The sequence below is a fragment of the Papaver somniferum genome, chromosome 6 (assembly GCF_003573695.1).
Source record: "Papaver somniferum cultivar HN1 chromosome 6, ASM357369v1, whole genome shotgun sequence".
Classification (NCBI taxonomy): domain Eukaryota; kingdom Viridiplantae; phylum Streptophyta; class Magnoliopsida; order Ranunculales; family Papaveraceae; genus Papaver; species Papaver somniferum.
In genome coordinates, this window is record NC_039363.1 from 35,926,454 (window position 1) to 35,998,542 (window position 72,089).

General features: G+C 35.5%; 2 protein-coding genes across 4 annotated transcripts; both read right to left on the bottom strand.

The window, feature by feature from the left end:
• Positions 1 to 33,081: 33,081 nt before the first annotated feature.
• Positions 33,082 to 34,214, bottom strand: LOC113290732. Its single transcript, XM_026540317.1, has 3 exons — positions 34,133 to 34,214; positions 33,980 to 34,042; positions 33,082 to 33,779 (listed from the first exon to the last, which is right to left on the bottom strand). Exons 1-3 carry the CDS (start codon positions 34,212 to 34,214, stop codon positions 33,082 to 33,084), a joined length of 843 nt encoding a protein of 280 aa, XP_026396102.1.
• Positions 34,215 to 41,149: 6,935 nt separating this feature from the next.
• LOC113287306 (allantoate deiminase 1-like) lies at positions 41,150 to 46,422 on the bottom strand. 3 transcript variants are annotated; one of them, XM_026536013.1, is made up of 12 exons: positions 46,125 to 46,422; positions 45,648 to 45,751; positions 44,001 to 44,104; positions 43,834 to 43,918; positions 43,611 to 43,727; positions 43,418 to 43,527; positions 43,227 to 43,332; positions 43,011 to 43,097; positions 42,100 to 42,342; positions 41,888 to 42,013; positions 41,641 to 41,802; positions 41,150 to 41,491 (listed from the first exon to the last, which is right to left on the bottom strand). In XM_026536013.1, the coding sequence occupies exons 1-12, from the start codon at positions 46,198 to 46,200 to the stop codon at positions 41,369 to 41,371; spliced, it is 1,443 nt and encodes a 480-aa protein (XP_026391798.1). In that variant the 5' UTR covers positions 46,201 to 46,422; the 3' UTR covers positions 41,150 to 41,368. The 3 variants fall into 3 exon arrangements, with proteins under 3 accessions (XP_026391798.1, XP_026391800.1, XP_026391801.1); XM_026536015.1 differs by having other exon boundaries at positions 46,120 to 46,422; XM_026536016.1 differs by lacking the exon at positions 46,125 to 46,422 and adding an exon at positions 44,931 to 44,977.
• Positions 46,423 to 72,089: the final 25,667 nt, after the last annotated feature.

Here is a 72,089-nt window from a genome sequence, read left to right on the forward strand (position 1 = left end):
AAAGGATCATTCCTTGGCTAATTTTTCCGAATTCATAGTAAAAATTTATCTTCAGTTAAAGATAAAATTCCAGAAGCTCTTGTTGGCATAAACTCAAATTCAGATAAGGTTTCTACCAAAAACTGCGATGACTCTTTAAGATCATTGAACGTCAAGCCCTCATGATAAAAGATCTTCAAGAGAAGTATACTCATTATGCTAATGAACTCAATCAATCTCTTAACATAGAACGTGATCTATGTAAGGTTGTTGAAAATATCAATGAACTTGTTCAAGAATTAAAACTTAGAAAAGAGAAAGTTGATATTCTTGAGGATACTGTTAGAAAAGTAACTGCTAGAGAAAAATGTATTATTGAGTCTCATACTTCTAAGATAGAGAAGCTTCGCCTATTAAAAGATAAAGCTGAATCCAATCTTCACTCATCTCAGATGCAATGTAGATCCTTAAGAGAGGAGAATATCTCTTTAAAGTGTAATTCTTCAACAACATCTGACAGTATACTTGGATCAAGAACAATGTCTAACTTTGAGAAAGGTACTTGCATTCAAGATTTAAAACGAAAGAGAAATTCTCATGAAAAACAACTTCCAAGGGAACATTTGATAATCCATGTGTACCATATGATATCTTGAATTTCTGTTCTCGTTGCGGTAAAAAGGGTCATCTCATACTGGAATGTTTTCACAAGAAGAAACAAATTAATTAGTAACCTTCAAAAGTTGTTTTCCTTTGCAATTAAGCAGGTGAAATATTTGTCAACATCTCCAATTGATCCTAGGCATATCACTAGCCAAAAAACTTTTGAAATAATTATTCAAGATTCCTCTCTGATATGTTACAAGCCAAGAAACTCCCATGGAAAAATGTTTGGTAACAAGGATATGTCCAATATCAAACTTCCTATTGATAAACAGAGTCCACCTAAGAAATCCAAAATTGAGAATCAAGGTTTTAATAACTTTTATTCTCTAAAAAGGATTTCACAAGAACCTCAACTTTCCTCTTTTTGAATGTTTGATAAACAACCATGTGATCTCAGCAGGCGCAAAAGAAAAGAAAGACTAGTCAAGTCCTCTTTGGAAGAAGAAGAAGATAGGTTCACAACTCCTCTTAAAAGGCATAAGAGAGGGTGGTATGTGAAAGGTAAGAGGTACTATTCAAATAATATAAACTATCTCAATGTATCTATTGTAGATACAAATGTTGAGTTACTTTCTCACCCTGTCACTACCTAGTTCTTGACAAATGCATCCTCAAAGCATCTTGAGAGCTATGAGGATTGCATGAATCATCATAATTGCAATTTCATCCTAAGAAGAGATACCTCAAGTAAGAAATAAAGGTTTATATTTGAAAATTCATTAAGTTTGTCTTATAATGGGCCTGACCCATAAGCCACGTTGTACTACTTTTGGTTCGCGAACTTTTCAGTTCATGTGAACAGTAACCCTAGCTGATGCATTTTCGTTTAAGTTAGTGGTTTCCTAATCTTCTTCTAACTCTTAGTCATGAACATTATATATAGTTGTTAGATATGTTCATCAAAAAGTGGGCAGCTCAAAGAGACCTCATGAAACAATCATCCTTGATGAGGAAGACATCAAAGAAGAAAGTTCCTTGAAAAGTGCCTTAAGAAAAAGGGTGTCTATGATGAAAGAACAAAATTCCTGGTATACAGAATCTATAAAGGATCTAACAAATTCTTGCAATGATGGTCAAACCAAGATCCTTAAGAAACGAAAAGTCACAAAAAGTCACGATCAAACAAAATTCCTGGTTGAAATTGCAAATCTTCAATTGCAATTGAATCACCTGATTGATGGTCAAACCAAGATCCTTAAGAAATGAAAAGTCACGATCAGAAACCATAATAAGCTCATCACTAAATAAAAGAAATCTTGGGAGTTATTCCGTATTGTAAACCGAAAGGTTGGAATCCTAACTTATGAACATGGTCTTTCCACCGTTAAGAGGATCAAGGATGTTAGCGACTCGTTTTACGATGGCATGCTTGAAGGGTATGAGATAGATGAAGTTTGAGTCTAGGTTTTGAATGAATTTATTAGTTGTTCTCTTCATCCTTTTACTAGTTATCTCCTTGTAGAAATTATATTCTTATTGTTTAAGGAGGAACACTAGCTTTTGGAGTAGTTCTTATGTGTTACGTTAGCTATTCCAAAAACTATCATCTTGTATGTTTAAATTTTATGTTGGAAGATGGCTTGCAATACCTAATCTTCATGGATTATATATATATACATGTATTATTTATTTTGTGAGATTTGTTCTTTGCTATCATATTTTGGTGATTAGAACATATATCTCATGTTCACATAGGTTAAGCTCTTAACTCTTTCAAAAGATGAGTAAACTATTTTGAGAATGACAGTTTTGATCTCTCGACGATTACAGTTTTTTGAATAAACTGCTACAGGATTTCGTAAGATGTTATCTAGGGATCGAATTACTTCCTTGACTGCGTCACCGCCAGGCGCCAGGGAATAAGTGGCGAACTTTAATCTCTATGTTCGTACAATGTTAGAGAAGTTATAATTCTTATGTGGTGAACTTTCATCCAATGATGAATATTGAATGCTTTGTTACTAAGTTATCTTAGCTTTGATTGAAAGCAACCCTGATTTGAAAGACTATATAAGGGAGAACTCTAGCAACTGGAAAACCTAATCCTCACACTTTTATGTGTTCCTAGTTGCATACTAGATTCGATTCTCCTTTAACCTAGGTTTTTCCAAAACCATTATAGGTTAACGACTTGAAGACTTCATTGGGATTCATGAAGCCATATCCAAGTATTTTCTCTGTAGTTGTGCATTCTGATTTTACTTGTTCTATCGTATTGAGTTTTATCTTCTCTAAGATTTACTCGAGATTTATCTTCGATAGGTAAGATATAAAAATTAATCACAATAGTTCTTCGTCTCAGACTCTTGTGATTCCGCAATAAATTTTCTTGATAATCAGTTGGGTTATCGTGAGGTGACTAATATTTTTATTCTGCTGTTCAGGAGTATAAGACCGGATTATCACTTGGTTCCTTTTCACCTTTTGATTTATCAAAAGACGGAACAAAAACCGAATAAATAATAGACATATATGTGTGATACAGATTTGTTTATTAAAGTCTTTGACTTTGGGTCGTAGCAATTCTTAGTTGTGGGTGAGATCAGCTAAGGGAATCAAGTGCGCAGAATCCGGCGTGGTTCTAGAGGCGTAAGAAACGCGACTGTACCTTAATCGGTATGAGACTTAGTTAGGGTTCAACTACCTTCCAGTCCGAAGTTAACTTGTAGTACGCTAGAGTCTGTAGCGTCTTAATACAGTGTGGTGTTCAAATCTGGACTAGGTCCCGGGGTTTTTCCGTACTTGCGGTTTCCTCGTTAAAAAATTTTCTGGTGTCTGTGTTATTTCTTTTCCGCATTATATTTTAATATAATTGAAGGATCGCAGGTTGTGTGTAGTTCAATCAGTTTATAAATCCGACCTTGTTTGTTGGATATAACTTGATTGACACTTGGGCATTGGTCTTTGGTACCGTCCAAGTTATTTCTCGTATCAATCAGGCTCGCAGATTTTGATCTGTTTGATTTGCTGATTGTATTGAGAAAGAAATAAAGCTCTTTTATACATCTCTTGATTGAGCTCGCTTTTAAGTTGGTGCTCTGGGAATTATATTGGAGTTTAGTCCATACAGATTTCCGAACAAATTATTGGGTGTGGTTGTTATATCCCCGACTTTTTCACTACGGATCTTCAACAACAATAATGCTGAGTTAAACACGTTCAAAATCGCTGAAGTACTTGGAGTAGCGAAGAATTCAAGGAATATCCAAGGAAATCAAGCATGGTGGATGAGAAGCTACAAAATTAATTTATTTTGTAACCCATATGTATTGATAGTTTTGTCACTAAAATTGACAAAGAGGGAGATTGTTAGAGCAATGCTCGGTCGAACTCACAAGCGTTGTTATCTCAAGCTTGTTTGTCAAGTTTAGTTGATCAAAACTATATACTTGATTTCTAGTCTACTTATAGCTATGTCTTGGATTATGATAGAATTTGTAGTTGAACTTTAAACTTCACGACGTTCACCAATTGAAGACGAAGATCCACTGCCACTGGGGAGCTTGGAGGAAGTTCATCAACAAAATATATGTGGAGAGTAAAACTTGTCTATCACTCAGAAGTCTATTATATTCTATTTTCTAATGAGAATAAGTCGTATAGCTATATAGACTTTTACATTATACACATTTGATATTTCGAGTCGAATTTATCTCGCTTATCTATTTCTTGAAATATGTGTTGGAAGCTTTTTTCTTTAGCTATGTTCATCATATTGTTGACGAGTTTAGTTGGAAGCTTTTGACTAAATATTAAGTCAAAAGATGATCATGTGAAAATTACCTTGAACATCTTATATGATTTGTGTGAGACGGTCATTTGATGTTAGCTTGGGAAGTTTCGTATTGATCATTCGATCACTTGAAAATTACTTGAAGCTAATGGTTTGTGTGAGACAACCATTGTCGTATTCCAAGGATGTTTCAATGATTGAAATGAGAGTTTAGAACGTTTATCTATGTCTGGATACAACATGGTATGCATACCTAGTGTGCGAACTGTTTTGTAATGATTCAGGTCCGGGAACCTTGTTTGCGTACCTAGTATGCGAAAGGTTCTACCTGAGTTGGGTCCAGGACGGTTGTTTGGGAACCGGGTTTGCGAACGGCTTGACAGGCCAAGGTCCGGAGCTACTGTTTGCGTACCTGGTTGGGGAACACAGTGGTAAAGTTCTAGAATTGTTCATGTATGATTCTCATACTCATGAACTAATACATTTATGATCTAAGGAATGCAATCTTTGCAAACCGTGTCTTAATGTTCATGAATTGATTCTTGTATAAGTACTTTGTACGATTAAAAATCAAACCGATTTTGATTCAATTTGTTCATATATATTTCTACGAGATAGTGAACAATTGAACAACTCTATTTGAAACACAGTTAGATTCATTTGATTATTTTTCATGATTGACTGATCTTCATATTTTATCTAGAAGTTTTAGATGAATATAGGTAAGATAAAAGTATTCATATAGCTAACTTCGGTTAACTGTTATTGAGCCAACTCAATATACACATTTAGGTACGGTAACCCATATCTAAAATAAAAGTATATTTCATTTGCGTGTAACAAGCTAAGACAATCTAACGGTAGAGATTAATTTCTTTATTTTTAAGCATACTTAGCTTGAATCATAAATCAGGTTTTCATTTACCGGTGAATATTGAATGCTTTGTTACTAAGCTATCTTAGCTTTGATTGAAAACAACACTGGTTTGAAAGAGTTTATAAGGGATAACTCTAACAACTGGAAAACCTAATCCCCACACTTCTGTATGTTCCTAGTCGCATACTAGAGTCGATTCTCCTTTAACCTAGATTTTTCCAAAACCAATATAGGTTAACGACTTGAAGACTTCATTGGGATTCGTTAAGCCAGATTCAACTATTTTCTCTGTAGTTGTGTATTCTGATCTTACTTGTGAAAAAGTGCGGGTACAACAACCTCACCCAATATTTCGCTTAGCAATCTATATGGACTAAATCCAATATACTTTTAAGAGAATCAACTAGACAGTCAGACAAGATCTTAATAAAAAGTATATCAAAGAGTTATATCTCGATTTCTCGATTCAATAATTACTCAAGAAAATAACAATCTGCGAGTCTAATTGAATATAAGAGAAATTAACTTGAACGGTACCAAAGACCAATGTTCAAGGATCAATCAATTGCAATCAACAACGAAAGGTTGGATTTACCAATTGACCGATTCAACGCACAACCCGTGATATTTCAATTATATAACAAAATATAATACGGAAAAGAAATAACACGGACACCAGAAGTTTTGTTAACGAGGAAACCGCAAATGCAGAAAAACCTGGGACCTAGTATAGATTGAACACACACTGTATTAAGCCGCTACAGACACTAGACTACTACAAACTAACTTCGGTTTGGACTGTAGTTGAACCCCAATCAATCTCACATTGATCCAAGGTACAGTTGCGCTCCTTACGTCTCTGATCCCATGAGGATACTACGTACTTGATTCCCTTAGCTGATCTCACCCACAACTAAGAGTTGCTACGACCCAAAGTCAAAGACTTTAATAAACAAATATGTATCACACAGAAAAGTCTACAGGAATAGATAATCTGTCTCCCATAGAAATATCTACAAGTTTTGTTCCGTATTTCGATAAATCAAGGTGAACAGGAACCAATCGATATACCGGACTTATATTCCCGAAGAACAGCCTAGAAATATCAATCACCTTACAATAATCTTAATTGACTAGCGAAACAAAATATTGTGGAATCACAAACGATGAGACGAAGATATTTGTGACTACTTTTTATCTTGCCTATCGGCGATATTAATCTCGAGCCAATTATTCCAATTGCACTCAACACGATAGAAACAGCAAGATCAGATCACACAACTACAGAGAAGATAGTTGGGTCTAGCTTCACAATCCCAATAAAGTCTTCAAGTCGTTAACATACGGGTTCTCGGTAGAAACCTGAGGTTAAAGGAGAATCGACTCTATCTTATAAAACTAGTATCACACAGGAGGCGTGGGGATTAGGTTTCCCAGTTGCTAGAGTTCTTCTTTATATAGTCTTCAAATCAGATTTTGCAATCTAAGTTACCTTGGTAACAAAGCAATCTAGAGTTCTCCTTTATATAGTCTTGTATGCAATCTAGTTTTCACCGTTAGATGAAAACCTGATTAGATTCAAGCTAATATGTTTCAACTGTTAGATCGAACTTAGCTTATTATATACAAATGAAATACACATTCATTTATGTTTGTGTAACTGTACCTAAACGTGTACACCTAGTTGGGTTCAACAGTAGTTAACCAAATGGTTAGCCATATGAGCACTTTCATATCGACCTTATTCATCTTCACCATAACTAGTTCAAATGACTCAAAAGAACAAGTTAGAGAGTTGTTCAATTTCTTAAATCTCATAGAAGTATATACGACATAATCAAAGCAAAAACGATTTTGATTCACTCGAATCGATTCATGAACATTATATCCACGGTTTGCAAATATGCATTCCTTAGTTTATATATGTCTTTTTTCATGAATAAACCGTTTTTAGAAAATAACCCACTCAAGTATGCATACTGGTACGCATATTTAAGTACCCGGTTTGAGTTTGTTTTCAGTTCACAAACTCCAGCAAAAATTCACGGGATGTGAACTTCCAGCAGTACGCGTACAGGTACGCGGATTTAGCTTTCGGACTTCCTGAACCAGTAAAGTACGCATACTTTAGTTCAAGGATTTTGGACTTACACAAGTATGAGTTCACATACAATGTTTATATCCATTCAAGGTTGTATATTCTAAACTCTCATTTCAATCATTGAAACATTCTTAGAGGATGTTAAATAGAGATTATTCACACACTATCTTTCATGAAAGCGATTTTCAAGATATTGAAATAATAATCATGACTTTCGTCACTTGTAAAGATGAACTTGGATAAAGCGAAAGCTTACCAACACATATTTCGATAAATGGATAAGCGAGATAAACTCGGCTCGAAATATCAAATGTGTATAATCGAAGTCTATATAGCAATACGACTTTTGTCTCAAGATAGGAGATAGAGTAGATAGACTTTTGAGTGATAGATAAGTTCAAGTCTCCACATACCTTTTAGTAGATGAAGTCCACCTGTTCCTTGAGTAGTTCTTCGTCTTTGTATGATGAACGTCGTGGAGTCTAGAGCTCAACTACACTTTCTATCCTAGTCCGAGACTTAGCTATAAGTAGACTAGAAATCAAGACTTATAGTTTTGGCAACTAAACTCGACAAACAAGCTTGAGATAGCAACACTTGCGTGTTCGACCGAGCAGTGCTCTAATGATAAGCATGTAAATGCTACATTTTATACCCATATTTATATTAGCTAGGATACAATATTTTAGTTGCTAATACTATTTTAGTGCTTTTGTAGAAAGTACAAGTGAATTCGATCATCCAGCGAATAAATAGAAAAATGTGAGACTTAATGGTGTTTGCGACAAAAATTGCAAAATGTGGTTGGCCTGGTATTTCCATATATCAGCAACCACAATGATGGAATGTGGTTGACCTGGTATTTCCATATATCAGCAATCACAATGATGAAACATGGTTGGCCTGGTATTTCCATGTATCAGCAACCACAATGATGAAATGGGGTTGGCCTGGTACTTCCATGTATCAGCAACCACAATGATCAAATATGTTGGCATGGTATTTATATATGTCAGCAACACTTATTATGCTGGCCTGGTATTTCTATATATCAGCAACACTTATTATGCTTTCCTGGTATTTCTATATATCAGCAACACTTATTATGTTGGCCTGGTATCTCCATATATATCACCAGCATAGAATTATTTCACAGCCGAGGTCACAATGGGAAGACAAGTTTTAATTTGCTCTTCAATTAATGCATGGTGAAGCGAATCGACGTCAGCACACTAATGCCACCTAATATTGGTCAAGAGTGACTTTATTATTGTTAGCATAAGAATGGAAGAATATCACCTCCATGACCACGTGCAAATGAAGTGAAAATGAAGAAAAAGGAAAGATTAACATATCTTGTCCTTACATAAGTTCTCTTGCTATATATATATAAAGAATCTGAAGGAATGTTTGAGACCAAATGACGTCATTTGTGCAAATACAGTTAAGGTGGGCCCAGCACATGCAAGAAAATATCATGCTTTTTAAATGAAATTAATTCATTTCCTTGGTGGTTTCATATACTATGGAAAGTGGAGATTCGTTGATACTTTACAATGTTTCGTCATATTATGACACACGACACAATATTAATGGGCGGATTGTATTTCATGACAAGTGGCAGCCTTCTATTGGGAAGTGATGTGGCGACGACGTGAATTCATCTGTGGGCTATATTTATGTGTTGTTTCAAAATGAAAATTGGGGGTCGGCCATAGTGCCGCAACTAGAGAAGGGTTTTGAAGTTATGTTTTCTATTCTTCGTTTTTATTAGCTAGAGTTTGATTTATTTAAATTGATTTATGGTTTTTTGAGAAAACCATGTCTAGCTAATCCGTGTTAGGGTGAACGGATGAAGTTGTAGGTGATTTATTTTATGTTCTTGAATAAAGTTTCTACCAATTGAACTTAATGATAATGTTTGTGATTCTCTTTCAATGTTTCACCTTCTAGCTATATTTTTCATGTTCTATGCCATGTATAGTCCATAGTTAGATTAGTAAAAGAACTCATTGAACCTTTGGATAATTGAATTATGAATTTCATTTGACTATTTATGCCATGTATATCTAGTGCTTAAAAATTCTACGTTAAGGTGACAACAAACTATCATTTTGAAAATGATAATTCTTGTCAATGATTCTTAATGAAATATCTTCCGTGTACTAGTAGCTAGGTTTGCTATTTTACATGAGTAAATTAGAGATTTTAATGAAATATCTTCCATGTACTAGTAGCTAGGTTTCCTACAACGGATTCCCGAAACCTTAACACTTTCACATCTTTGGTTACATTTTTATTATTTTGCTATCATTTTGTCAGAATTTCTGAAAACTCTCAAAAGCATCATATTTGATTACTTAGTTTTTCTGATATTAGTTGGTAGAGTATTTCACACTCCTCGTGGGAACGACCTGTACTTTCCATTGTCTACTAGTTAGACGTTGTGCACTTGCAGTATATTATTGTAGGTTTCCGAGCCTACCAAGTTTTTGGCGTCGTTGTCGGGGAGTGGTAGCAAAATACTCACTAGTTGATATCAGCGTATATAGCTTATTTTTAATTTTTGTACATAATTTATTTTTATTTTTCTTTTAGATTTCTTTTAGTTCTTTTTACGCAGTTTGTTTGATTTTTTTTAGGTACTTTAGTTTGAAGTGCGGGCAAAAAGAAAGTATGCACTCGTAAAATATTTACAAGAGCCACTTGGAAGATCCATTAGAGGTTTGCTTGGCTCATTTTGGGTATGATTTTGATGATGATAGTGTTATTTGTGAAGTAAATGCCTTATTAGACTCCACACCACTGCTAGACACTAATAAATGGAAGCCCAAACTAGAACCTCTAGTTCTGTCTGAATCTCGACTAGTTCAATCAGTCGAGAATGCTCCTACCTTGACCCATAAGCCATTAAGTTCTGAATTTTTTCGTCTTGATGATATTCATAATGAAACCGTTTTAGATGATAATGGGTCTAAGAGTCGTGATATTATTGCTCCATTGAGGCCTTGTTCAGCGAGTGAATTTGAAAAAATATCAGTCGTGGAAGTTATTTCCTCTGACTTAGAACCAGATTTAGGGAGTACAATAATTGTTCAATTCTTTAGACAATCTTTAGTAATCATCTACGAACCTGATTTACTTCATATTAAAGGTTCGAATTATGCTTTAAATAAGATTGAATTCAGTTTTATCTCTCTGGGTATTAATCTTTCTTACTGTAGGTTCATGTTTTCAACTAATCAGATTAGTTGGGTTGATCCCCAACTCTTCAGGCTTTATATATATAATTCGCAGCTTACCTTGGGGTACCAACCCCACATTTTTTGAGAACGTGCTACTGGAAAGTCCGGAAACAGATACATTTTGCTTCATGGGAGTCAACCCATCAGATTTGTTCCCTGCACTCTATCTTTTATTTTTAGCTGTTTAGTTTTTGCATATGTATTTCAGAATTTCCCACCTTAATTTCTACGTTGGATGACTCAATTACATTGAGGACAATGTAATGCTTAAGCGTGGAGGAGTGCCGCTTTTGTTAGGATTTTTCTTTAAAAATAATTAAAAAAAAATCTATTGCATAATATCTCTGTTTTGCTCGAGGACTAGCAAAATATAAGTGTGGGGGTGTTGATAAGCATGTCAATGCTACATTTTAAACCCATATTTATATTATCTAGGATACAATATTGTAGTTGCTAGTACTGTTTTAGTGCTTTTGTAGAAAGTACAAGTGAATTCGATCATCCAGCGAATAAATAGCAAAATATGAGACTTAATGGTGTTTGCGATGAAAATTGCAAAATGTGGTTGGCCTGGTATTTCCATATATCAGCAACCACAATGATGAAATGTGGTTGGCCTGGTATTTCCATATATCAGCAATCACAGTGATGGGACGTGGTTGGCCTGGTATTTCCATGTATCAACAACCACAATGATGAAATGGGGTTGGCCTGGTATTTCCATGTATCAGCAACCACAATGATCAAATATGTTGGCCTGGTATTTCTATATATCATCAGCACTTATTATGTTGGCCCGGTATTTCTATATATCAGCAACACTTATTATGATGGCCTGGTATTTCTATATATCAGCAACACTTATTATGTTGACCTGGTATCTCCATATATATCAGCAGCATAGAATTATTTCACATCCAAGGTCACAATGGGCAGATAAGTTTTAATTTTCTCTTCAATTAATGCATGGTGAAGCGAGTCGAGGTCAGCACAGTAATGCCACCTAATATTGGTCAAGAGTGACTTTATTATTGTTAGCATAAGAATGGAAGAATATCGCCTCCATGACCACGTGCAAATGAAGAAAAAGGAAAGATTAACATATCTTGTCCTTACATAAGTTCTCTTGCTATATATATATAAAAAATCTGAAGGAATGTTTGAGACCAAATGACGTCATTTGTGCAAATACAGTTAAGGTGGGCCCAGCACATGCAAGAAAATATCATGCTTTTTAAATGAATTTAATTCATTTCATTGGTGGTTTCATATACTATGGAAAGTGGAGATTCGCTGATACTTTACAATGTTTCGTCATATTATGACACGCGGCACAATATTATTGGACGGATTATATTTCATGACATGTGGCAGACCTCTATTGGGAGATGATGTGGCGACGACGTGAATTCATCTGTGGGGCTATATTTATGTGTTGTTTCAAAATGAAAATTGGGGGTTGGCCATAGTGCCGCAACTAGAGAAGTGTTTTGAAGTTTTGTTTTATATTCTTCGTTTTTATTAGCTAGAGTTTGATTTATTTATATTGATTTATGGTTTTTTGAGAAAACCATGTCTAGCTAATCCGTGTTAGGGTGAACGGATGAAGTTGTAGGTGATTTATTTTATGTTCTTGAATAAAGTTTCTACCAATTGAACTTAATGATAATGTTTGTGATTCTCTTTCAATGTTTCACCTTCTAGCTATATTTTTCATGTTCTATGCCATGTATAGTCCATAGTTAGATTAGTAGAACAACTCATTGAACCTTTGGAATAATTGAATTATGAATTTCATTTGACTATTTATGCCATGTATATCTAGTGCTTAAAAATTCTACATTAAGGTGACAACAAACTACCATTTTGAAAATGATAATTCTTGTCAATGATTCTTAATGAAATATCTTCCGTGTACTAGTAGGTAAGTTTTCTATTTTACATGAGTAAATTAGAGATTTTTGTGATTGAATACAAATAACTTTCCTACAACGGATTCTCGAAACCTTAACACTTTAACATCTTTGGTTACATTTTTATTATTTTGCTATCATTTTGTCCGAATTTCTGAAAACTTTCAAAAGCATCATATTTGATTACTTAGTTTTTTTGGTATTAGTTGGTAGAGTATTTCACACTCCTCGTGGGAACGACCTGTACTTGCCATTGTCTACTAGTTAGACGATTTGCACTTGCAGTATATTATTGTAGGTTTCCGAGCCTACCATCTAACAATCTCCCCCTTTGTCAATTTTAGTGACAAAACTATCTATACAAATGGAATACAAAATAAATAAACTTTGCAGCTTCTCTTCCACATGAATGATCTCCTTGGTTGTTCAATATTACTCGAAATCTTCGTCACTTCCAAGTACTCTAATGATTCGAAAGATATACAATGCAGCATCATCGTTGTTGAAGATCCGTAGCCATAACAATGAGAAAACAAAATCTCTCAATCATTGTTACACAGTGTCGTAGTATTATTACACAACATCAAAGTTCAATTGTATCACAACTTCGACAACAATACTACGGTGATATGTATCATTCCCCCTTAGTCAATACTTTATCTCACATGAAAACCGCTCCCCTTTACATAATGATCCGAAAACCATATGTATTTGTAGTGTGAAACTACACATTAATTCTCCCCTTTTTGTCAATAAAATTGGCAAAAGTACGAAAACTAGTGGGATCCTAATGAAATTTCCATAAAGGCACTTCATGACCAAAAGAAAGCACATATCAACCTTTTAGATGCAATCATATAGCCGAAACTAAATGCATTCATCAAGGAGTTTATAAAGATACAAGATAACCCCTATAATATTCTACAGCCAGCCCCACAAAGATTTGGAAATTAAGCACAAGTTCAATTAAGAACTCTCCCCCATAAAATATCATTCCCGAAAGAACAACAAGGGAGACCTTACTTTCACAAGAAAGGAAGGATTTCTTTGGACATAATAAATCACATGAAACATGAATTTGTATCCAAAAACTCAATTTAATCAACCACAAGAGAATCCATGATTAATTTAATCATAAATTCTCAACATAAGAGAATTTACGGAGCCACACAGTATATACATAAGAATATGGATCAGGGAAGATCAATACTGCGGATTAAACAAAGATTCATTATATCTTTCATCACTATTTGCATAATGACATATAATAGACTTAATCTTTGTAAACAAAATCTTATCATTTATTCCATCAATATTTGCATAATGACATAAAAGGCTTAACTTTTGTTTGTCAAAAGTTCATTCAATCTTTTATCAATACTTGCGTATCGACATATGAAAGACTTAACTTTTGACCACGTGTGGGACAATCATAGTTCACAGACGCAAACACACATATCCCATAACAAATTACAATATATAAAACCATAAAGATTAATACTGCCAAATCATCTTCCAAACACACTTTAGAATTAAATAAATAAATCTAAAAACATTGAAGGTGAAAAGCATTGGACATAGCTATGTGTAATCACAATAATGGATATTCCAAACTCTAGTTATTCTTTTTAAAAACACAAGAATAAAATTCGCATAAGAAGTTTTCCTAGACTTTGATACCTCTGAAAAATTATTTATCATCCCCGAACTCCTTGTCGTCAACAGCCATGGGAACATATAGTTCATGAAGAAAGGAGTCAATTCCAACAAACCTTCTAGGCTGAAGATGTCGAACCAGGGCCTTCTGAATTTCAAGAATTCTCAAAACAAAAGCCTTTATTTGTCGAATCTCCTTTCATGTCTCCTTCAACTCTTCAAGAACATCAGAAAACTTCTGAGAATTTGAAGGAACACCTCTTGGCTTCCTCACATTCCTTCTTTTTCTTTTCAAAGTTGGAGGTATTGGAGATTTTTCTTTTTCCTTCATGATTGATGGCTTAACAATCATATTAAAATCTTTTCCATCAAAAGACATGATGCTTGGAGTATCCATATGCGTACGGGTTTGTGAGAGGAAGTCACAAAATAAGCTCAACAAGCAGTTTTTGGTTAAAAGAGTTTCAGGGAAGGAAAAAGATATGTAGGGTTAACAAAACTTTAAACACACAGGTTCGTGTATACACAACTCTCAACCCTATAAAAGCCAGAATTGTATATTTTAAACCTATTTTATTGATTAACCAAGGAAGTCTTTTCAAATATTAATTAGATATGAAAAGTGGCATGGATTCCAGACTTTACAATGCTCTCAGAGCAAAGACAAACAAAAGAAAAACAAAACAAAGAAAGATTTTTTTTTCTTAAAGCCTGAGGTGTGCAAGGTCTTGTCTCTTTTAATCAGGCACATGATGCAAGATGCACTAACCAACACAATTTAAGTTGTGCTGGGATGAACAATAATCTGTCCACCATATCCATTTCGATCGGTATTCATAGAACCCTGTTTCTCATAGTTTTTAGACCATAATCTACTTTATAATGGTGTTGTCTTATCCTTGGAAACTAAATTCTTTGACAAAGATAAAATCTTACATACCTCTGCGGTCTTTTGAACAAGTTTAAGATTGTTTGCTAATCGATTTGCTCTTCGTTGAAGTTTGTTGACATGTCTCGATTTGTGTTTGTACTTGTAACACTTTGATAGTTCATGATTTTTGAGTGAAAAATATGAGCATGTCAACCTGGAATATAATTCAGGCGCCTGAGATGTGCAAGCTGCTAGACACATAATGGAACCTGAAACATTAGACATAAGGTTTCCAACAGAAAGGTCAATTTTTTCTTCCAGAAAAAGGTTGAGGTTTCTCCTGAAAGACTATCGAGATTGGTGTATGTAGTGCTACAATTATCAAAATCAATGTTTTCACAAAGAAGTGCAACACTTGACTTTTCGTCTTCATTAGAATCATAGTTGTCAGACATTTCATCAAGAGTTGCAGCAAGACCTTTGTTCCCAGTGTATTTCGTTCGATTTGGACACTCATTTGTAAAATGACCAAAACCTTTATACTTAAAGCACTGAGGCATATCCTCGTCATCAGTTTCATCATTATCCCTGTTTTTAGGAGGAACACGATTATGGAGTTTATTTGATGACTTGGATTTATCTCTGGAGAACTGTTTACTTACCTTTAAAAGAAGATCCCTAAATTGTCTTGTGATCCACGAGACTGACTTGTCGAGATCTTCATCTGATTAATCAGCCTCAGAAAAATCATCTTCAGAGATCCAAACACTTTTACTTTTATCAAGTAATCTAGTGTTATTTTGTGCTCTGAAAGCAACATCCTAACCAGATTTGGATGTATGCTCATGATCAAAGATCTTTAGCTTCCCAACCAGAGTATTTCTGGAAAGCGTTGCGAGATTATTTCCTTCAACGATGGCATACTTCTTCAAATCGTATCTGGATGGCAGAGATCTGAGAATCTTCATCACAATGTCCTTTTCAGGAATAGTCTTAGCCAATGCAAAGGATGCATTAACAATTTCAGACACTTTGTGATTAAACTCGTCAAATGATTCTTCATCAGCCATACGAAGGTTTTTCCAATCAGAATTTAGGTTTTGAATCCTAGCTTCCTTTTCACAGGTATTCCCTTCAAATACGGTTTCTAAGATATCCCAGGCTTCTTTAGACTTTGTGCACGTAGTCACATGATGCTGAAAATCTGGGGTAATGGCATGTATAATAGCATTTAAGCCGTCAGAATTTTTCTTTGCAGCAAGGATTTCTTATGGACTATATCTACCAATATCCTTAGGTATAGATACATTTCCTTATGTATTAACCGGAGGATCATAGCTATTAACAACACGTACCCATGTTTGAAAATCACGAGCTTGAAGAAAAGCATGCATAGTGATTTTCCACCATAAGTAGTTTGAGCCATCGAAGACTGGTGGTACGTTTATGGAGATTTAATTTCTGTCCACAGAGTCAGATCGCCACAAACACAGACTTATAAGGTCTTTACACGTGTTTGCCTGCTTTGATACCAATTGAAAAAATGGGGGTACAACAACCTCACCCAATATTTCGCTTAGCACTCCAATATAGTTTTAAGAGAAACTAGACAGTCAGACTCAATCTTAATAAAAAGTATATCAAAGAGTTATATCTCAATTTCTCGATTCAATACTTACTCAAGTAAATAACAATCTGCGAGTCTAATTGAATATAAGAGAAATTAACTTGAACGGTACCAAAGACCAATGTTCAAGGATCAATCAGTTTCAATAAACAACCAAAGGTTGGATTTACCAATTGATCGATTCAACGCACAACCCGTGATATTTCAATTATATAACAAAATATAATGCGGAAAAGAAATAACACAGACACCAGAAGTTTTGTTAACGAGGAAACCGCAAATGCAAAAAAAAAAACCGGGACCTAGTCTAGATTGAACAGACACTGTATTAAGCCGCTACAGACACTAGCCTACTACAAACTAACTTCGGTATGGATTGTAGTTGAACCCCAATCAATCTCACACTGATCCAAGGTACAGTTGCGCTCCTTACGTCTCTGATCCCAGTAGGATGCTACGCACTTGATTCCCTTAGCTGATCTCACCCACAACTAAGAGTTGCTACGACCCAAAGTCGAAGACTATAATAAACAAATCTGTATCACACAGAAAAGTCTACAGGAATAGATAAATCTGTCTCTCATAGAAATACCTATGAGTTTTGTTCCATCTTTTGATAAATCAAGGTGAACATGAACCAATTGATATACCGAACTTATATTCCCGAAGAACAACCTAGAAATATCAATCACCTCAAAATAATCTTAATCGACTAGCGAAACAAGATATTGTGGAATCACAAACGATGAGACGAGGATGTTTGTGACTACCTCTTATCTTGCCTATCGAAGATATTAATCTCTAGCCAATTATTCCAATTACACACAACACAATAGAAACAACAAGATCAGATCACACAACTACAGAGAAGATAGTTGGGTTTGGCTTCACAATCTCAATGAAGTCTTTAAGTCGTTAACCTACGGGGTCTCGGTAGAAACCTAAGGTTAAAGGAAAACCGACTCTATCTTATACAACTAGTATCACACAGGAGGTGTGGGGATTAGGTTTCCCAGTTGTTAGAGTTTTCCTTTATATAGTCTTCAAATCAGGGTTTGCAATCTAAGTTACCTTGGTAACAAAGCATTCAATATTCACCGTTAGATGAAAACCTGATTAGATTCAAGCTAATATATTTCAACCGTTAGATCGAACTTAGCTTGTTATACACAAATGAAATGCACGTTCATTTAGGCTTGTGTAACCGTACCTAAACGTGTACACCTAGTTGGTTTAACAGTAGTTAACCAAATGGTTAGCCATATGAGCACTTTCATACCAACCTTATTCATATTCACCATAACTAGTTCAAATGACTCAAAAGAACTAGTTACATAGTTTTTCAATTGCTTAGATCTCATAGAAGTATATAATAACAATCGAAGCAAAAACGATTTTGATTCACTCGAATCGAATCATGAACATTATAGTCACGGTTTGCAAATATGCATTCCTTAGTTTATATATGTCTTAGTTCACGAATAAACCATTTTTTAGAAAATAATCCACTCAAGTATGCATACCGGTACACATACTTAAGTACCCGGTTTGAGTTTGTTTTCAGTTCAGAAACTCCAGCAGAAATTCACGGGATGTGAACTTCCGGCAGTACGCGTACGGGTACGCGTACTTAGCTTCCGGACTTCCTGAACCAGTGAAGTACGCAACTTTAGTTCAAGGATTTTGGACTTACACAAGTATGAGTTCACATACAATGTTTATATCCATTCAAGTTTATATATTCTAAACTCTCATTTCAATCATTGAAACATTCTTAGAGGATGTTAAATAGAGGTTATTCACACACTATCTTTCATCAAACTGATTTTCAAGATATTGAAATAATCAACATGACTTTCGTCACTTGTAAAGATGAACTTGGCCAAAGCGAAAGCTTACCAACACATATTTCGAGAAATAGATAAGCGAGATAAACTCGGCTCGAAATAGCAAATGTTTACAATCGAAGTATATATAGCAATACAACTTTTGTCTCAAGATAGGAGATATAGTAAATAGACTTTTGAGTGATAGATAAGTTCAAATCTCCACATACCTTTTAGTCGATGAAGTTCCACAAGTTCCTTGAGTAGTTCTTCGTATTTGTATGATGAACGTCGTGGAGTCTAGAGCTCAACTACACTTTATATCCTAGTCCGAGACTTAGCTATAAGTAGACTAGAAATCAAGACTTATAGTTTTGGCAATTAAACTCGACAAACAAGCTTGAGATAGCAATTCCTGCGAGTTCGACCGAGCAGTGCTCTAACAACTTTTTCTATCGTATTTGGTTTTATCTTCTCTAAGATTTACTCGAGATTTATCTCCGATAGGTAAGATATAAAAAGTAATCACAAAAGTTCTTCCTCTAAGACTCTTGTGATTCCGCAATAACTTTTCCTGTTAATCAGTTGGGTTATTATGAGGTGACTAACATTGCTAGGCTGCTCTTCGGGAGTATAAGACCGGATTATTAGTTGGTTCCTGATCACCTTGATTTATTAAAATACGGGGGGGGGAAACTGGATAAATAATAAACATAACCGTGGAAGACAGATTTGTTTGTAAGTCTTCGAGTTTGGGTCGTGGAAACTCTTAATTTTGGGTGAGATCAGCTAAGGGAATCAAGTGCAGAATCCGACGCGGTTTTAGAGGCGTAAGGAATGCGACTGTACCTTAATCAGTGTGAGACTTCGTTAGGGATCAACTACATTCCATTCCGAAGTTAACTTGTAGTATGATAGAGTCTGTACCGGCTTAATACAATGTGGTATTCAAATCTGGACTAGGTCCCATTTTTTTTTTTGCATTTGCGGTTTCCTCGTTAACAAAATTTATGGTGTCTGTGTTATTTCTTTTCCGCATTATATTTTTATATAATTGAAATATCACAGGTTGTGCGTTGTCGATAAATCCGACCTTGTTTGTTGGATAAAACTTGATTGGTACTTGGGCATTGGTCTTTGGTACCGTCCAAGTTATTTCTCATATCAATCAGGTTCGCAAATTTCTATGTGTTTGGTTTGTTAATTGTATTGAGAAAGAGATATAAACTCTTTGATATAATTCTTGATTGAGTCTCGCTTTTAAGTTGGTGCTCTCGGAATTAAGTTTGAGTTTAGTCCATATAGATTTCCGAACGAATTATTGGGTGTGGTTGTTATACCCATGTTTTTCAACTATTGAAAAAGCGGGGGTCTAACAACACCACACAATATTTCACTTGGAAATCTGCATGTACTAACTCTGAAATACTTTCTAGAGAATTAACTAGATGGTCAAACTCAATCTAGGTAAAAGTATCTCAATGAGTTAATATCTCTCTCTTGTTTCGATTTATTCAAGCTAATATAAATCAGCGAGTCTTTAATCAAACACAAGGAATAACTTGGATGGTACCAAAGACCAATATCCAAGGATCAATCAATGACAATCAACAACCAAAGGTTGGATAACTCTAATTGATGATCTAACACACAACCTGTATTATTTAAATTATAAAAATAAAACAATATAATGCGGAAACAAAAATAATACAGACACTAGAAATTTTGTTAACGAGGAAACCGCAAATGCAGAAAAACCTCGAGACCTAGTCCAGATTGAACACACAATGTATTAAGCCGCTACAGACACTAGCCCACTCCAAGATAACTTCGGATTGGACTATAGTTGAACCCCAATCAGTCTCCCACCGATCCAAGTACAGTTGCACTCCCTACACCTCTGATCCGAGTAGGATACCGCGCACTTGATTCTCTTAGCAGATCTCACTCACAACTAAGAGTTGCTACGACCCAAAATCGCAGGCTTTGACAATAAACAAATTTGTCTCACACAGACAAGTCTATCAAAGGATCAATCTGTCTCCCACAGATAAACCCTAAAAGGTTTTGTTCCGTCTTTTGATAATAATCAAGGTTAACAGGAACCAATTAATAATCCGGTCTTATATTCCCGAAGAACATCCTAGAGTTATCAATCACCTCACAACAATCTTAATCGTATGGTAGCGAAACAAGATGTTGCGGAATCACAAACAATGAGACGAAGATGTTGGTGATTACTTTTTATATCTTGCCTATCGGAGATATCAATCTCAAGCCAATCAATATGATTGTACTCGTACGATATAAAATGCAAGATCAGATCACACAACTACGATAAAAGTAGTATCGGTCTGGCTTCACAATCCCAATGAAGTCTTTAAGTCGTTAACCTGGTTTTAGAAGAAAAAAATCAAAGGTTAAAGGAGAAACGACTCTAGTATGCAAACTAGTATCACACGTAAGGTGTGTGGACTAGTTTTGCACAATACTAGATGTCTCCTTTATATAGTCTTTCAAATCAGGGTTTGCAATTAAGTTACCTTGGAAACAAAGCAATCAATATCCACCGTTAGATGAAAACCTGATTTAGATTCAAGCTAATATTTCTCAACCGTTAGATCGGAAACTTAGCTTGTTACACACACTTGACAATGCACGCTTCTAGGTTTGTTAACCGTACCCAAACGTATGCACTTGTTGGTTCAACATTAGTTAACCAAAAGGTTAGCCATATGAGCATTCCATATCAACCACGTTCTTCTTCACCATAACTAGTTCAAATGAACTAGTTAGAGAGTTGTTCAATTGCAAGGAAATCTCATGTACCACACAAGACACAATTGAAGCAAAGATGACTTGATTCACTTGAATAGGTTCATGAACTTTTATAGCCACGGTTTGTAAAATGCATTCCTTAGTCTTTTTAAGTTTAAGTTCAGAAATCATCTTCAGATATATAACCTTCTCAAGTTCGCAAACTAGGTTCGCGGACTTAAGTTACTGGGCAGAGTTTACAAACTCCAACAGAAATTCTATGGAATGAGAACTTCGCCGGTTCGCAGACTGGGTTCGTGAAATGAGTTCGCGGACTTAGCTTCACGCATGTAGTTTGTCAACTCCAGCAGAAATTCTCGTGTTTGAGAATTTCGGCAGTTCGCGGACTTGGCTCACGCCATTCTTCCGGTTCTCTTGATCTACAAAGTTCGCAAACTTTGGTTCAAGGAATAGGACTTATACATAAATGTGTTTCCACAACAATGCTTATTTCCACCATTGGTTATGTAATCTAAACTCTCATTTCAATCATTGAAACATTCTTAGAGGACGTTATACAGTTGTTACACTATTTCTCGTCAAAGCAATTTTCAAGATGATTGAAACATATCATGACTTTCTTCACATGGTAAAGATAAACTTGATCGAAGCGAAAATATTACCAACACATATTTTGAGATATAGATAGGCGAGGTATACTCGTCTCGAAATACCAAATGTGTATAATCCAAGTCTATATATATATAGCATACGACTTCTTGTCTCAAAGAGTAGGACATAGAGTAGATAGACTTTTGAGTGATACATAAGTTCAAGTCTTCACATACCTTTTTGTCGAGAAGTTCCACCGGTTCCGTGAGTAGTTCTTCTACTTGTATGATGAATCGCCATGAAGTCCTTGAGCTCAACTACACTTTTTATCCTAGTACGAGACTTAGCTATAATAGACTAGAGATCAAGACTTATAGTTTTGATCACTAACATTGACAAACATGCTTGAGATAGCAACGCATGCGAGTTCGACCGAGCAATGCTCTAACAACTATAACCTCGGGGATATCATCACCTCGGTAGATGGACTTCACTTGTTGTAGCGCCCAAGTGTAACTTGGTTCTTGCTCGTCCTTTTAGAAAACAAAAAACAATGGTAAACGGTGGCTTCGTCGTCGTACGACCAATAATTTTCAACAATGGAATCTCGTACTTGTTCGTCTTGTAAGTGCAATCCATTATAAGAACTTCGTGAAAGCATTGAGCCAATTGAACACACTTCGGATGCAATAGATGTTTTAATTCGTCATCCATACCTAGCTTCTTTTGACCTCGTAGCCTTTCTCTTGAGATAAAAAAAAATGTTTCATCACTTGTCTATATCTTCATTCATTCCTTTAATTGTCTCAATTGCGTTGTAAATGGTGGACAAAGATGATCGGTTATCCTTGTTATCCTCTTTTAGTAAGTGAACCATATTAAGCTGTGAAATACTCACTTTCCTAAATTAAGTTATTTTCTCCATTTCATGTGGAGTGAACTTTGAGGCCATCTAATGTCCTTCAAGATGTTCCGGACGAGAGTGGTTATGACGACCTTCCACAACATTGGATAGAACTCATTCGTTCATTTTTTTTCTCTTGTTAAATACTAGCTTGAACGGGCAATTAGTTTTCTTGTTCTTTCTCCTGGTTTTTCCTTTATACATATGACCCTTATTGTTGTGATTAAGATCGGGATCTTCACTTCTCTCACAAACCATTTCAAAGAGAGTTTTGCTTTATCTTCCATTGAAAACTACTATGCACATATGTTTCTTTGCATATTCTCTAGTCCAATTATTAGCTTCAATAGGAAATTCGAATACCTACACTTAAAGAAATTTAAAGTTACAAAAACATTGAATTACACGTAAATTGTTCTTCAACCTACCAAGTCATTCACATAGTGATGGCATGTATCTTCATACAACACATCAACGGGATAAGGCTTTCAATATATGAGAAATAGAATAATATCAATTGAAATCATAAATAAGTTCGGCAATTACATATATATCGAACAAACCAAACAACAAGTTCGTCTACAAATCAAATTTGCAAAGCCACGGAACATGTTATGGCAACTATGCAGCGGGGAACTGCTAGCCAATGTTGACACTTGGGTTTTTACCAAATTTTGACGTGAAGTTCGAGATGGTAGTGCAAGTTTATGAACAAACCGAACTCTATGTTTAGCAAAGACATGCTAGCCGAAGTTTTGACTTGGGTGTTTACCAAATTTTAATTTAAAGTTCGGCTATAAACTTGGCGATTCGACTAAACCGAACATCACACTGTAAATGTAGGAAAAAATGTTTGCTTACTTCTTCTGGAGTTTGCTAACTGAACTCAGTAAAACCTCTATTAAAAGTGAGTTCGGCTACCTGCGTCTTAAGAGAAAGTAGCCGAAACTACACTCCCAGATATGTTCGGCTACCTGTTCATCAGATAAGGTAGTCGAACTGGCTTGACCTAGCCGAAATCCACTTAAAAAATTTACATTTTTAGAAAAAAATGACCAATTTAAGAAACATTAGCTTAGTTTGAAGCATACATGATTATCCAAATACTCTTCCTTTGGTTGTGGTTGGTAAAATCCATCATTTTCATCTTGAGGTTGAGTTTGGGGAAGAATACATTCACCATCTAATAAATAACTCATATATGGATTGTTATGAAGATTAACATATACTCTAGGAGAGGAAGGATATGAAGATTCGAAGGAGCAATCATCACTTGAATCTCTCAATTCATGTTCACCAAAGTCAAAAAAATGTTTTTCTCCATCTTCTTCTTCTTGTACTTTACTCTCCCAATAATTCTATCTCTTATAAAAAAAACATCAATTAATTTAATCTTACTAATTAAATTAACTTAATCATTTAAATAATCATTACACTAACTAATCATTACAAAAAAAAATTAATCAAGAGGTTAATTTTGGTATTTATATAGTTATTTGGATAAGGGGTGACTTAGATTTAATTCTAAATATCTCAGCCAAAATAAAACAATGGTCCCAAAAAAATGGGGGATTTTATGTTTCCCCCTTAAAAAAAAAGATAACTATTTTGCATTGGGTCAATTAATTAAATTCCCCTATTATAGAGGCCCAACACAAATACCCTTCCCCATAATAATAATACCCTCCCTTTAAAAATCCGGATTGGTAGATTATTAAAATGTCCCTGCATATAATAAAGATTATAACATTACGCCGCAACAACATTCACTCCCATAGCCGTTACAGCGCACGATCTCTCTCTCTCCTTCTTCATCTCTTCTCTCTCGTTCTGTAACTGCAGAAGAAGAAAAAAAAAATTGAATCCAAAAATCAAAAGAGAAACCGTAAATTCGAAACTGAAATAAACCGTCATACTATATAAATCTAAGTAAACGATTTCATTGTAATCAGTTTCATTTTCAACAATCAAAAAATCAGAGAACAAAAATGATTGAAAAGTAAGGTTTACTGATTTTGAAGATCCAAACAGCAAATTCAAAGAGGTAAAACACGATTCTCATCTTCTACTTACTGTTTTGGTGAAGATTTTTGTTTCGATGATGGTTTTTAAGATTTTGATTTTGATTTCTTACGATTTTGAAATCAGATTTAGTTTGGTGAAGAAAAAAAAGTTGTTGCATGTAAGATTTATGAATAATTCCTGCTACCAATCTGTTTGAATTGATTTGGTACTCATTAATAATATATCTAATTGAATGATTTTTATTTTAGGTTAGTTGGAGTTGATTTTGTATCTGTTTTCATAAGAAAGAGAGTATCATCAGTTGCAGTTTCAAACGAAAGAGGTTAGAAATGATTTCTTCATTTGTTGATGTTGTTCATGTTGATGGTGTTCTTTCATCAATTGTTGATGTTGTTGATGTTGTTGATGTTGATGATAGACCATAGATGGGGTCAACAATAATTGTTGATACCAACAAATTGTGTCAACAATAAAAATTGACAACAAAATATAATTATGATTGTGTATAGATGCTATTGATGCTAATGATATACCATAGATGTGGTCAACAATAGGTGTCGATACCATAAAATTGTTGATACCATAGATATAATGTTATGTTGTTCATGTTGTTGATGTTGTCCATGTTGTTGATGCTAATGATAGACCATTTGAAAACTATGGTCAACAATAGATGTTGATACCATCATAATTGACCCTATCTATGGTGTAAAATCCTCACATCAACTTGTTGAATGCTTGAAACTATAGATATAATGCTAGTTCAGTTTAGGTTTTGGTTTTAATACTTATGTTATATAGATCAACTTCCATTGTTGATAACATAAGTATCAACAACAGTAGTTGATCACATAAAAACGGAATCAACAATAGGAGTTGATCCCATTTGATGGTATCAACAACAAGAGTTGATCCCATTAGATAGGATCGACAACAGATGTTGATCCATTTTTACTAACTGTTCGACTATTGTTGTGATTATTGAATGCATAACATAGTTGAATACATTAATGTTGTTTGAAATACATGAAAGGAGTGAGAAGATCACCAAGGGTAAATCCGAAGAGTATAGAAGAAGATGATTCACAACAGATTGATAAAGATGTATCCCCAAAAAGGAAGAGAGTGAACAAGAAGTTTTTGCTTGAAGAACAGCAACAGGTTGAAAAAAGAAGAAATAGCAGAAATGAAGAACCATAAGCAAATTCAGAAGAAGAATAAAATCGCAACAAGAGAGTCAAAAAGTAAGAGCAACAAAAATAAAGAGGGATACCAAGAAGAAGAATGAACAAATACAGGAAGCAACGGCAAAGAAGAAGAAGAAAATGAACAAGAAACAGTACGTAAAGGGAAGAAAAAGCTGGTAGTTGATGATGACTCAGAGGATGAAGAAGTAGAGTCAGAATCAGAAGAAAAAAATGTAGATGCAGATGGCGAAACAGAGGAAGAAGAAAAAGGTAAAACTAAATGAATTATACATTATTTTTGATTTGAGTTGTATGCTGCAATATAGTTAAGTTCATTTCTATATTAAATATAAAAATAAATGAATGAGTTACATGTATGCAGGTCGAAATAGGAAGAACGAAACCAAGTTCAAATCATGTCTGATGTCGTTGGTGGAAATGTGTAAATTTATATACAACTTGTTTGAAGTAGGAGATCCCAAAAATAAGAAGAAGACAATCAAATGGGAAAGCACTAAAGGAATGCCCGTTCTGAGACTTCATCAGCGCATTCTACACAGCAGACGTAATCGACATAACAAATCATAAGTGGTTAACCAAAATCGTCCTTGCAATACAACTACTTATTGGAGCATTCGATAAGGAAACAAACAAGTTCATGTTTGGAAAAAACGAAACTGCTTATGAGTGTTCACTAGAACCAAGAGATTTTGCAATAATCTTTAAGATAAGAAGGGTCATCGAGAGTGAAGAGTTGAAGAAGTTGCTGCATAAAAAGAATGATCCTGTAATAACTACATGGTTAAAGAACAAGTTCATACAAGGGGAAGATGAAGATACCAGCGGTAAAATAACGAAGGATGAAATTGAGCGCAAACTAAAAGATGCCGCTAACGATGAGTCTGACCCACAACATTTTGTGAGACTTTTTGCTATGTGGCTGTGCACAGTTGTTTTCTTCACAGATGCTGGTGCAACAGGAATTTCAAAGAATTTGCTTCCTCATATTTTGAACATGGACAAAGTATTATGGCTAGATCACATAGTAAAGTATCTTCTTAAATACATTGGAAAGCAGAAAGGAAAGAATGGAAGTGTTCCTGGCTGCACCACTCTACTGCCAGTAAAAAAAAGAAGTTCATTTAATATAATATTTATTTTTGAAAATAATAAAATGTATAATGTATGTCAAACTAACCTCATTGATTCTCTGTATGCAGTATTGGTTCGGTGAACATACAGAAAAATTCGTCGCAAAGAGATCAAATTTTGAAAGCGCAACTCCAAGATTCCTGAGATGGAGCCAACATGCAATCTACAAACAACTGGTAAAAGAATTTGGAGATAAATTTGACAATAGCATAGACATGACTGGGTTCACTCGAAAGGTAAAATATTCATTTACTCAATTTATATTTCAAATAGATTTCAGTTTTTATCATGTCAACAAAAGGAAGTTGATACCAGTTTAGGGAGTCAACAAACAAAGTTTGTGTATCAACAAATTGTAGTTGATACATTTGTATGTATACTGATTAGACAGTAACTGAAATCTACTATAGAAAAATAATGATTATGCACATTTATTGAATCTATGTATTTAAAATTAAAGCTGGTTCAGATTAGGATTAGGAAAACAAGTGTGATTTTATGTGTGATTATAAATGAATACTGAGTTGCATTCTGAAATGTATTACAGATTTTGTGTATCAACAATAGAAGTTGATACAATTCTATGGAGTCAACAACCAATGTTTACACAGTAACTTAAATGTACCACATTTTGTTTGTGTCAACAATGGAAGTTGATACCAACCCATAGAATCAACAATAGATTTTGTGTATCAACAATAGATTTTATGTATCAACAATAGAAGTTGATACAATTGAATGGAGTCAACAACCAATGTTTACACCGGAACCTAAATGTACCACATCCTGTTTTGTCAACAATGGAAGTTGACATCATATATGAAATGTACTCCAGTTATATATTGCTGCAATTTCATATACGTCGCAAATCAGTCGGAGGCTACGCCCCCTCGTGAAAGATATATTATGGTAAAAAATTGAGAAAAATATTAATGACAAAAAAAATATTTTGCTAACTGTATTTTTATGTCGATTTGCAGGTTCATGAAGATTTTGTTGATCCGGTGACAGATGAAGAGATGTATTTGATTGATCTGTCGGCATCATTACAGCAGTTGGAAATAGAGAGGCAGAGGAATGAGGATCTGACAGAGGAAAACATTAATATTGAACTTGACAAGCAGAAGATAACATATCAAAGGAGGGGGCAAGCAAAAACATCATTGGGCAACATAATATTTATGAAGCGAGACTTAAAGAAATGGCTGAAGAAGTGAAGCAATGGGAAGAAAAGGAAAAAAAATCTCCATAGAGCAAGATCTAGGTCAGAGATTACTCAATAGGAAATCAATAGAGCAGTCAAGGATATGCTTGAGACTGAATTAACTCCAGTGGAAAATATAGGTGAAGAACCATCTGGAAAGGAGACTGAAGCTGAGTTGGAAGCTGTTAGAAATGAAGAACCATATGAAAAGCAGAAGGAAGCTGACTTGAATATAGAATAAGAAAAAGAATCAAGTCAACTGGCACTGTCACTTTCAGATGCAGGTGAAACTGATTTGGAGAAAAGCTTTAAGAAGGGTTATCAAAGTGGATTTAAGGTCAATGTAGATGTATACCCGAATTTATCGGCAAGCTGGAGGATGGGATTCGGTTTAGCAAAATAAGAAAGAAGAAGACAAGAGGAAGCGAATCTTCAGATTGCTAATGTGTTTGCAGATACTGGTAACTCAGATGAGGAAGTGAATCTACAGGTTGCTAATGTAATTGCAGATATTAGTAAATCAACTCAGCAGTTAGAAGTGGAGAATGAAGTAAAGGAAAGAGAAAGGAGTACAGACATGCAGGAAGCGGAGATGGTGGGAGATATACTTGTTTATTTAACTCCTCCAGTTAAGGCTATACTTCCAGAGAGATCAGGTTATGTCCCTACAGGTATCATTCACTAACTCAGTTGGAGAAGTACTCAATTTATGTTCTGCACAATTTGAAAATGTATGCAAGTATGATTATGCTCTGCAAAATGCAAGTATGTTGATAATGTTGATTAAACACGTTTCAGTTTAGGTTCTTTCACTATGACAAATGAACACTATAACATATGAAATTCTGTTGTATAGAAACTAGAGATATTATGCTAGTTTTGTTTTTGGTTTTAATGCTAATGTTATATGGATCAACAACAATAGTTGATCAAATAAAAATGGAATCAACAAGAGGAGTTGATCCCATCAGATAGGATCAACAACAGATGTTGATACCTTTTTACTAACAATAGAAGAATCAACAACAATTGTTGATCCCAAAAAACAATGAGTCAACAATAATATGTTGATGTTGTTTACATAAGACTCTTGCATGTTAATCTAATCGAATTATTTCCCTGCAGGTACTACCCAAACCTTCCCGAGCTTCGGTGCTATCACTGCTGGAATATTTACTCATACTCCTCCAGAAAAGATGAAAGATGCTCCGACTCAACAAACGGAATATACTCCTACAAAGAAAATAGAAGAGGGTGATTCTGAAACTCCAGATGATGATAATGTGTTGGAAGGCCTTAAAGTTCTATTCAAATTAGATGAAATTGATGGACCAACTGAAGAGGAAGACACCACTCAAGGCGATGATGATTCTGAAGCGATGCAAAGGCAAAGGAATCAGTCTGAAGCTACTGGAAGAGCAAGGAGGTATAACACAAGGTCATCAAGGAATGTGCCTGATAAATACACACCTGATGATAAAGTGAAGAAGAGGACCAGAGGAGGAAAAGGAAAGAAGAAAAGGGGAGGTGTTGAAGAAGAACCGATAGTAATCGACCTTGATGATTACGTTGATGTGACGCCACCTGAGCCAAAACCGCTGAAGAAGCCAGAAAACCTCGACCTCTGGAAATCCTGCACCATGGTGGAACAAGAGGTCCTTCATCCATTCTTTGAGCAAGCAAAACAATGGTACGTAACTCTGTAACAAATTGCCTGTTTATTTATAGATATAAACAGTGAAAGTTGATGCCATGCAATATCTGCGAAAAACGATTGTAAAATCCAAGTTGTAGTTAGAATTTTCTAATATGTAATGCTTCAACAAATAATATGTTATATTATGTCAGGGAGTTAACATAATCTTTCCATATGTAGTACCAGAGCATGTACCTTTTATTTCAATAATGTACTGGAAGAGATCGTCTATGGAAGGCATCTCCAATATCTAAGGGATAACCAGAACATTAACAGTGAGATTGTTGACTACTACACCAACGTGCTGCAATCAAAGATGCAAAATCCATCCAAGTAGGCATACTATGAGAAGAAGCACTTAATTCTATCTACAAATTGTTATGTAAGTAACGAAAACTCTTAATTTGTCTTTTGAATAACTTGTTACATAAACTTATTTATATCTACATTATCGTAGTTGAAACCTTATTTAGGTGAGATGAAACAATTTAGTGTACTAGGGATGGTTCAAGTATACATGATGCATAAATGAATGAATTATTGTTGTTATCTGTCAAAAACAAACTAAAGGCCAAGAAAATGATGTAGCAAATAATGAGGAAACAAGTGGGATTCCAGATATGTTGAGGAACAATTACCCAGTGGATGACAATGACGCAATTTTATTGATACCGATGTGTCTACAAGACCCGGATCAGAAACCATTCCATTGGGTGCTTCTTACATTGATAGGTGGAAGATGGTTGATCTTCAACACCATTTATCACTACAAAAGATACAACGAGCAGTACAATGTCATGGTCCAAACATTGACTCCAGTCCTGAACCAAATGGGTATAAAAGATGTTGAGACAGGTGAACCAGTAACTACAATTTTAGACCATTACACGGTACCAAAGCAACAGGGTTTGGATTGCGCAATGCACGTCTGCTTGTTCATGAAGTGCTTGGTGAAGCGTGGAGACTGCTGGGATCTAGATGGTAAGAATATCCAATACCATGAGAACAGAAACAGGAAGAGAGTGAAGATTGCTGTCAGGATGTTAGCTGAATTCGGTTCGTGGAAACCAACTTTAGAAGAAGGTAATCAAGTTTAAGAACTCACAGACTCAGTCGAAGAGGTACTCAACATACAAGATTCTGTTGAACCATTACAAGGTAAGCAAGTTCAAGAACTTACAGACTCATTCGAAGAGGTACTCAATATACAAGATTCTGTTGAACCAATAGAAGGTAAGCAAGTTCAAGAACTTACAGACTCAGTCGAAGAGGTACTCAACCTACAAGATTCTGTTGAACCATTATATTAGTGCAAACACACTTAGGTGTAGTTTAACATATGATGGTAAGTAATTTAATTGCTCTGTGTAGGTCTGCTACTTTATTTAAACTATTAGTTTGAAAAGACATCTTTTAGTTACTGTAAATATATGTCTGAAAATTTGTTTATGTTCTCAAACAATTTGGAGGATGTGTTTAGTACTAGTTTGTTATGAATTAATATTACTATTAATTATGAAAGTGATTATCAAGTGAATGAATGGTTTGGTTATGAAAGTGAATGAATGTTGGTAGTACAGATTGCAGGTACGCTCAGTTAATGGAGTTAACTTGTAAATACAGATAAAACCATGATTTTTTTATTATTTTTATTGAACATCAACAATGGGAGTTGATCCATTTTTGGGATCAACAATGGAAGTTGGTCCCAAAAATCAATGTGCAAAAAAATAATTGATGAATAAATGATTCACATAAAGTGAATGAATGTTGGTAGTAAAGATTGCAGGTATGCAGAGCTCATGGAGTTAACTTGTATATATACAGATAAAACCATGCAAATTTTTATCATGAATGTTGGTAGTAAAGATTGCAGGTATGCACTTCACATCTTTTTATTCATGAAATGTTTGGTGAAGCGTGGGCACTGCTTTGATCTAAATGGTAGTAGCATTAAATACCATGAGAAGATAAACAGGAAGAGGGTGAAGATTGCTGCTAGAATGTTAGCTGAATTTAGTGCATGGAAACCAACTTTGGTAATTACAAGTATGCACAACTTGTATATACAGATAAAACCATGCAATTTTTTTCTTTTTATTGGGCATCAACAATGAAAGTTGATACATGAATATGATCAACAATGGTTTGTTGATGCTGTTTACATAACCATTCTCTTTTTATTGGGCATCAACAATGGAAGTTGGTACATGAATATGATAAACAATGGTTCGTTGATACGGTTTACATAACCATTCTCTTTTTATTGGGCATCGACAATGGAAGTTGATACATGAATATTGTCAACAATGATTTGTTGATACTATTTACATAACCGTTCTTTTTTTTTATTGCATCAACAATGGAAGTTGATACATGAATATGATCAACAATGATTTGTTGATACTGTTTACATAGTACTTTTTCTCTGTAAACCAGTAAGCCTGGAACCTGCAAACATATATACACTGACAAGAATAACATTCATAAACAAAAGAGAATGTATATCATTAAAAACAGAACAAATCCAAACAAGCAAAATTGGAAAAACAATAAAAAGAGCTAACATCCATGTTAATCATCCATCAAGTAGCATAAAAAAGTAAAAAAGAAGTTCAGAAAAAGAGGAAAATTTCATAACAACATCCTCCTCGAGAAGTTTATCATTCTGGAGTTAGACTCCTTGCGAAAACTTGTGCACGAGGAGACAAAGGAGCTCTACGACATCTACGAAGGTTGTGGAAGGCAAGTCTTCCACACTGACCACACTTCCTCTTCTTGCGAACTTTATCTCGATATCCCCTATACCTTGAAGTAGTTGGCCTTCCAGCTGACTCACGACCACCATTGGGAGGCAAAACATAAATTTCCTCATTGATTTTAGGCGGCCTCTCACTGTCGGGAATATGATAGATAGGACGAGCATACAAACCTCTATAGTACTCGGTGGTATAATATGGTATGATGTACTTGTAAGGTTCATCTGGCCTAATCTGCAACATCGCTTTCATCGAATGGGTGCAAGGGAAACTATGCTTCTGCCACCAATTTCAAGTGCAAGTCTTAGCATCCAAGTCGACTAAGTGCTTTCCAGTAGGAGAAATGACCTCAAAAACTTTATCACTTGATCTCTGGAACTTGTAAAAACGGCAATCAGTCACCCTCTTATTGAGCCTAGCTTGCATCCGGGGAATAAGCTTTCCAGTCCACTTACCAGACTCCACCTTCCTCTTGTAGTTCTGCTTCGTTACATATGCACGAATAGAATCAAGAAGCTCAAGTGCTGGAAGCCGCTTATCATGCTTAATCATACTGTCAAAACTCTCAGCAATGTTTGATGTGTTCTCACCAAACATTTCTCCTAGAAACGCATGAGCAACCCAGTTCTGGAACGGAATCTTTATCATCCAATCAATAACTGAATCCATCTTCAGATTTCTCATAGTCTTGGCAGCAGCATAAAACTTCTCCTTTGTTAACGCAATGTAGCACTCTTCAAAAAGCTTCACAGCAGTTTGCATACTCTTTCCATTTGGAACAGGAACATTACCTTTCATGTGGTACAAACAGAAAGAATGGAAAGCTTTTGGAAAGACAAGAGGGAGATGCTTCAAAAGGATAGCTACATGGTCTGATATGATGGTCAGTGGGCGGTCTTCACTTATAATACCCTTCAAATTGGTTAAGAACCATTCCCAACAGGCACAATTTTCATGGGGAACTATTCCAAATGCAACTGGATAGATCTCTACAACAAACAAATAAAGACCAAAAATTCACAAAGTTACCAATAAAACTGAAATACATGAACAAGTTATGGGGTGAACAACAAATACTATGTATCATGGAATCAACAAGTGAGATTATGGGATCAACAACTAACTTATGGGATATCAACAACACATATTAGGGGATCAAAAAAGTGAGATTATGGTATCAACAACTAACTTATGGGATCAACAACTGAAATTATAAGATCAACAACACATATTAGAGGATCAACAAGTGAAACTATGGGATAAACAACAAAAGTTATAGAAGTTATGCAATCAACATAAACACTTAATAATTAAAAAATAGAAAAAAGATTAAAAAACATACCTTGGTTACCAGTTTTTCCGCAAGCAACCATAAGACCGCCCTTAAACTTCCCAGTGAGGAAAGTACAATCAATAAACAACATCGGACGACATTATTTATTGAAACCAGTAATAGAAGCTTCCAAAGCAACAAAAAACCTCTGGAACTGCTTCGTTTCACCATCATACTCAAACTTGACGACGCTACCAGGATTATAACGTTCAACTGAATCTTTATACCAAAGAAGGTCTGAATAAGACTTGATGTCATCACCCCAAAGAAACTCTTTAGTGAACTTTAAACCATGGTATGCCTGACTATACGTGAGATCAATACCATATTCCAGATGGAGCAGATCTTGGACATCAGCTGCAGTCTTCTTCTTCTTTGATGCTCGAAATTCATCTACTAAGATATCCTTCAGAAAAGATTTCGTCATCCTGACTTTTGCGGGATCAGAAGAAGCTAAATCACATGAATGCTCTCCTTGAAACTTCTTGCACCTAAAGACACCTTTAGTATTGGCAACGAGAGATGCGTGAAACCTCCAGCTACAACTTTGACTTTCCTTGTTAATACACCGGACAATGTAACGTTTCTTGTCACTCTTCCGTACATCAAGTTTGTAACCACTATGATATTCGTACTTCTTAACACTATCACGACAAACAATTTTACTCTCAAAAACCTTCCCTACTCTATTTAAGATGTTGTCCCAAGCATATGATTTCTTGGGGACCCTTTTGACCAAAGATGAGTCATCCGTCAAATCTTCTACAATAGCCACATCGTTGTTTGAAACACAACTTGATGATGATGAAGAAGGAGCAACAGAATAAGAAGATGGAACAAAATCAACAACAATTTTTAAACTGGATGTTAAACTTCACCACATCGATACCTTTGGAGATGCAGTAGTGAATGAAAAACCTCAACTCCAAATCATGATTGATCACATGTGATTTTCCATCTACAGCGTAACCAAAAATTATAAGGTCTTCAGGGACATAAGGCCAGTATTGTTTCACCACACTAATCATCTCGCTAACAGTAGTTGACTCCGAAACAACATGTGATATGCTCAAATTGGATAAAGTGAACTCTGCAACAACCATCTTTGGCCTGCAACAAACATAACAGATCAACAAAAATAAAGTTGATACAACAAAACTGCATCAACAATGAAAGTTGATACAACAAAACTGCATCAACAACCAGTATTGATACAATAAAAAAGCCATCAACAAAACATAATCAAAAATTTATCCAGTAATTTGCATCAACAATGAAAGCTGATCCAACAAAAAAGCATCATAAAACCAATGTTGATACAAATAAAAGAGTCATCAACAAACATAATCAGAAATTTATCCAGGTTATTTGCATCAACAAATGAAAGTTAATTCAACAAAACTGTATCAACAACAAATGTTGATACAAAATAATCTGTATAATGTACAAAACTTCAGTGTCAACAATGAAAAAAATATGTCAACAACAGCATGAACAATGTCATAAAATGTTACTTCACATCACATTAGCATGCAATCAGTGCAAATGTGAACCTGCAACATGAAATACTACGTAAACATACATGCTCCATGTTAAGAAAAATCACTGCAAACAATAAGAAAAAGCATAAACCTAAACTAAGGTACAAATTCATTACGTCGCGCATCACTCGGAGGCTGCGCCCCCTCGTGAAAGTTATATTCACTGTCGAATGTCAGATAGTAGACTAAGATATGTAAACAGAGTTTATCAACACTAAATTGTAACTTCTAATTGATTACCCTAACATCTAAGTAAGTTAAAATTATACCAAAACTGATTCATCTACACTCAGAATTCTAAAAAATAATTCTTCAAGACTCAGTATTATCCAAATAATAGCACTAATAATTCATCCTCATAAATGCAAAAGTACATTAGAACAACAGAACATAAAAAGATCAACATAACTCATGAATTATAAAACTAACATTGAATCATGAGCAAATGTAAGTAAAAAAACAGAAATTCAAAAAACAAAAACCGGAGATTGCAGATTGAATAATTGAATAACACCTGTTTCAGAGATAAATAACAATTTCGAATTCAAATAATATGCAAATGAACCAATCAATCCAGTAGAATCAATCACAGAGAATTAAGCTTCCAAAAACTCGTTCTCTGCAATATAAAAAACACAAAAACTGAATTTAGATATTGAAGATTTAGAAACTATAAATTGAACATCCAAACATAATATAAATTTCTACTCATCTTCAATAACTAATCACCGTTACCAATTTGTTGCAGAAAAACAGATTGAGAAATTTCGATTGAATCTGTTGTTGATGAAGAAACTCAATTCAGATCTTAGATTTAACTGATCAAAAGATTAAATCACTGAAAATAGATTTAGTAGAAGAAGGAGATGATGAATGAGCCGAGGAAAAACTTCTCGTGATTAAAAACCTAGAATTCGTAGAAAAGATTTCGAATTTCTTTTTTTCTGAGCTGACGAACTGAGTTACTATCTCTCTCGAACTGATTCTCTCTGTAAATCAATCAAAATAGGTTTATCAGAAGAGGAAGATGATGAATGAGCTGAAGGAACTGATTGAAAACCTGGTTTTGTTAGAAATTTTTTCGAATTTCTGAGCTGAAGAACTGAATCCCTCTCTCTCCAGATCTGTTTCTTTCCGTTGATAACTGTATTTCGGAATTAGAGTAATAATTATATGAAGGGTATAATTGTAATCTCATAAATTCCTTAATGGACTCCTGATGGGCTTTGGATGGAGAGGATATATTTATTGTGTGGCAAGGACAATTGTGAAGCTCGTGAAAAAGGAGGGCATTTATATAATTCTTACTTTTGCATTATCCCCTTTTGAAATTGATATTTGGTGAAACCCCCTGTCTGTTAGTTTTACCGTCACTACCCGGTTAGGCCACAAGTGCAATACAAGTGTTTTTATCATGGGAAAATATATTTCTTAAAAATCCGAAAATGGCCGTTAACCCAACGGTCCCAAACAAATATCTTAAACTAACCTGAAAAACACCCTTGTCATCTTCTTCACTACTACTCGGACTAGATAGAAGAGATTAGGGAAATAGTAGGCAGTTCAGAGCCAATAAAGACGAAAAAGAAAATGAACCCAATTGATTATCGAACAATTAAAAGAATTAGGTCAAATGATTGATTCTAAAGAAATCTTAATTATCAAGTTACATATGGGATCTAGAGATATCAAGCAATTGAAGCACCGTCACAATTAAGGAAAAGACCGATACAACAGGCAGATGTAGATCTACAAAAGAAATAATCGATTAGTAGTCGATAGAGCCAGGGAAATTAGGGAGCAACAGCTAATTGAGAAGATCCTAAAACTATTGTTAATGATTGATGATTGATTTCTATTTTATGATGTTGCATGAATCCCCGTAGCAATCGATCTGTATAAGAAGGTTTCTTTTGAATCTCTTTTATCGACCCTCAATTTCCGTATTCGATCAATCCGTATCAAAGAATGTTTAATTTAGTTCTTAATCGAATACATTGTTCTTTTTGTTAGAACTTCAAGTTGAAAGTTTAGATTCTGAATGGTATTCTAATATTTTTGAGAAAAATTATTCTTTAAGTGGTGAGTTAACTGGGTACTGTGGTGACGGTGAAACTAACAGACACGGAGTTTCACCAATTATTAATTTAAAAGGGGGGCAATGCAAAATATCTATTTTTTTTTGAGGGGGAAACGCAAAATCCCCCCAAAAAAATCATTCTTAAATCATATCAAAATGTGATCTACTACACCTGATGACCGTTGCCACGTTGGGGCGGTACACCATACGACCGTTGCCACGGTGGGGCGGCCGACCGAAGAAATCAACGCGAAAGTATCATTTTTCCTGAAATGACGTAAAAATATCATTTTTTCTGACACGACGCGAAAATATCATTTTTCCTGACACGAGGGAAAATATCATTTTTCTTGACACGGGGTGAAAATATCACTTTTCCTGAAACGGAAAATTAGCCAATGCATAAACCAATATATGGCTGCATAATGTGTTATGCGTCCTTTCTGGTGGTTTGCGTAATGACTATGCATTCAATTTTCGAAAATTATGGCTAAACTGAAAATATCACTTTTTTTTAAAACGTAGAGAGTACATCGTTTTATTAGTTGCAACGGAAAATAAGTTGATGCATAAACCAAAATATGGCTACATAAAGTATTATGTATACTTTGTGGTGGTTTGCATAATGGATATACATTTAATTTTTGAAAATTCTGCTTAAAATGATAAACACCTCCGAATTTTTGGTAAAACTCTAAATTTGATATTATTGTTTGTACTCATTGCGTAGAGTTTTTTAAGACCATTCCAATGAGATAAAATTTGAAAAATACCAAGACACGGATTTTTAGATATGTTATATTAAAGTTTGATTGTCAATTATACCATGAAAAAATAGGATACATAAGGAGTTATAGTAATTTGAATAAAAAGAATGGACAATTTGAAAATTTCCAGGGTATGACACCAAACCATCCAAATCCAATCCTTTCGTGTTAAATTGGAAAAAAAAAAGATCAAGCTTTACATTGGCACAAAATCACCATATATAGAGTCCTCGCTCGCTTCGCTCTGTCGGCCAAACTACAGTGCTTACCGGTGACAAACAGTGCAAATGTTGGCTCTCTATAATTTAAAGCAGGAATTCCTTATCTAGATCTTTAACAAAATTTGCATGACCCACCTCATATGCAGTGAAGAAAAAAAAATTGTAAATTTTGTGTGCGACGAAAGAGGATATCAGAGTCATGGAATTTGTCCCCAATTTGTACCATACCAACATGACAAATTACATATCTAACTATTCTAGACTTTCTAGTATTCTAGCTCAAACTTCAGATTCAAGAAATGCACGGTAGCTAGCTAAGGTTACTTAGTTCTAGTAGGTTTATGAAACCAGTACCAATTTGCTCAATCGAACAGAAGAAGTACTTTTCAAGTTCCAGATTTGGGTGATAATAATATGGATGTTAAGCAAGGTTGACTATTGACTTAATCATCCTCCACAAATTTTCCCCGGGAGGATTCACTTATCCTTTTATTTTCACACTCTCACATTTTGGGTGTTATTTTTGAATAAAAACTAAACAGTAATGGATTTAAAGCTAATATTTTGGTGTATGTTCCTCTTACATAGTTTGATGTTCCCAACAAAAAAGAGTATATTCCAAAACGTATAACACCACCATCTACTACTTTGTAAATAAGCATTTGAAAATCAGTGGGTTTTTAACTATTGAAATTAAGACCAGGAGATGGTGATGTTATATATTTCGGAATGCCCTCATTTTCGGTAAGTAAGTAGGTAGGGTTTTGTAAAAAGAAGATATCCCCAAAATATTGGCTTCAGATCCGATACCATTTGATTTTGATTCACAAATAGGCGCCTAAAATGTGAAATAGTGTGAGAATAAAAGTCTGAAGGGAGCCTCCATCGCTCTTGCGCTTCACACATATAGGAGCCAATTTTTCTTTTTCTTGTAAATAAAGTTTCATTGAGAGGACTAAAATTCCGAAGAGGTTATAAGAGAAATAGAGCCGTCTAATATTGAGGCAGTTATGCTGGCACTTCTAATACTAGATTCATATACTTTGAGTTTTTGTCCGATACATAAAGAAGGATTGTCTTCCCGATCCAAGATGTATCCAAAATACATTATAGTTCCTTGCGTCCGTTGCTAAAGAGTCGGCTACCTCATTTCCTGTTCTTTTAACAGAATGGAAATCTAAGAAAATAGGATAAGAGTTTAAAATTTTCTTAGTTTCTTCTAAAATAGCTTTACTTTGCCATGAGATAGGGGATTCCTTTCCATTCAAAACATCAACCAGTTTCTTGCAGTCTCCCATTCAAAGCCAATTTCTTTTCTAAATATTCCCTGGTGGATTTTTAAGCACCAACGATTTTAGTATAGACCGAACGAGAAGGTATGTTAATATCGAAAAAAGAGAAAGAAAGAGAAGATGTTAGAGCGGGACCATTCCTAACCTATGTTTGCCCATCAGCCACTGGGATGAATAGAAGGTAAAATGGGGGTATAAAATAGGATTGATGGGACAAATAAAAAAGACTGGAAATGGGATTCCAACAGTTGAATTATAAACTATATCTAAGGTTTAAAAGTACCGTAGTGGCATGAAAGAACGGCTACCAAAATAATCCTGTAAATATGTAAAAGAAAAGGCGAAAAACAATTCAATGCCATCCAAGCTAAGCGAAAGTGATATTCCTAGATACATATTTCCTAATCATACTTCCATTCACTCTGTACAAAGTGGCCTTCTGTTGATCATAAGTACATTCGTTTCTTTTTTCTCTGCCTAACGGAACTCCATTCAAGTATCAGAAGGTAAAATGTAAAGACTTGGTCGCCAATAACTCTGTTTAGTTCTCATGATGGTATCAAAAAGATGCTATTTTACAAGTAAAACAGTTAGAGGTTGTTCTATTGGATTTGAGTGAGGGACAAAGTCACGTTAATGATGCGTTGTTGCCTCTAGGACAGTCTAACTTGTTAGAAGAATCCTCTTTTGTTCAAGTTGTTAATTTCCCCCTAATGGGATGTTGCATCCACTGCGATCCAATTTCATCCATCACTAAACCACACAACCTCTGGGATTGAATTCTGCCACTTGCCAATTTCTACAACTGACGACTTATTTCCTACCGGTGACCTTGAACCAAGTGGCAGAGGCCTAGATAAAGAGAGCCTATATCTTAGAGCCCATCAGACATCTAACTCGTTTAGCATGCAATCTAACACTATGTGTACCACGAAGCTCTACTCTATGTTCATCTTTGGATTGGTTATTGCGTGCATGGCTTGCAACACACTTATAAGGAGTATCCTTGTTTCGACCACCAATGCAACCAATGTTAAATGCAAATGTGATCCTAATTGTTGGATGCTAGATGAAGTATAACTACAAACAAACAGAACCGGAAATAAATTAATAAACAGTCAGGAATAGACAGGCTAAAGTACCACTTGTTTTATGTGTTCCTTAACCAACAGAGTAAAGTTTGGATTAACGAATGAACTTCTTATCAGGATCAGGTAAGTAATTGAGCATCATTTACCCAGTAATATTTTATTCTTCTAGTCGATTAAATACTTCTATCCATATTTGTAATTAACAGTTCTACTGTACATTACTATAAACACCTCAGAGCGAATCAACTATGATTTACAAGTAGGTTTCAACAAATGCTAAGATAGCCAAACCTGCAATCCAAACATCATCATCCAAAACATGCTCTGCAGGAGAGTGGCTAATTCCTCCGCGACAACGGACGAACAGCATGCCAACCTGTTCCATATGAATAGCAACGTCTAATTTTATTCAAGAAAGTAAAATATGTAGTGCTAAGTATTTAAAAACCCTCTGCCACCTGGTGGAGTCAGACTCAAAATGATTTGTCGTAAACATCTAAACATAAGTTTTTGAACAAAACAAACCTTAGTTAGATGAGACATAGCCATTGCATCATGTCCCGCTCCACTCATCAACACAGGCACTTTATCTTGAATCTCACCTGCGACTCTCTTTAGTGCAGAATTAGCTGCCGACTTCAGCTCTGAACTTAGTCCAGGATCGCACATCACTGCCTCTGCATCATGCTGAAACATCCAAAAACAAGTTCATCTTAGGGGACACCTCACAAGCACCAAAAAGAACACAAAACAAAATATAAGGTATTCAGACCTTGCGTTCAATGATGCAAGAAACAGATCGTCGGTCGCAGGTTTGATACATCCGGTTAGAAATTTCGAAAATAATAGCCTCGCGTGCCATATCATCCATCGTTCTTAAGTCCACAGTGAATGTCACCTGCAACGATTAAAGTTATGTTGAACGAAAGTTTTATAATAGAAAAAAAGAAAGACGAGAGAGATTGGTAAGTTTGGATTATTTGCCTGGCCTGGGATAACATTAATTGCACCTGGCCAGCTGGATATTTCTCCTACTGTACAAACAAGGGATCCTGCAAGCGACTCTGCTGCAAAACCATTGCAATGTTTGTCATAAGATATGAAATCTGCAGGATTTTTACACATAGTTTCCAACAGTACAATCAGTTCAGCAGCAGCAGTCATTGGATCCTGACGCATAGACATTGGGACTGTTCCAGCATGCCCTTGTGAACCTCTTACAGTCACCTGTAAATTAAAATTACATTATGAAAATCAAGTTCAATCATCAAAGGCATTTTCACCATGATTGCTGAACTCATAGTCGAGGATTAAAACTTGCGAGGAATACTTTTTAGTTTTTACACAATTACACTTGTATCCCAATCTAAGACATTTCAGGTCAACATTAATGCGGAAAAAGTAAGATGCGTAATTTTTAGTGTTGACTGAAACCCTACATGTTGAAGGATTTTCGTTGTATTTTATAAATTACTAGTTCAACATAAGCATTCCATCCGAGCTGTCATAGAACATATAGCCTAAGAAGCTGACCCAACATTAAAAAGGACCACAGTTATCTATGGAAACACAGCATGGGAAGCATGAAATTTGAACAACAGTAACTGAGAGCAACAGAAGAGCTCTGTTTCTCAAAAGCTAATGGTAATGATAATTGCACCTAATCCATGAATTACAGAGAAAATATCACCATATGATTGGTCTAAACTGACGAGTTTTTTGGGGAACCATTATGGCCTAAAGATTAGCTTAAAAAAGCTTCGGGGCTTACTTGAAAAAGCTCCTAGTTTATTCATGCCAAATGTCGTTATTACTTTACGTGTACTGGGTCCTTTAGTAAACCGAGTTGGATGAGAAAAGAACAATTACAGTTTTTGTGAAGGATGACAAAATACCTTCAATCGTGTCTGCCCAGCAATGCCTTTTACCACTCCAAGAGGAAGACCAACTGATTCCAGGACAGGGCCTTGTTCAATATGAACCTTTGGCACGTACAAACAAAATGCAGAGAGAAGTTTAGAGGCATGACCCATAAGCCATACGGTACCCATATTCAGGCATTTAGCATCTAGACTTTCAAATCATGACCATCATACTCGGGAAAAGAGTACCTCAATGTAACCCCAGACTGATTGTGGGTCATACTTCAGCTGAAGGTAACTTTCCTCCGTAGCATCAAAAGAGTTTTCCTTAAGAACATCTTGCACTGTTACACCACTGAATATAGTTTACGCATCATATATATTGAGAAAAAACAAACAATACTACTAAAGTTACATATGAAGAAGTTTCTGGGGGGCACCTTTTATCTGATATCTGCAAAGCTGAGGCTGGCCGAGTCCCAGATATAGCAGCACTTCCTAAGAAGGTAGACTGGAACCTAACACCTTCCTCATCTGAAAAGGCAATGACCTGCAATTTACAAGCAAAAAAGGTAGCATAAGGTTGAAGTTGAACTTGTTAAAAAAATTCAGAGATAAACTGCAAAGACCGACCTCAACTGGTCTCTTAAGATTCCCTAGCTTCCCTCTGATCTTTAAAACCTTTAAGGCAGACACTGCACAAACTATACCTAACGGCCCATCAAAAATTCCTGCATCAATGATGGTGTCCTGTTTGAAGCAGAGAATAACTGTCAAGCCCCTGGACCTATGCACTATACAGAATGGATCTAATTGACGGTATAATATAATGGAAAAAAGTTAAGCGGTAAATCACCAAATGGGAACCAATCAATAAAGCTTCAGCATGACTGTTCATTCCATCTGCCCGACCATGTACATTTCCCATCTGGTCCACCCACCTGGAAATTATTGCCAATGTAAGACAAGATTCCAGAACACTGTGCAAAATCCACAAGACAATAAGAGGTAGAGAAATCTGACGTTCTTAAACCCGCATCCTCCATCCATATTTGGACAAGACTGATAGCCTTTTTAGAAGCGGGACTCATGAATGTCCGCTCAAGATGACCGTCAGCATCACTGACCTTTATCAGAAGAAAAATGACCAGTACAAGAGTGTTCATTAACTCAATGAAGAACTTCAAAAACAGTTGTGGAAGCCCTAATGCTTCCTTAAAGAACTTCAAAAATCAAAATGGAATATAAGTGGTTTCGTGACAATTCTGACTAGAATTGGGATTAGGTAATGATAGAAAATAACGAAAAAGCATTGCTGGAATTATCCAGCAAGATAACTAGACAATCTTCATATAATTGGTCATGAAACCAACAAAAGAAACACAAAGTTTTTACTAAGTATGGCTCACTTAATCCCCAGAGCAGTAACAAAATACTATAGAAGACCATTCTGACGTAAGTTTTCTTCAAAAGAATGACTCGTAACAATTATGTATCTATTCCTGTTTCCCCAATCAAATAGACTGAAACTTACACATTATGAAGTTGCATTCTTGGTATTAGGGGTGGCGTCGTTGTCTCATGGTTATAACTTACAGAAATTACTCTCCTCGAATTAGTTTTACGACAACAAATAAGTGGGGTAAATTGTGGATAATTTGATTAATGGTAGATATACTTGATACTCAAGATGCTCCATCTGGGATGGTACAGATGGACTGTTGTATTTCCAAGAAGTCTCGATCACCCATTTCTCAAGACTGATCCAGTTCACTGCTTCACGTGTTTTATACATGATATTCCAATGGGTTCAGAAATGAACTTAGGTGCACATGTGCTGTATTATGTGGTTCTACTTAGATTTTCCAATTAATCTTTTACGAACAAGGCACCCTATTATATGCTTGTGAACCAAAGAAATTATTTAAAATTATATTGATGAAAAGTATATACCTGGATTAAGAAACTATGTTTTCAGAAGGAACTCAAGCTCTTGAATCCTACAAATGTTATGTCAGACATTGGCATGTCATCCATACAGCATAAGAAAGTCAATGGAAAGGATGTAGATTCTTCTAGTGCAGCCATAAATTTAGGAAAGGCTGCTTCATTAAACTAGTTGCAACATAAAAGGTTTTTAAGGTTAACAAATCTTCTAAATGTTAAAAGTAACACATGTTTGTTAGCGATTGAGACAGTTTCAAGAAGAGAGTCTTTGTATGTGATGCACAAAAAGATCAAGGCAGCAAGAACACACTCAAAGACATCTGCAGAAACAAAGACTATCTTATACTTATGCTATACAAGATTTCAGTACATATGTAGCCGACCCAAATGGTTGGGATGATGATCAGACAATGACAAGTGGCAAGGCTTACACAGCATTGCAACAATAAAACTCTAATGTGTATGTGATAAAACGAATGGTCAGCTACTGTTTCATTTCATGCATGCATAAGAACTAGAAGGAAATTCAAATTTGCTTCTTGATTTCCAAAGTTTTCCCACATGCAAGAACCCAATATTAATATCTAGGACTACGGACAAAGTAGATTGACAATATACCACAATTCAATCCATCCAATCAATCAATTGAATCAAAAACATGTTAACATGAACCAAGTACACCAAGAATTCAGAGGCAAAGATAAGTTAACCTTCATTTCATACCTCTCCTAACTCATTAAGTCTTGATACTGCTTCTTCTCTAAGAATATCTGGAAACAATTCTTTTCCTATTTCTTCTTCTTCTTCTTCTTTTCCCATCTCCAAACCTACACAAAAACTCATCTTATCATATCTGAATTAATCCGATATTTCCACAGAAATCCAGCATCAGTAACAATTATTGTTGCTTTTTTTTAAAAAAAAAATTCTAAAATCGATCACCAAATTTACAGCGTCCAATATCTCCATGAAATTACTAAATCATCATATTACAAAAAAAAAAACTAATTTTTGTTCTCTTAACTAATATAGATATATGTATATAGAGAGAGAGATTATAAAAAAATCAAATCAGAAACATTGAAAGTGATGACATGTATAATGTTTACCAACACCAGAGGTGGGGGTTTGAAATAGAAGTGAAGGAAGTAAAATCAAAGACGTATCTATAGAGAAAGAGAGAGAGAGTGAATACCATACAAGTAAAGGAAAAAACTGTGGAAGGAAGTATGAATAATAAGAAGAAGAATATGAAAGAAACTCTGATGACAAACATTGTTGCTACTGATGTTTAGAGATTGGAAGAAGTAGTAAGTTAGGGTTTATTTTTGGAGAGGAAACTCAATAGCTTCCTTCCAGTGATGATGATGACGACGATGAATGAGCGGTGAGTGGATTGTTATGGAAAAGGGAGAATGAACACTACTAACATGCGCCTCTGATCTCCTTTTGCTGATTTGTTTGATTTCTCGTATCCTACCTAGGGCAAGTGTAAGCATGTTGGACACTACTACACTACTTTACGTGTTCTTTAATAAAAAATTGGTCATTTGTTATTTCATGTACTGCCCATCCTATATTCTAACAAAAATGATTTGTTTTTTTTAGCTGAGTCGACCCGTTTTCAAGATTCATTCTTCCCGGCTTCTTCTATGTATGAAAACTAGAAATAACCCGTGCCATAACGGCACAACAAGATATTAACAGAGAGTTCTAATAAATATTTAGAGATAACTCGTGCCGTAAAGGCAGTGTTTTAATATGATATCTGATTGGTGTAATTTTTTTTCTAGACTTTCAATCGTGTTCCTCTGCAAGATAGTTTTTTATTTTGTTTTAAGCGAAAATAATGTCTATAAACACATTGTGAATGTCAGGGCATTGCTCAGTTGAACCCACCAAGCGTTGGTATGTCAAGTTTGGTTATCATATTTTAGTGAATCAAAACTCATTTTAAGAGTCGCTTGATTATGTACTAGAATCAACTTCGTATAGGTTAGCTTGAAAGTATTAGGATATGAGACATTACAAGTATTTCGAAGAATTGAAGAAGTGAAGAAGTAAGAAGGTACAACGATAAGATCATCCTTCCACTTGAGGTTACTGATATTTGACTTGAACTGTTTCATTCCCTAACGTATTTTTTAAGTCGTGCATATTGAAAACAAAACTGCGAAGCATGAACACTCTAGATAGACATAGTATTAAGGAATACAATACGAGGTTTATTGCTTAACCATTAAACTTTGTATATAATACATTGACATAATCGGTTGAATGCTATTGTGATTATGTATGGTTATAAGGTGAGGATTTCATCCTAAGAAACAATGTTTTACATTTGTTTTAAGGAAGTAAATTCATGAGCTTGTTTTGTGAATCGAAAAAGGAAATCGTCGGGCATTATTGGTATTGTTATTCATTGCATATCTTTTGAACAACCAATATGCGTGATTAGTTAACCGCTCATGACTTGTTTATGTTCTTGGTAAAACTATTCACAAAGGCCTGACTTTTGCATTGGTATGCCTTTATTAGTGAAACCGATCTTAAGTAATCAACTGAGATGGTATGATCGATTTAGTGTTATTGGTATGACCAACTCTAGGTAAAGGGGAACCGATCCTAGTAAGAGGTGCAACCTATCACAAAAGGGGAATCAATCCTTGTATGAGGTGCAACAAGTTTTTAGTAGAAAGGGGAACCGATCCTATGAACATGTGCAACAAATATAAGTTAGATACCATAAATATGTGGGAACCGATCCTATGGACATGTGCAACAAGGGGAAACCGATCCTTTGAACATGTGCAATCATCCACAAAAAGTCTCAACCAAATCCGAGCACGTTTTGTGTTTTTAACAGAAAAGATTATCCAAAAATATCTTTTCGACTAGAAATATCAGAGATACCGAAAATATATTTGGTTAATGTGGAAAGATGTCGATATACTTTGAACATGTGCTGTAATGTTTATCTTTTATTGTTCAAAGTTATTCCTTAATAGCTAAAGGAAGAAAATCTCAGGATCGAAACACATATAAGTTAAGAATCTTTTAATTAAGGTTGTTAATTTTATTTTAGGAAAACGAGAATTGGTAATGTGCATTTACTAGTTAAAGATTTTCCAAAGAGATTTTCGGTCATTATTTTGGATAGAGCATTTCCAGGAATTATGGAAACCGAATTTTTCTTTAATGAATATCTTGAGAATATTTTCGGTTTTGGAAATTCCTTAGTGTCCAAACTTCCTTGTCTATAAATACTTGAAGTTTGCATTTCTAGCAAACTAATCCTTCATGACAGCAAACTTCCTCAGTTGTGTTGTTACTGGTGTAGCCGCCTATTCAGAGAGGAGAGTAACATAATTAGGCGAAATCTCTTACGGCCGCTCAGTTTAAAGTCCTATTTGGGATTGAGAAGCTCTATTAGTATTGTCAGTGGGAAACTAGATAATTGCGGTTTATCTTTTGTTTTCTATTGATTTGATTGACTAACGGTGGTTGAACTTTGATTGCACCTAGTTTGTTTATGCTTGAGAATCTTCTCTTCTGATATAAGATTCACTCAAACTAGATCGAAGTTTCGATAGGGATCTTTAGACTCTTTTTATTTATAAAGACGATCTTGTGATAATCCATTGTTAACAGACTCCGTTCTGTGCGTGATTGATCACAAGAGATTGAAGTTGTTGTGTGCAGGTGTTTATTGAAGATCTAAGAAGATTTGAAGACAAAGAAGATATTGAAGATTTCTAATTTGGGGTTCATAATTTTGGTGTGCACAATACTTGTTTCGGTATAAGAGGATCCAACTATAATCGGTTTATTCTTGTGGTAGATTGGATTGATTAGTTGTGTAGATCGGAATCAATACAATTCTTTGTGATTAAAAGTATTGATTGCAAAATCTTAACAATTACCTTTGGTAGTTGAACACAAGATAGATCTAAGAACCTGATGAAAAAGTTTATTTGAGATAGACAGAAGAGCCTTTGTCGAACTCACATCACTTGGTTGAAGAGAGTTGATACCAAACAGATTTGTTGTTCCTTTACTGTTTGGAATACGAACCAAAGGAATTGTTCCAGGTGTGTGACTTATTCATAAGTTGGAGGCGTGGGAATACATACGGAACTAGGTGAACTATAGGTTTAGTTGCTTGGTCTCAACTATATGAAGTTAGGTTTAATTTTGTATAGCGGCTTAATCCTGAGAGTATTCAATTCTGGACAAGGTCCCGGGGTTTTTCTGCATTTGCGGTTTCCTCGTTAACAAAATCTTGCTGTGTCATTTACTTTTATTTTTCGCATTATAATTGTTTTATTATGATTAAAGTAAATTACACAAACGTTAATTCCTATTTACTTGATAAGAAATCCTATTGTGTTTAGTTAAGTCCGAACCTTTGTATCAAGTAAACATACTTCGTTGTTGTATAGTCTCGATCTCGTATCCATAGACGATCACACGAAGTGTGAACTGGTTAGTTGCATTGTCTCGACTCAGTCCATAGACAATCACTTTCGGAGAAAGGACTTATAGGTAGGAAAAGTTTTAGCTTGAGGTATATTTGGGTACCCTCGCTTTTGAATTAGTACCAGAGCAGGCAAACAGGAAAGATCTGACAACCTATGTTTGGTGCGATCCGACCTATAAGACATGAGTCAAAAGAAAGTTAAGTAAGATCGAAATCTTAAGAAGGACTCAGTTAACGTATCGCAAGACTTTGGAAATTTTGATTTTAAAAACTGCTTAGAAGAGACATCCTCATTGAGTTCTACGAGCTCAGTTGAAAATACTTCTGATTATTCTGAAGATGAGATAAAGTTAAGTCATGTACTGATGATCAAGGACCTCGAGTCTGAAAAATCTTCTGTAGGAGATGAAAAGGTTGATCATGTGAGTGTAAAAACTTCCGAGCTACAAGAGGTAAAATAATCTTTTGACTCTTGTGCAGCTGAACTCACTCTTGGGCTAAAAAGAGAAGGAAAACTTCTAGAAGAATTAGGTCGTTTGCAAGATTAAAATGAACAACTTGTTCATGATCTTTCCTCCTTGACGGCGGAATTAGATTCTCTAAAGAATACATCTTCCTTGGAGATTCAATCCTTGGAAGAGAAACTTGTTGAATCTAAAGCAAGGATTAACTCTCAACAAAAGAGTTTTGAAGATAAGCGAGGTACATATCTCTCACGAGAAAAATGCCTTGAAGCTGAGCTAGTTGTTGCTCTTGATAAAATCAAGACGTTGGAAGAAGAAAATTTTTACTTGAAAAGGTTCAAGCACAAACAATTTAACCCCAATGTTAGAAGCAAGTAGAAATCATCGTGATATACGAGGATTGGGCTATAAGGGAATAGATACTTCGAATATTAGCAAAGAGGTAAAATTCGTTAAAGCTACAAATTCTTCTAAACCAGAGGCTTCCACCGATGTAAAAGATGCTCTTATTTCTTGTAAAGAAGTAAAACCAGTCAATCCTAAGAATTGTGTTAAACCAGCAGCAATCAAAGAGAGCACTTTTGCTAATGTCAAGAAACCAACAATGTTGAACAAAGAGAATAAGAATAATAATAATAAGAAGAAGAAGCAACAGAAGAAGAATAAAAATCGTCGATCTCCAATGCAAGAGGATCCACAAAAAGGTAACATTAAAACTCAGACTTCGTATGTTACTAAGCATTGTTGTTATTGTGGTAATAAAGGGCATGTGTAATGGGGATACAAGATTCGTAAGATAAAAGATACACTTTCTTTTGTATCAAACGAAATGGCTAAGATTGCTCCCCAAAGGAACTCAGATCGGTATTGTCCTAAGTTTAGGAAAAATAATTATTATAATGATAGTTCAAATTTTGCATATCACTCGAAAAGGTCGTTTCATAAAAGACCCAATTATAGAAAGATATATGACTTTTTAAATGCAAAAACAAGATCTGATGTTCCAAATTGGAGAAACGGTGTTTCGCAAAATATTCAAAAGGACAATGATCTTAATGGTATGAAGGAGAAAGCTTCTCCTGCGAAACCCAAATCTAAATGGGTCCCGAAGTCCTCCATAGCCAAGAAGGGACCAAAAGTTAGTCACAAGAATGACTCTCAGCCGTTAATTGTCGGTGACAATAATTATAAGAGTATTCTTGGAAGACTAAAGAAAGACATCATGTCTGAAATCTCTTGTACTAGTGAACGTTGTGATAATGACACTCTTCATCACAAGTCAAAGAAGTAAAACAAGAGATGAAACAAGAGAAAACAAACCAAGCAAGAGGTCAAGAATGATGATTCGGTCTTAGTCACTCGTGACGAACAAGACAAGGATCAACTCAACACAACCTAGTTGTGTTAGAATGTGCATGCTCACCTTAGTGCTCAATCTTTTTAAAGGTGAGGAAGCACATGAAAAATTGAGCATATGATCTCTCGGTTATTATATGACTAATTAACATCTTTAGGAGATTTCTTTTATTCTATACTCATACTTTCTCTATCTATATTTGAGGTTTTGATATAAACGGTAATTGTGAGTTCATGATGTTGATATCTATTGATCATATATGTGTAGCTCTTGTTTTTACGGTTAAAACGAGCCAAAAATCACTGAATTCGGTAATTCGTGTGTTATAACCAATTTTAAACTTGTTTGAAAATGTGGTATGACCGATTCCTAGAAGCAAATTCATATGAATGAATGTTTATATTTTTGCTTTGAATATTCAGTTTACGGGATGTTTGATTTCGGCTCTCTGGCCTTAATATTCGATCCCATAATGTTGTGAACCCTTATGGTTTGGGTGACTTTTTGATTTAGCAGGATTAAGTTCTAGCCCATGTTGGTAGGCTTTATCAAAGGATCATGAGGGGTTCTGATAGAAACAATATGTGAAAAAGTCACAATATGTTGAATCGGTTTTGGTTTAGCATAAAATCATATGTGTTTCGACGGTTTTCAACTTTTGCTTGCAATTGTTAAAACCGATTTTCAACCTTTGTCTGGTAAAGGTTGGTTGTTGTTATTCTTTTGTTTTGCATAAGGATGACAACATGATGATATTTCGATATCAATCCTCCCTGGAAGAAGATACAAACATATTGGAGAAGTGGATGCAAAATTTGAGGTAACAATCTTGTTAGTTAATTGTTTTCCTGTTTAAGAAAAGCCTGATTTTATTTCATATATATTTTGCTTTTGCTTAACAAAATTTCGGTACAACTGATGTTTTATTCCATTATGTTTGTATGGATGTGTGTGTGATTCAATTGGTTCCGGTTAACAAAAACTATTGTTATCTTGCTTTATTGTGTGGTATCAATTGTTTAGGCTTACAAAATTTCGGTGCAATTGCGGTGCTATAATGTCTATGTTGTTTCAATTGCTTCCGGTTGAGGTGAATAATTATGCAAGTTGGTTTATTTGGTCTGTATGAATTGTATATGGCTTAACGAAACAAAAAGTTTACGGGATGGATTGTTTAGTCCAATTTGATTCCGGATAAGAGAAACTAAGTTTATCTTAGTTAGACTTATCAAAGTGGAGGTTTCGATTATTCAAGTCTAATCGAATGCCCTAACAAGAAATACTAGTTAACTAACCTAGTCTTTGTCTTGTTTTAAAAAAAAAAAGGTCTAACTTATATGGATAAATAGAACCTGATGAGAAAAATAGAGTTATCTTTATTTTGGTCTTATCGAATGAAGCGGTTGTATTTGTACTATCGGTTTAGCAAAGGAACTAAGGTGCTTAGTTGATTTTTGGTTTGCTAAACTATTAGGGAAAATTGCTTCGAGTAATTTTTTCCTTGATAACATATCAAAACAAATTACTTTGTAGTTTCGGTTTTGATATTGGTTATCAGAAATGGTGTGTGGAACCCTCGTGCTTAACTATATAGGTTGCAAGTCTATTTTGAGATTTGTAAGATTCTTTTCAGTTTGTCCTTTATTTTTCCATTTCTTTGTCATTTTGTGATAAAAATGGGGAGAAATATATGGAATAAACAAGTGATGTTGGCATTGATTTTATATTGATTTATATCACTAAAGGAAAAGGATATTGGTGCTTAAACGTTTATCTAACGAAAGAGAGAAAGCATAGACTAAGGGGGAGTAACATATCATTACCAATGGAATAACAAAGACGTGAAGATTGATAAAATACCTATCTTATCTTTAGGGGGAGTATTAGATTTTTTATTATAATGTCAACAACGGCATTTAAGGATTGAATGTATACAGGTTATTATGTTCTTGAATTCAGGAATCAAGCGTGTGTGTAATGAATTCTTGTAATTTGTTTATCCATATGATTGTGAGAGTTTTGTCACTAAAATTGACAAAGGGGGAGATTGTTATAGCATTACTCGGTTGAACCCACCAAGCGTTGGTATGTCAATTTTGGTTGTCATATTTTAGTAAATCAAAACTCATTTTAAGAGTCGCTTGGTTATGTACTAGAATCAACTTCATATAGGTTAGCTTGAAAGTATTAGGATATGAGACATTACAAGTATTGTGAAGACTTGATGAAGTGAAGAAGTAAGAAGCTACAACGACAACATCATCATTCCACTTGAGGTTAGTGATATTTGACTTGAACTGTTTCATTCCCTAACATATCTTTCAAGTCGTGCATATTGAAAACAAATCTGCGAAGCATGAACACTCTAGATAGACGTAGTATTAAGGAATACAACACGAGGTTTATTGCTTAACCATTAAACTTTGTAGATAAGACATCGACATAATCGGTTGAATGCTATTGTGATTATGTATGGGTATAAGGAGAATTTCATCCTAGGAAACAATGTTTTACATTTTTTTTAAGGAAGTAAATTCATGAACTTGTTTTGTGAATCGAAAAAGGAAATCGTGGGGCATTATTGGTATTGTTATTCACTGCATATCTTTTGAAAAACCAATATGTGTGATTAGCATAACCGCTCATGACCTGTTTATGTTCTTGATAAAACTATTCACAAAGGCTTGACTTTTGTATTTGTATGACTTTTATTAGTGAAACCGATCTTAAGCAATCACCTGAGATGGTATGATCGATTTAGTGTTATTGGTATGACCAACTCTAGGGAAAGGGGAACCGATCCTAGTAAGAGGTGCAACCTATCACAAAAGGGGAATCGATCCTTGTATGAGGTGCAACAAGTTTTTAGTAGAAAGGGGAACCGATCCTATGAACATGTGCAACAAATATAAGTTAGATACTATAAATATGTAGGAACCGATCCTATGGACATGTGCAACAAGGGGAAACCGATCCTTTGAACATGTGCAATCGGCCACAAAAAATCTCAATCAAATCCGAGCACGTTTTGTGTTTTTAACACAAAACATTATCCAAAAACATCTTTTCGACTAGAAATATTAGAAATACCGAAAATATATTTGGTTAATGTGGAAAGATGTCGACATACTTGGAACATGTGTCGTAACGTTTATCTTTTATTGTTCAAAGTTATTCCTTTATAGCTAAAGGAATAAAATACCAGGATGGAAACATATATAAGTTAAGACTCTTTAAATTAAGGTTGTTAATTTTATTTTAGGAAAACGAGAATTAGTAATGTGCATTTACTAGTTAAAGACTTTCCAAAGAGATTTTCGGTCATTATTTTGGACATAGCATTTACAGGGATTATGGAAACCGAATTTGTGCTTTAATGAATATCTTGAGAATATTTTCGGTTTTGGAAATTCCTTCGTGTCCAAACTTCCTTGTCTATAAATACTTGAAGTTTGCATTTCTAGCAAACTAATCCTTCGTGACAACAAACTTCCTTGGTTGTGTTGTTACTGGTGTAGCCGCCTATTCGGAGAGGAGAGTAACCTAATTAGGCGAAATATCTTACGACCGCTCAGTTTAAAGTCTTCTTTGGGATTGAGAAGCTCTATTAGTACCGTTGATGGGACTCGATTGATTTGATTGACTAACGGTGGTTGAACTTTGACTACACCTAGTTTGTTTATGCTTGAGAATCTTCTCTTCTGATATAAGATTCACTCAAACTAGATCGAAGTTTCGACAGGGATCTTTAGACTGTTTTTAGTTATAAAGACGATCTTGTGATAATCCATTGTTAACAGACTCCGTTCTGTGCGTGATTGATCACAAGAGATTCAAGTTGTTGTGTGCAGGTGTTTATTGAAGATCTAAGAAGATTTGAAGACAAATAAGATATTGAAGATTTCTGATTTGGGGTTTATAATCTTTGGTGTGCACAATACTTGTTTCGGTATAAGAGGATCCAACTATAATCGGTTTATCCTTGTGGTAGATTGGATCGATTAGTTGTGTAGATCGTCATTAATACAATTCTTTGTGATAAAAAGTATTGATTGCAGAATCTTAACAATTACCTTTGGTAGTTGAACATAAGATAGTTCTAAGAACCTGACGAAGGAGTTTATTTGAGATAAACAGAAGAGCCTTTGTCGAACTCACATCACTTGGTTGAAGAGAGTTCATACCAAACAGATTTGTTGTTCCTTTAATGTTTGGAATACGAACCAAAAGAATTGTTCCAAGTACATGACTTATTCATAAGTTGGAGGCGTGGGAATACATACGGAACTAGGTGAATTATAAGTTTAGTTGCTTGGTCTCAACTATACGAAGTTAGGTTTAATTTTATGTAGCGGCTTAATCCTGAGAGTATTCAATTATGGACAAGGTCCTGGGGTTTTTTAGCATTTGCATTTTCCTCGTTAACAAAATCTTGCTGTGTCATTTACTTTTATTTTCCGCATTATAATTGTTTTATTATAATTAAAGTAAATTACACAAACGTTAATTCCTATTTACTTGATAAGCAATCCTATTGTGTTTGGTTAAATCTGAACCTTTTTATCAAGTAAACATACTTCGTTCTTGTATTGTCTCAATCTCGTATCCATAGACGATCACACGAAGTGTGAACCTATTAGTTGCATTGTATCGACTCAATCCATAGACAATCACTTTCGGAGAAAGGACTTATAGGTAGGAAAAGTTTTAGTTTGAGGTATATTTGGGTACCCTCGCCTTTTCAGTGAAATTATTCATACACATTATCCAAAAACGAACACAAAATCATTTAAGTAATAGTATGTATGCATATCTCACTTGTGAGTTATGAATAAAAATTAATAAATCTCATTTCCCATTAGGTTCATCATGCCACCGCTATATCCAATTAATGCATGTATGATGTATTATGACTTCATTTAATGTTTCTTTGAATATCTTGAGTTAAAAAGTGATGCAATAATTAAAGATTAATAAATTTGGATTCATAATGAGAGGGGTTACAGAAACGACGACCGTAAGATGTCTTTTGCTGAGATGAGACTGGGATGGTCGGATGTAGTGTTTGTCTCTCAAAATGTTATCCCACCGTCCAAGCTCAAAAACCCATTTTGTTTGTATTATAAATTGATTATTTCTTATCAACTTTTGAAGTTTTAATTAGTTTTTCAATACTTTCAAAAACAAATTAGTTTTTCAAATTCATGGACCCACTTTCCACATACCAACCAATCCCAATGATGGTAGAGTCTGTTCGGCTTTTCTTCGGGAGAAATTTTCAGTGGAATTTTCGGTATGTCTAACACCACTGTTAGTTTTCCTATGTTACTTAGTTATTGTTTTTTTCTAACGGTGTTGATCAGTTGTTGAATCAATCAGCATTTGTCTTTTAAATTAAGTTTTTTCTTCATCCTTTATCATCTTTTCCACCTTTTGGAATGAGATTGTAACTTCTTGATTTGCAACATTTAGTTGTTGCGCATGTGGTAGATTTAGTTTTGTGAAGCAGTGGTTGATTTGGAGCTTTGATTCCTTTCTTCCAAGCCGTTGTGCTTAAAATCTCTACTGTTTTTTCATTCTTTTGGATAAGAGTTTGACACAGCTAGTTGATTTTGTGTGATTTTTGTTGTAGTGGATTGATTCTTAAACCTCCTCTTTTATTACCATTCGTCTTATATATTTCAATCATATTCAAAATCATCAAATATTTAGGTTAGATGTTTTTAGAGCATTGCTTGGTCGAACTCGCATGCGTTGCTATCTCAAGCATGTTTGTCAATGTTAGTGATCAAAACTATAAGTCTTGATTTCTAGTCTACTATAGCTAAGTCTCGGACTAGGATAAAAAGTGTAGTTGAGCTCAAGGATTCATGGCGATTAATTATACAAGAAGAAGAACTACTCAAGGAACCGGTGGAACTTCTCGACAAAAAGGTATGTGAAGACTTGAACTTATCTGTCACTCAAAAGTATATCTACTCTATATCCTACTTCTTGAGACAAAAAATTGTATGCTATATATAGACTTAGATTGTAAACATTTGGTATTTCAAGTCGAGTATACCTCGCCTATCTATATCTCGAAATATGTATTGGTAAGCGTTTCGCTTCGATCATGTTTATCCTTACCTAGTGACGAAAGTCATGATATGTTTCAATCACTTTGAAAATTGCTTTGACAAGAAATGGTGTAACAACTATATAACGTCCTCTAAGAAAGTTTCAATGGTTGGAATGAGAGTTTAGATTACATAACCAATGATGGACATAAGTATTGTTGTGGAAACACATATGCCCATAAGTCCTATCCCTTGAACCAAAGTTTGCGAACTTTGTTGATCAAGAGAAACCGGAAGAATGACTTGTTTCCAAGTCCGCGAACTCCCGAACTTCTCATCCCGAGAAATTCTGCTGGAGTTGACAAAATTGTTGCGTGAGTACCAGTCCGCGAACCGGCGGAAAGTCTTTGCCAAGTTTTTCTGCTGGAGTTTGTAAACTCTGCCCGGTTGCTTAAGTCCGCGAACCTAGTGTGCGAACTTAACAAGGTTATATATCTGAAGGTGATTTCTGAACTTAAACTTATAAAGACTACGGATTGCAATTTTCCCTATAAAGTTCATGAACAGATTCGAGTGAACCAAATCATCTTTGCTTCAATTGTGTTTTGTGTAGTACATAAGATTTCCTTGCAATTGAACAACTCTATAACTAGTTCATTTGAACTAGTGTTGATGGTGGTTTTTAGCTTAGGGTCAAAATCATAAAATTACACATCTAACATGACGTCACTATGACCATTAGCACATTTATCGAATCAATCAGCATGCCTACGTAAGAATTACTGGGGTATCCTTTTTTTTTACATGGGTCATGTTCCACGGCTGAACCCTTAACACTGACTGAGATCATCTATGCCAAACCCTAATTCTCATGGTACCGCGCCAAGGCATGCCAACCATGCCAGTCGCACCACTGTGCCAATGGCAGACCATGCCAGCCACGTCACCGTGCCAAGGCATGCCAACCATGCCAGCCACAACACTATGCCAATGGCATACCATGCCAGCCACATCTCCGCGCCAAGGCATGCCAACCATGTCAGCTGCACCTCCGCACCAAGGCATGCCAGCCGCACCACTGCGCCAATGGCATGCCATGCCAGCCGCACCACTACGCCAATGGCATGCCATGCAAGCTGCACCTTCGCGCCAAGGCATGCCAACCATGCCAGCCACACCACATGTGCCAATGGCATGCCAACCACCTTGCTGCGCTATACCATGCCGGCCTTCCCTATGCGGCTACCAAAACGAAGGCGTGCGATGATCAACGACCACCCTTCCATCTTAGATGCAAATCTTAGTCGCCCAAGGTCGCCAAACAACGCATGGTAATCTTCGGCCCAACACCAAACCCTAGTTTGGCCGAGCCTAAACCACGCCAAGGCATGCCGACCATGCCACATGTGCCAATGGCATGTCGCGCCATCCACCTTGCCGCGCCTAAGCCATGCCATGCCGGCCTTCCCTTCACGGCTTCCAAAACGAAGGTGTGCGACAATCAACGGCCACCCTTCCATCTTAGATGCAAATCTCATTCGTCCAAGGTCACCAACCAACGCATGGTAACCTTTGGCCCAACGCCAAGACCCTAGTTTGGCCGCGCCTAAACCACGCCAAGGAATGCCGACCATGCCACATGTGCCAATGGCATGCCGCGCAATCCACCTTGCCGCGCCTAAGCCATGCCATGCCGGCCTTCCCTTCATGGCTGCCAAAACGAAGGCGTGCGACAATCAACGGCCACCCTTCCATCTTAGATGCAAATCTCTGTCGTCCAAGGTCACCAACCAACACATGGTAACCTTTCTCCCAACGCCAAAATCCTAGTTTTAGTCACGCCCAAACCGCGCCAAGGCATGCCAGCCATGCCACATGTGCCAATGGCATGCCAGCCACCTTGTCGCGCCATACCATGCCGACCTTCCCTATGCGGTTACCAAAACAAAGGCTTGCGACAATCAACAGCCATCCTTCCATCTAAGATGCAAATCTTAGCCGTCCGAGGTCGCCAACCAACGCATGGCCCGAAACCCTAGTTTTGGTCACGCCCAAACCGCGCCAAGGCATGCCAGCCATGCCACATGTGTCAATGGCATGCCAGCCACCTTGCCGCGCCATACCATGCCGGCCTTCCCTATGCGGTTACCAAAACAAAGGCTGGCGAAGATCAACGGTCATCCTTCCATCTAAGATGCAAATCTTAGCCATCCAAGGTCTCCAACCAACGCATGGTAACCTTTGGCCGAACGCCAAAACCTTTGTTTTGGCCACGCCCAAACCGCGCCAAGGCATGCCAGCCATGCCACATGTGCCAATGGCATGCCAACCACCTTGTCGCGCCATACCATGCCGGCCTTCCCTATGCGTCTACCAAAACAAAGGCTTGCGAAGATCAACGACCACTTTTCCATCTAAGATGTAGATCTTAGTCGTCCAAGGTTACCAGCTAAGCATGACAACCTTTGGCCCGACGCCAAGCCCTAGTTTGGTCGCGCCCAAACAAAGCCAAAACTCTAACTTTTGGCCGCGCCTAAACTAGGCCATATTAAAGCTGTATCGACCATGTTTTTATGCCACAGGCTACCAAACGAAGGGTTGCAATAATCAACGGCTACCCTTCCTCTCAAGATGCAAAATCTCGATTGTCGAAGGTCACTACCGAGCCGACAAGTCTCTCAAGCTCAACTTGCCAAACAACAACATGTTGCATGTTTTCCACGAAAAAACTAGAGACATCAACACATGTCACAAACTGGGGGATGCTCATTGGGTATTGGTTTCGCGATTTACAGCGTGCGGCGTACACTACGCCCATTATCAGATAGTGTCATAAGGATGAGGCGGTTAGTAAATACAGGGAGTAATGGTGAAACGCTTTCTTTTATGGAACATCAATTCCATGCGTTACCGGTTACCACCTCCTTCCATTGACTCATCTGTTTTCCATTTCTTACGATACCAGAGTACGTTTCACTTCGACTTGTATAAATAGGTCTTACTTATTTCCACCGAACAACAAGTTCAGGTCAGGAGGATACAACACTCAGAAAATATTTGCTAGCTTTCCATCTGTTAGCTTCCCACTTTCTGATACAAGTCGTGAAACAACTACTCTTCCAGAATCAACTATTCTGGTCTCAACACTATCTTCGCTTCCCTCCCCAAATCCAACCCTTCTCTTTCACTTTGTGACCGAAACAAGTCTGGAACGACCATTTCTTGGTTTAGGCCGGATTTGTATAGATTGATATCTCGAATCTAAAGTAATCCCTTGCAGTACATTGTTTAGGGTTTAAACTCGTTTCTCACCCACACACCCGAAATTACCAAAATCAGCAGAAATCGTTTTCACCCTCAAACAACTAGTTATGGTGAAGAAGAATATGGTTGGTATGAAATGCTCATATGGCTAGCCTTTTGGTTAACTATTGTTGAACCAGCAATGTAAACGTTTGGGTACGATTAACAAACCTAGAAGCGTGCATTTCATTTGTGTATAACAAGCTAAGCTTTCGATCTAACGGTTGAGAAATATTAGCTTGAATCTAAATCAGGTTTTCATCTAACGGTGGATATTGTTTGCTTTGTGACAAGGCGAAACCCTGATTTCAAAGACTATAGAAGGGGACATCTAGCAACTCTACAAAACTAATCCCCACACCTCAGTGATACTAGTTTGCGTGCTAGAGTCGTTTCTCCTTTAACCTTTGGTTTTCTTCTTCTAAAACCAGGTTAACGAATTAAAGACTTCATTGGGATTGTGAAGCCAGACCGATACTACTTTTATCGTAGTTGTGTGATCTGATCTTGCATCTTCTATCATACGAGTACAATCAGATTGATTGGTTTGAGATTAATATCTCTGATAGGCAAGATATAAAAAGTAGTCACAAACATCTTCGTCTCATTGTTTGTGATTCCACAACATCTTGTTTCGCTACCATATGATTAAGATTGTGGTGAGGTGATTGATTTATCTAGGCTGTTCTTCGGGAATATAAGACTGGATTATCAATTTGTTCCTGTTCACCTTGATTATTATCAAAAGATGGAACAAACACTTTAGGGTTTTCTGTGGGAGACAGATTGATCCTTTGATAGACTTATCTGTGTGAGACAGATTTGTTTATTGTCAAAGCCAGCGATTTTGGGTCGTAGCAACTCTTAGTTGTGGGTGAGATCATCTAAGGGAATCAAGTACGCAGTATCCTGCTGGGATCAGAGGCGTAGGGAGTACAACTGTACCTTGGATCAGTGGGAGACTGATTGAGGTTCAACTACAGTCCAGTACGAAGTTAGCTTGGAGTAGGCTAATGTCTGTAGCGGATTAATATAGTGTGTGTTCAATCTGGACTAGGTCCCGGAGTTTTTCTGCATTTGCGGTTTCCTCGTTAACAAAATTTCTGGTGTATGTGTTATTTCAGTTTCCGCATTATATTGTTTTATCTTTATAATTGAAATAATACAGGTTGTGCGTTTGAATCAATCAATTGGAAATACGACCTTCGATTGTTGATTGATATTGATTGATCCTTGGATATTGGTTTTTGGTACCATCCAAGTTATTCCTTGTGTTTGATTAAAGACTCGGTGATTTCTATTAGCTTGAGTAAATCAAAACAAGAGAGAGAGATTAACTCCTTGAGATACTTTTACCTAGATTGAGTCTGACTGTCTAGTTGATTCTTTAGAAAGTATTTCGGAGTTAGTCCATACAGATTGCTAAGCGAAATATTGGGTGGTGTTGTTAGACCCCCGCTTTTTCAATTGGTATCAGAGCAGGCAAACACGTTAAAGACCTTATAAGTATGTGTTTGTATTGATCTGATTATGGACGAGTCTATCTCTAATAACGTACCAGTTCAGAAATTACCAGATAATTCTAAAATCTTGGATTCACCTGAGAGAACTATCACATCTAAGTTAATATTTAAACATTCTCTTGATGTAAAAACTGTTGATTGGGAAACTCTCCTAGAAGAACAGTTGGATGAAATTTCTGATGAAGGTGATTCAGATATTGATAGAGATGTTGATGAGGAAGTCTCAGAGTATGTTCAGTTTTTGGATTCGTGGAAGATGAAGAAGATTACAACTTCTCATGTCTCACCTCTTCTGAATCCTCTCTGTCGAGAAAATAAGAAATTGAGAAGTTGTTACGCATGTGTTTATTTTTGGAATCGTTCTAACGAATCGATCCTCAAGGATTCTGAGGAAAACCTACGTATGAAGTCACTTCAATGTGATAATCTTTATCAAAAGTACTTTTTGTTGGAAGAGAAACTTGCGGAATCTGAAGCAAGGTTTAACTCTCAACAAATTAGTTTTAATGACAGAGAAAGTGCTTGTCTCGCTCGAGTTTTAAACGCCTTGAGGATGATTTAGCTGTTGCTCTTGATAAAATCAAGATGTTGGAAGATGACTTGAAAAGGTTCAATACTAGTTCAAGCAAATTAACCACTATGCTAGGAGCAAGTAAAAATCATCGTGATACACGAGGATTGGGCTATAAGGGAATAAATGCTCTAAGTATTAGCAAAGAGGTAAAATTTGTCAAGGCTAGTGATTCTTCTCAACAAAAGGTTTCCACTTATGGCAAAAAAGAAATACCTTCACCGACAATTAAGGTTCGAAAGAGCAAAGTATATCAACCTCCAAAACCATCACACATGAATCCGGTTAAGAACGTTCCTTATATTTGTCATTATTGTGGAAACAAAAGTCACCTGGAAAGGAGATGTCGTTTTCGTATAAGGAATGAAAAACTTCATGATATTATTGTTTGGGTGTCAAAAGAAGTGATTAAACCGCGATCATATGTTAAGGCTAACACTCTTAACATTACGGGTTGTAAACATCCAACCTTTAGGCAAAGGAGTCGGTGCTGTGATAATCCTAGATTTTCCTATAAACGTCATACAAAGTCTTTTCACAATTGTAATGATTATCAAAAGAATAACTTTGTAAAGACGAAGACAAGATCCGATGCTCCCAATTGGAGAAAGACTAACTTGCAAAAGAATAGTCAATCCAATTCTCTTTATTCAAATCTAGAAGAGAGTAATGGGGAGAAGGTTCCAATTGTTCCTAAACGAACTCAAAAGTGGGCACCAAAGAAAGTCAAGGATGCTTTGATTGTGAAAAGGAATGATCTCCCTGAAAATTCCATGACTATGGAGAAGGCAGTATCCATGATGTTGGAACTTAAAAAGTTCTTTGGAAAATTGGATTTGGATGTGGAAGGTTCTAAAAGCGATCTCTGTCATGACAATCCAAAGGTCACTTGTGGTGAGCAAGACTTTGTTCACCCCAACACAACTTGATTGTGTTGTAAATGCATCCTCACCAAGGAATGCCCTGTTATGTATACGGTGAGGGAAGCACGAGAATTGGGGGCACACATATTATGTTCGGTAAGGCTGTAGAATTCAATTGAATTCTTCTAAAAAGGTATGTCTATAAACCTGAGCAAGATTTGTGTTTTTATAATGATCTATGCACCTTGCTTATTGTTCATTTCTACCTAACTTGATATGTGTTTAAGGTTATTAAACGTTTAGGTTTGAAAATAGTAGTTCGGGATGTTTGGAATTCATGGTACATCTACCAGGTATGCATAACATCTTTTAAAATCAAAATCCAGGGGTTTAAGTTTGCAGACTTGAAAATTTCATTTGCAAACCCGTATGCATACCTGAAGTCGATATTCGGTAAACTTTTTTTGGCCGTGACTTGTTTGTCCGAACTCGGAATGACCTCATTCTTTTTGAATTCTCTTCCTCTATGAATTCTCTTCAAAATGCATAAGAGAATTCTTGTATTTGGATGAGTTAAGATTGGTATTTGTCCCGTCTCTTGTTTTTGAATGTTTTGCTCCGTTTCGTTGCATTTGTTCCACTTTTCTTGGACTTGGGCACTTGTATTCTTGGAGTACTACTCTTCTAAGATCATTGTAGCTTTTACAAGAATGTTTTTGGTGAATCACAAATAAGGAAGTTCAAGAATGGGCAGTAGTATGCATTACTATAGGATTATTGAATGTTCACAATCATCTTATGTGAACTGTGGTGCATGGTCGTTAATGACTTTGTATGTTCTTTTTTGTTAAGGAAATATTTTTATACGCCTTTGGTAGCTATTCTTGGTGTAAATCCGGGAGAAAAAGATTGATTCTACCCTCTAAGGACAAATCATCTTATATGTGCATTACGAGTTTGTCTTGATGCCTAGTAAATCTTCGGATGAGAATTTATTTCTTGTTTTGTTTAGAAGAATATCTAGAATTTTGAATAGCACTGATTGTGACTACACATAGCTATTATTTTTCATCTTCTTGTTCTTTTTTAGGTTTATTTGGTTTAAATTCTAAAAATATTTGGAGGATGATGGTTTGCAGTATTTAATCTTTATGATTTGTTATATTGCAATTTGTTATGGGATATTGGTGTTTACGTCCGTGAACTATGTTGTCCCATATTTTGTCAAAAGTAAAGTCGTTCATGATCGGTATTAATGTATTGATTTAAGGATGAATAGACTTTTGACATATACAAAAGTTAAGCCTATATTGTCAATTCTTTGATGGAAGATAGGTTAAAATCTTTTGTGTTCAAGGATTATGTCTACTAAAAATTGGTATGCGAATAGTGATGGAAGATAGAATGAATCCATGTGTATTCCAAAGTATTGATCTTCACTGATCCATATCTTATGTAATACCGTGAGGCTCCGTAATGTGTCTTATGTTGAGCACGATACAACCAAGTTGATTAATTTTTTATTAGCTTTGTTGGTTGTTCCATAAGGTACTTTATGTTGAGCATTCTTGAACTAAATTAATCATCTTGTTTGGTTATTTATTTATTGCTCCATAAGTATTTTTATGTCGAGCAAAACAAATGACAATTAAATTGATTACTTTTGTGATTAGTTTGGTTGTGTATTCCAATTAGATTAATTATGGGTTCTCTTGTAATTAATCTAGTTGAGTATTTTCATACTCCGTAAGATTCCTCTTATGTTGAGTATATGAACGACTATCCTATTCATTTTCTAATGGTTATGTTAGTCGTATGCTCCATAAGTTCTCTTAAGTTGAGCATAATCAATTAAGTTGATCACTTTTGTGTTTAATTTGATTGAGTTTTTGGATATAAAAAATCATTCTCATGGTTTTTGGTATCCAATAAAAATCCTTCTTTTCTTTTGAAATTAAGATCGCTCTTGTTGTTCCCTTGGGAATGACATCAAATAGGGGAGAGTTCTTTTGAACTTGTGCTTAACGGTCATATCTTGAGAGGTGTGCAGCTGTGGAATTTTAAAGGGGTTATCTTGTATCTTTAAACACCTTGATAAATGCTATTAGCTTCGGATATATGATTGCATATAAATTAGATGGTATGTATTTTCTATTATTCATGAAATGTCTCTTACGAAAATTTCATCATGATCCCGTTCTTGTACCTTTGCCAATTTTATTAACAAAAAGGGGGAGAATTAATATGTAGTTCACACTACAAATACATATGATTTTCGGATCATTGTGTAAGGAGGAGTGGTTTCCATGTGAGATGGAGTATTGACTAAGGGGGAGTGATACATATCACCATATTATTATTGTTGAAGTTGTGATACAATTGGACTTTGACACTATGTAATAATACTATGACACTATATAACAATGATCGAGACCGATGCTTTCTCATTGTTATAGCTACGGATCTTCAACAACGGTGACGCTAAACTTACAACCTTTGGGATCATTGGAGTACTTGAAAGTGACGAAGATTTCTAGGAGTGTTGAAGATTAGACATGTGGAATAGGAGCTACTAAAGTTTCTTTATCTTTTTTATATTCCATATGTATTGATAGTTTTGTCACTAAAATTGACAAAGGGGGAGATTGTTAGAGCATTGCTTGGTCGAACTCACATGCGTTGCTATCTCAATCTTGTTTGTCAATGTTAGTGATCAAAACTATAAGTCTTGATTTCTAGTCTACTATAGCTAAGTCTCGGACTAGGATAGAAAGTGTAGTTGATCTCAAGGACTTCATGGCGATTCATAATACAAGAAAAAGAACTACTCAAGGAACCGGTGGAACTTCTCGACAAAAAGGTATGTGAAGACTTAAACATATCTGTCACTCAAAAGTCTATCTACTCTACCTCCTACTTCTTGAGACAAAAAGTCGTATGCTATATATAGACTTAGATTATACACATTTGGTATTTCGATCCGAGTATACCTCGCCTATCTATATCTCTAAATATGTGTTGGTAAGCGTTTCGCTTCGATCATGTTTATCTTTACCTAGTGACGAAAGTCATGATATGTTTCAATCACTTTGAAAATTGCTTTGACGATAAATGGTGTAACAACTATATAACGTCCCCAAAGAATGTTTCAATGGTTGGAATGAGATTTTAGATTACATAACCAATGATGGATATAAGTATTGTTGTGGAAACACATATGTGCATAAGTCATATCCCTTAAACCAAAGTTTGCGAACTTTGTTGATCAAGAGAAACCAGAAGAATGGCTTGTTGCCAAGTCCGCGAACTCAGTCCGCAAACTGCCGAACTTCTCATCCCGAGAAATTCTACCGGAGTTGAAAAACTTGTTGCGTGAGTACCATTCCGCGAACCCAGTTTGCGAACCGACGGAAAGTCTTTGCCGAGTTTTTCTGCTGGAGTTTGTAAACTCTGCCCGGTTGCTTAAGTCCGCGAACCTAGTGTGCAAACTTAAGAAGGTTATATATCTGAAGATGATTTCTGAACTTAAACTTATAAAGAATAAGGAATGAAATTTGCAAACCGTGGCTATAAAGTTCATATGAACCGATTCGAGTGAATCAAATCATCTTTTCTTCAATTGTGTCTTGTGTAGTACATAAGATTTCCTTGCAATTGAACAACTATCTAACTAGTTCATTTGAGTCATTTGAACTAGTTATGGTGAAGAAGAATATGGTTGGTATGAAATTCTCATATGGCTAACCTTTTGGTTAACTCTTGTTGAACCAACAATGTACACGTTTAGGTACGGTTAACAAACCTAGAAGCGTGCATTTCATTTGTGTATAACAACCTAAGTTTTCGATCTAACGGTTGAGAAACATTAGCTTGAATCTAAATCAGGTTTTCATCTAATGGTGGATATTGTTTGCTTTGTGACCAATGCGAAACCCTGATTTGAAAGACTATATAAGAGGACATCTAGCAACTCTGCAAAACTAATCCCCACACATAACGTGTGATACTAGTTTGCTTGCTAGAGTTGTTTCTCCTTTAACCTTTGGTTTTCTTCTTCTAAAACCAGGTTACCGACTTAAGACTTCATTGGGATTGTGAATCCAGACCGATACTACTTTTATCGTAGTTGTGTGATCTGATCTTGCATATTGTTCGTACGAGTACAATCAGATTGATTGGCTTGAAATTAATATCTCCGATAGGCAAGATATAAAAAGTAGTCACAAAAATCTTCGTCTCATTGTTTGTGATTCCGCAACATCTTGTTTCGCTATCATACGATTAAGATTGTTGTGAGGTGATTGATTTATCTAGGCTGTTCTTCGAGAATATAAGACCGGATTATCAATTAGTTCCTGTTCACCTTGAATATTATCAAAAGACGGAACAAAAACTTTAGGTTTTTTCTGTGGGAGACAAATTGATGCTTTGATAGACTTGTCTGTGTGAGACAGATTTGTTTATTGTCAAAGACTGCGATTTTGGGTCGTAGCAACTCTTAGTTGCGGGTGAGATCAGCTAAGGGAATCAAGTGTGCAGTATCCTGCTGGGAACATAGGCGTAGGGAGTACAACTGTACCTTGGATCAGTGGGAGACTGATTGGGGTTCGACTGCAGTCCAGTCCGATGTTAGCTTGGAGTAGGCTAGTGTCTGTAGCGGCTTAATACAATGTGTGTTCAATCTGGACTAGGTCCCGGGGTTTTTCTGCATTTGCGGTTTCCTCGTTAACAAAATTTCTTGTGTCTGTGGTATTTCAGTTTCCGCATTATATTGTTTTATCTTTATAATTGAAATAATACAGGTTGTGCGTTTGAATCAATCAATTGGAAATTCGACCTTCGGTTGTTGATTGATATTGATTGATCCTTGGATATTGGTCTTTGGTACCATCCAAGTTATTCCTTGTGTTTGATTAAAGACTCGCTGATTTCTATTAGCTTGAGTAAATCAAAACAAGAGAGAGATATTAACTCCTTGAGATACTTTTACCTAGATTTAGTCTGACTGTCTAGTTGATTCTCTAGAAAGTATTTCGGAGTTAGTCTATACAGATTGCTAAATGAAATATTGGGTGGTGCTGTTAGACCCCCACTTTTTCACATGTTTCAAACGAACTTTTATTAATCAGGACTTTAAAAGTCAATCAATTTTGATATTCTTGGAGTCTCTTAGGAACCTACCCAAGGATAAACATGGTTACTTCCCCAACCTTTATCCCTATAAAAAACCTTTAACACATAGTCCATTGCAATCAATGCCTTTTCCTGAGCGGCATCATTTCACCCTGATAATTTTTCAGTAATAATAACTTACAGTGTTCTTTATCACCCAAAAAATGCAGAGTGCTTGTATTGGTTTTAGATCCCAAAGAAAGTTTATTGTTTCTGCTGAAGCTATTGATGCAATTGTTGATGCTTGGTCTAACAGTTTAACTTGGAATATTTTTTTCTTGCAATATTGTTGAAATAGTAGACGTGTAACAGAAAAAAATTGGCTTATAGAGGAGAAACAAATGTGTTGAATTAAAAGTCATAGATGGAAACATTTTCCTGTTTAGATTCAATAACTTTGAATATTAAGATGATTTTCATAAAACAACTTCATAGAATATTAAAGAAAATTTACACGTTCTCAAGAAACATAATCTTAAAACCATTATTGTTGATCTAAAGTTCAGTCACTAGATTTTTTGTGTCAAATTCAGAAACCTGCACATTGAACGTTTAGATATGAAGATAATTGGTCCAATGATCAATAATATAGGGGGAGAAAAAGATGTTGATCCAAATAATTATCACCCGGCCTTTGGAGAGGAGTTAAAATTTATACTAAAGTGGTTCTAAAAAGACCTTTGAAAATAGGAGCTTGGGTTCCAAGTGCAACAGGTTAGGAAGTGTTGATAAAATATCACTGTCAAAAAACAACCAAAAATAACTTTTCGCAAGTGTTATGTTATTGATTAAATTGAGGACATTTGTGAAAGAACTTCTTATGACTTTGATGCTTATTGTGCTAGCCTTGAGCAAGAAGTAACCCACATTCTCCAAGAAGATAATGACACTATGGAAGATGCGAAAGGCAATATTGAAGATCCTAAAAAGAATAAAAAGCCAGAAATCAGAGCAATCATTCTAGTGATGCTAATAAACCCATATGTTAGACCGTTGCTCGGTTGAACCCATATGTCAAATTTGGTTGTTAAGTTTAGTTCTAAATCTCGGAGTCACTTGATTTGATTACTAAAGTAAACTTCATTAGGCTAGAATGGGAACATAAAAATGTGGATACTTTCTCTTGTTACTCACGAATACTTAGAAACCTATCATAGACAATGAAGACATCATCCTTCAATTCGAGGTTAGTAACTACAAACTTGACTTGTTACAATTATATGTTTTGCTCTTTGAAGTCAATATTCATTGAACACATAACATGTGAAGTGAAGTTTGTTTACAATGACTTTAATATTGGTAACTTGGTTATTGTATTGTGATCAAAGTTTCATAAGGAATGATATACTAGCTGTGTCTATAAGTTGAGTGTGTGGACTTACGAAGTATAGTTTATCCATCAAATTAGTGCTGTCGACCTTGCACTAATTGGTAATTTGTTATTATTTAATGTGTTGGACTTCCGGATGAATCCATATCTTAGAATTATGTTTAAGAGCAATTTTAATTACATAGAAGTATACTTGAGAAACTTGTTCGTGGTTGAAAAGGTGATTCAGGATCTAATCCAGGATTGATACCAAGTCAGGATATAATCCAGGACCGATCCTGACAAAGTCTAACCGAACTCTATACTTTTGATGTGTCTGTTAAGTTCGGGTTTCTGCAGACATCGAGGTGACAAGGAATGTTCATATCGTCGACATAGTAAATTGAACATGTGATAAACTCTGATATCTTAATGTTAAATTTATCATATGTACTTAATGCAAGATCCTGAAATAAATTTTCCAATATCTTTTTAGGTACCGAAAATATATGATTATCATATACCATAGGTTTGCATATCTCTAATTACTATATTAGTAAAGTATACGAATGAGTTCTAATTAATATTAGTTTTCATCTATGAGAGATATCAGTTCAATTATTGGAATACAATTGGTATTTGCTAATTTCGGAAATAAATCTATATTGCATATCTGAAGAATTTTCGGAATTGGTAATATCTTGTCTTCCAAACAAGCCTTGGTCATAACACTATAAATAATGGAGTCTTGTATTCTTACAAACTCATCCCTTGACAAACATCTTGATTGATCGTGTAGAAAGCTAACTTGTTTAAGAGATACGAGTAACCTAATTAGGTGAAACATCTTGTGTTGCCTTCGTTTTAAAGTCTTTTTTTCAGATTAAGAAGCTTTTATAAGTAGTATCGTTGGTGGGAAACTTAATCATATTTTCTTCAGTTTTTCGATTGATTATTTATTTGACTAGGATTTAGCAGTATATTTATACTTGACATATCAAACTTGTTTTTCTGCATTTGCGGTTTCCTCGTTAACAAAATCTTGATGAGTCATTTACTATATTTTACGTAATTATAAGGTTATTATTATTTAAAGTAAATACACTTGTACGTTAATTACTAGTCACTTGATATTGATCCTATAGTGTTTCAGTTTAATATCGTACCTTTTATCAAGTGAACACTTTGTTGTTGTATTGTCTCGATTTCATATCCATAGACGATCACACTAAGTGTATAAGATAGTTATCGTATTGTCTCGACTTTTTCCATAGATGATCACACTTAGTATCAGACTAATACGTTGATATTTAAACTATTGTGGTGTATTTGGGCACCCTTGTATTTTCAGTTTTAGATGAGGTTGATGTTTCTGAAATTGACAAACTTATTTCTCCCTATACAGTTAAAAATTCAGTTGCTCATAAGATTGCAGCTTTTCCAGATTAGATATTCTTTATCTGTTAACTTTGTAATATTTTTCTCTTGATGAAAATTTTCTTATTTCATCTGAGTACTTCATGAAGTTTGATGCTTAGTTTGTTTTTGCGTTTGCACTCTTTTGGCTTCTCTCCCCTTTTTAATTTAGGGAAAATTTAAAGTTGAGATTTTGATTCAGATCGGGACTGGTTAGATAACTTTCTTGCCAATAATGTTAATCTTTTGATATTTTTAAAACTTAATGCTTTAGTTAAAATATTTTAGGCTTTAGCTTATGATTTGAAAACACTGGGGGTACCAAAATACACCACCAACTTTTTCGTAGGCAATCTGTATGGACAAACTCATCACAACTCCGAGAGCAAAACATAATCAAGGAAAGTATTTAAAGCTATATCTCTCTCTCTCTCGTGATTAGAACATTTATAAAATTGAATCTGTAAAGCTAATCACACAGAGAGTTCTTGGACGGTACCAAAGACCAATGTCCAAGGATCAATCAATTCGTATCCAACAAAATAGGTTGGACGTATCTATTATGATTGATTAACGCACAACTTGTGATATTTAAATTATAAATATAAACAGTATAATGCGGAAAAAGAAATAACACAGACACCAGAA

Coding starts and splice junctions, on each gene's coding strand:
- LOC113290732 (XM_026540317.1), bottom strand. CDS start 34,214: ATGTTGTTTATTGATTGTACTTTCCTCACTGGGAAGTTTAAGGGCGGT. Junction 34,043..34,132: donor CGGAAAAACTGGTAACCAAG/GTATGTTTTTTA, acceptor TTTATCCCATAG/TTTCACTTGTTGATCCTCTA. Junction 33,780..33,979: donor TTCAGTTGTTGATCCCATAA/GTTAGTTGTTGA, acceptor TGTTTGTTGTAG/AGATCTATCCAGTTGCATTT.
- LOC113287306 (XM_026536013.1), bottom strand. CDS start 46,200: ATGTTTGTCATCAGAGTTTCTTTCATATTCTTCTTCTTATTATTCATA. Junction 42,014..42,099: donor TTAATGTTATCCCAGGCCAG/GCAAATAATCCA, acceptor TAATCGTTGCAG/GTGACATTCACTGTGGACTT. Junction 41,492..41,640: donor CTATGTCTCATCTAACTAAG/GTTTGTTTTGTT, acceptor CATATGGAACAG/GTTGGCATGCTGTTCGTCCG.